The sequence below is a fragment of the Dryas octopetala genome, chromosome 8 (genome assembly GCF_963921425.1).
Source record: "Dryas octopetala chromosome 8, drDryOcto1.1, whole genome shotgun sequence".
Classification (NCBI taxonomy): Eukaryota; Viridiplantae; Streptophyta; class Magnoliopsida; order Rosales; family Rosaceae; genus Dryas; species Dryas octopetala.
The window spans coordinates 15255233-15312463 of NC_141373.1; the positions used below are offsets into that span (position 1 = coordinate 15255233).

The 57231-nt window shown below is 35.0% G+C and overlaps 5 protein-coding genes across 10 annotated transcripts; 2 read left to right on the forward strand and 3 right to left on the reverse strand.

Moving 5' to 3' along the window:
* Positions 1-640: 640 nt before the first annotated feature.
* GI (gigantea protein (GI)) lies at positions 641-12505 on the forward strand. Of its 3 annotated transcripts, none has more exons than XM_086252799.1 (15): positions 641-798; positions 1178-1600; positions 2098-2169; positions 2305-2359; positions 2463-2605; positions 2850-3124; positions 3633-3688; positions 4675-4915; positions 5017-5167; positions 6231-6440; positions 6606-8198; positions 9816-9884; positions 10590-10808; positions 11600-11692; positions 11924-12505. In XM_086252799.1, exons 2-15 carry the CDS (start codon positions 1514-1516, stop codon positions 12221-12223), a joined length of 3564 nt encoding a protein of 1187 aa, XP_086108925.1. In that variant the 5' UTR covers positions 641-798; positions 1178-1513; the 3' UTR covers positions 12224-12505. The 3 variants fall into 3 exon arrangements, with proteins under 3 accessions (XP_086108925.1, XP_086108924.1, XP_086108926.1); XM_086252798.1 differs by having other exon boundaries at positions 642-798; positions 1144-1600; XM_086252800.1 differs by having other exon boundaries at positions 642-798; positions 1144-1600; positions 6624-8198.
* Positions 12506-19877: 7372 nt separating this feature from the next.
* Positions 19878-25596, reverse strand: LOC147277552 (Nucleotide-sugar transporter family protein). 3 transcript variants are annotated; one of them, XM_086253347.1, is made up of 7 exons: positions 25382-25596; positions 25198-25269; positions 24231-24480; positions 23192-23376; positions 22901-23101; positions 22427-22588; positions 19878-21646 (listed from the first exon to the last, which is right to left on the reverse strand). In XM_086253347.1, the coding sequence occupies exons 3-7, from the start codon at positions 24355-24357 to the stop codon at positions 21317-21319; spliced, it is 1005 nt and encodes a 334-aa protein (XP_086109473.1). In that variant the 5' UTR covers positions 24358-24480; positions 25198-25269; positions 25382-25596; the 3' UTR covers positions 19878-21316. The 3 variants fall into 3 exon arrangements, with proteins under 3 accessions (XP_086109473.1, XP_086109472.1, XP_086109471.1); XM_086253346.1 differs by lacking the exon at positions 25198-25269 and having other exon boundaries at positions 24231-24429; positions 25345-25596; XM_086253345.1 differs by lacking the exon at positions 25198-25269 and having other exon boundaries at positions 25345-25596.
* Positions 25597-31070: 5474 nt separating this feature from the next.
* Positions 31071-33872, reverse strand: LOC147277553 (Pentatricopeptide repeat (PPR) superfamily protein). Its single transcript, XM_086254213.1, has 2 exons — positions 33545-33872; positions 31071-33384 (listed from the first exon to the last, which is right to left on the reverse strand). The coding sequence occupies exon 2, from the start codon at positions 33320-33322 to the stop codon at positions 31409-31411; it is 1914 nt and encodes a 637-aa protein (XP_086110339.1). The 5' UTR covers positions 33323-33384; positions 33545-33872; the 3' UTR covers positions 31071-31408.
* Positions 33873-39997: 6125 nt separating this feature from the next.
* LOC147277554 (uncharacterized) lies at positions 39998-43448 on the reverse strand. 2 transcript variants are annotated; one of them, XM_086254214.1, is made up of 3 exons: positions 43275-43448; positions 41810-41885; positions 39998-40589 (listed from the first exon to the last, which is right to left on the reverse strand). In XM_086254214.1, the coding sequence occupies exons 1-3, from the start codon at positions 43286-43288 to the stop codon at positions 40182-40184; spliced, it is 498 nt and encodes a 165-aa protein (XP_086110340.1). In that variant the 5' UTR covers positions 43289-43448; the 3' UTR covers positions 39998-40181. The 2 variants fall into 2 exon arrangements, with proteins under 2 accessions (XP_086110340.1, XP_086110341.1); XM_086254215.1 differs by lacking the exons at positions 41810-41885; positions 43275-43448 and adding an exon at positions 40686-41342.
* Positions 43449-45500: 2052 nt separating this feature from the next.
* LOC147277555 (protein GET1-like) lies at positions 45501-49506 on the forward strand. Its single transcript, XM_086254230.1, has 8 exons — positions 45501-45621; positions 45778-45910; positions 46128-46207; positions 47064-47128; positions 48379-48449; positions 48567-48648; positions 48914-48963; positions 49281-49506. The coding sequence occupies exons 2-8, from the start codon at positions 45794-45796 to the stop codon at positions 49356-49358; spliced, it is 543 nt and encodes a 180-aa protein (XP_086110356.1). The 5' UTR covers positions 45501-45621; positions 45778-45793; the 3' UTR covers positions 49359-49506.
* The last annotated feature ends 7725 nt before the right edge of the window (positions 49507-57231 follow it).

Here is a 57231-nt window from a genome sequence, read left to right on the forward strand (position 1 = left end):
TACTATGCCCCTCAATTCTATCTTCACCAAATTTCGCTTACCCATTAGTAATTCAAATTCAAAATCAAATTAGGTTAAACTCAAAATTAGGTTCAATCCATGTGCATTGCAAATTTATTTGGCTTGCTTTACAACCAATTAATCAGACGGCCCAAAAGAGTAAGGACAACATGCGCTGATGCACCTTAGCGTGACGCTGTACAAACCCTCACAAAAATATCTTGGAGCCCTTAACTTCCAAAACCAATTTTTTATTCTTCACCTTCTTCTTCCTTTTTTGTAATATAAAAACGGCAATAATTCTCAGTTGGAGCCAATATACTATAATATATATTTCACGCTGTTGGGGACATTAAAGTGAGTTGCCAAACTAAGTGCGTGTCACAGTTTCCTCTTTACTTGGGTTCTCTTTCCTCGTCATTGATGAAGCTTGACATATTTAACTCCTTGCAAGGGCATATATACTGTATACATATATGTATATGTATGTATGTTATATGCATGTCATGGTGTGTATGATGAGCATGGCATGCATGTGGCATGACGTGACATTCGGCCTCTTGGGTGAGAGAAAATATCATTGCCACGTATACAGCAATCTTTGAGAGCAAGCCTAAGGCCTCCTAAAGATCTCCTCTCACTCTCTCTCTCTCTCTCTCTCTTACCAAAACTACAGCCTCTTAATAATATTCCAACAAGAAAGTTAAGAGGAATAATCTCATTTTACAGTGAAAATTTTCTCGGCATAATCAGAAACATTTCAAGAAATCAGCTTTTAGAGAATCAGAGAAGTACCAGGTATTTCGATTCAGTTTTTCTTTTTCTTTTTTTTGTGAAAAATTTGAATTGTTTTTTTAGCAAGTCTGGGTTGTTATTAGTTTGTTTTTCTCATTTCTGTGATGTGTTTTTGCGTTTTTTGGAGATAAGATGTGATTTTTAAAAGGACCCATTTTCTTTATTTTGAATTATTTATCATATATGTATGAGCTTCATGAAAGAAAAAAGTTCAGTAGAATTTGTAGGTGCTAGCTTGCTCACATGGGTTTTTTTTTTTTAATTTTAATTTTATGTTCATGTGAATGAATGGCAGTAAATCTTTAATAATTTATGTTTCTAATTCTATGCTCCTTCTTTTTCCTACAGATTTCTGATTTTGTATTCTACCCTGCTTTCACAGCAATCCGATTGCAGTCACAATTTTGTATGGTAAATATCAAGATTTCGAAGTTGGAAGTTTTCTCAGAGGCAGAGACTTCAAGTTGCGACTAACAGAGGATTGTTGATTGTCCCTCTTTCTTTATTTTCTGGGTAGCAACAATTTTTTTGTTTTATGGTGGGAGATTGTTGCAGTAATTTTTTGTTGGGATGTTCGACCACAAAATTTTGATTCTTGATTGGTAGCGGGTTGAAGAGAAAGCGTGTGGAATTTCTTGTGTGTTATTTTTATTGTGGTTGCAAAGTTGCCTATTCGTGCTGGATTGAAGGTTACGTGGGACTGGGAGATAAAGTTTCTATGGCTGGTACATCTGAAAGATGGATCGATCGTCTGCAATTCTCCTCATTGTTTGCGCCTCCTCCGCAAGACACCCTAGGGCGAAAGGTGAATGCGATTTTCATTTCCTAGTGTTGTGCTTGTGAATATGCATAGGAATTGTTAGCTTGGCATATATTTGTGATCCCTTCCCTAACTGCTTAAGCTTTTGGAATGTTGTTATCAATATTTCTTACTACCAAAATATTGCTATCTACAGACTAATGGATAGAGAGTAAAAACAGTGAGAATAAGATAGCACAAATAAATAGAATAGTGTGATTATTAAATAAGAATAACGTCCTTATATTATGGTTTTTTGACATACTTTTAAGTATTTTCTATTTAAATTAACTTTGGTGTTTGGCAAAAAGTTTTTCTGCATTTTCAAGGTGTACCTTTTCTGCTGGTTGTTAGTGATCAGAAACTTGCTCTCTGTGATTGAAATAATCATTTTCTTTCTACATCCAGCTTGATTTATTTTTGGTTGCTATATTCTGCCTCTTATCAATTTTCTACAAGAATGGAAAACATGCTTACTTTTTCTCTTTTCCCCTACCTTGTAGGCTCAAGTTACTGCCTATGTGGAGTACTTTGGTCAGTTTACATCGGAACAGTTTCCTGAGGATATTTCTGAGGTATGCTTGCTCTTTTTGTTTTTGTGGTGAGCTTTGTCTTATCCTGTATAATTGTGAAGATTTTCAAATTCGTCTTGCTTGTGTAGTTCAAGTGTCTATAACAGATGTTTGTACTAATATATTGTCTTCTGACAGCTAATTCGTAACCGATATCCATCGGAGGTGAAGCGACTCTTTGACGATGTTTTAGGTGTTTATGCTTTACCCCTGTTAACTTTTTCAATGTTTGATTAGACCTGGTAGTTTTCATATTGTTGTATAATGACTACTTTATCTACTCTGATTTATTCCAGCTATGTTTGTCCTTCATCATCCGGAGCATGGGCATGCTGTTGTCCTTCCAATTATTTCATTGATCATTGATGGTTTGCTGACATATGAAAGGACTAGTCCGCCGTTTGCTTCTTTCATATCCTTAGTCTGCCCAAGCAGTGAGGTGATAGCAGATTACTCTGGCCATCTAAATTCTGTTCTTTTTATTTTTTAGTCTTATACTGAAAATGTTTCTTTGTTGATGAACTGTATCTTATGCATCACTTCATTTCTCCATAGGTTTATGCCTTACCTTTTTCTTATAAATTTTTATTTTGTTTTAAATGTAAACTTCTTTGTATGCTGTAGAAACATCAGAAGTATTTTTATTCATTTACTTATTTATATCTTTCTTTCTTTTTTCACAGAATGAGTACTCTGAGCAGTGGGCTCTGGCATGTGGGGAGATTTTACGAGTTTTAACTCATTACAATCGCCCGATATACAAGGTGGAACAACAAAATAGTGAAACAGAAAGAAGCAGTAGTGGCAGCCATGCTACAACAAGTGACTCTGTTGATGGTGAATCCAGTCATGGTCCTTTGATACAACAAGAGAGGAAACCTATTAGGCCTTTGTCTCCCTGGATTACTGATATTTTGCTTGCTGCACCTCTGGGTATCAGGAGTGATTACTTCCGCTGGTGAGTGCACATTTTGATTGAGGTTGTGTTATTTATGCTGAAAATCATAAATATTATGGTATTGCTTCAAATCATGTGCATATGGCCAAAGCGGCACCCAATCCAATCACAAGTAAAAAGAGTAACAACAGAGGTTTGCTCTTATTTGTAGCCTACTCCATCAAAAAATCTTATTTTATTGTAATTCAAATGATTTTATTGACCAATGGAGTGGGAAACACATAATTTTTTTTGTAATTCTTTTCAGTAATTTGGCAAGGAAAATGTTTTAAGTGTATCAGGTTTGTTGGTTGTTTTTTGCATCCAAGCGGCCTGCATTTTTGGTACCAGGTGCAAAAGCATTTTCATGTTACTGATTGTTCACAATTTCAAGCAGAATGTTTTAAGCCTATCAATTGGTAGTAAAAGCCGTCACACAATTGATGTAGCAGAGCATTGATCTTTTTGTTTTTTTTGGTTCCTTTATGCATTCTCATGTAATAATAAAAACCATTGTATGCTTTAACAGGTGCAGTGGGGTTATGGGAAAATATGCTGCCGGAGAACTCAAGCCCCCATCAACTGGTAGTTAAATCCTTGTTCACAGAGTATAGAATGTAATCTTGCATGCTGGAAATGTTTAGTTGATTACATATCGTGCCATACATAAGATGAGATTTCTTCTGAAAACATTAACATTCATGTGATTGTTAATATAAGTCTCTGCTACATGACTCGAAAAACATATTCAACTACCCAAAAGTTATTACAATGTAATGATGTAATGGAAATTGTTGGTTCAATTGTACACAGGATGTGAAACCGTACCAGCTTGATATATTTTGATAAAATGCCTAAAGTAAATTATGTTGTTCTGTTTCTTTGTGGTTTTTCTCACTTCTCTGCTTTGCTTTCTTTGTCTTCGTCCCCCTATTCCTCCTCCCCCCTCTACCACTAAGACCAGCAACTTAACTCATCGATTAATATAGATGATGGAACACGGTGAGCAAACCTATTTTTTGCAGTTCAAATAGCAGGACAAAAAGGGCATGTAAATGTCCTAAGACATCCTAAATAACATAAGAAATATCACAAGAAATACAAAACCGTATTCAATGCATGCTTAATGAAATTAAGAAATTTTTGCACATTAGCATTGAGTTTTTAAGATCATATATGTGCCAGTGCTGTGCACTGTTTTCATCCCATGTGTTGTACTATTTATATTTTGGATGCATTACTTTATGAAATTAGATGTTCAATTGATGCATTATATATTGGTTTAGAAAATTCATATGTAATTTCCATGTTTGAAATCAATTTCCGTCATTTCCAGTTTCCCCTATACCAACATTTTCATCCCAGTATGATAAGTTACAAGTTGAAGGTTAATGTTACAGCCTTTGAATAGGATTCCTCATGAATGGAACTATTTAGGAATTGAGCTAAATTGTTTGTTAGAGAAAGGCTTGTCTTTATTCTCTTTACCACAAGATTGAGAAGACATTCACCTCCCTAAAGACAAAACCACTATGAATGACTTTTTTTTTTTTTTTCCTTCCCCCTCTTAGCTTCTTCACGTGGATCTGGAAAACATCCTCAGCTCATGCCATCGACTCCAAGGTGGGCTGTTGCTAATGGTGCTGGAGTTATATTAAGTGTTTGTGATGAGGAAGTTGCTCGCTATGAGACTGCTACTTTGACAGCAGTTGCCGTCCCTGCACTTCTACTTCCTCCTCCAACAACCGCTTTGGATGAGCATCTAGTGGCTGGGCTTCCGGCTCTTGAGCCATATGCACGTTTATTTCATAGGTAAGTCTTGAAACTTCCATCTCTCTAGCCACCAAGAAAAGAAAAGAATCTGAACCTTTCAGTGTACCTGACTGAGTTTTGCTAATTATTCCCTGCAATAGGTATTATGCTATTGCTACCCCAAGTGCCACACAAAGACTTCTTCATGGACTTCTAGAAGCACCACCATCATGGGCTCCTGATGCACTTGATGCAGCTGTACAGCTTGTGGAACTCCTTCGTGCTGCTGAAGAATATGCATCTGGCATAAGGGTAAGCTGGACAGTAATGATTGCAGATATTTAAATATGATCTGAATATCTGATGCTATGCTGGTGATCAAAATCAAACTTGATACTTGATAGAAGCTATGCTGTTTACATTTTTTGGCATCTCATATATGGCCCGCTTTACAATAAATTAGTAAATGTGTGACTGTCAGATCTGCAAGAATATCTCTTAAAAGTGACTTTCTCCTCCCAGTGATCTGGAGAGTATATACCAAAATTGTTTCTCTTTTGTTTTTTTTTTACCCAAGAAGAAAATCTTTTAATGGTCTCTTCTAGAGTACATTCCATCAAACTATCTCCCTTCCAGTTTACACATAACATAGTCTTATGTTTCTTACAACAACATTCTGAACAATGATGATTATATAGCCAGCCCAATTACTTCTTCATAGATTTATTGAAACTTCTAAAACAACTGATTTGCCATTTTTATATATCATTAAATACCTTTTTTAAGCTTCTTGATATGATAATTAACCCAGAATTTCTCCCTTACTTTCTGGATAGTCATGATGTGAAATGTTATCCTTCCTGTTAACTAGCAGATGCTGAAGAGAAGGATATAGCTAGTTCCTGTGGTCCGGTAACTGTATTTCTGTAATAGTATTAAATTTTTTCCATGGTAGAAGTTTGTTGCTCCAAAGACTGCTTGTCAGCTACCATCTTCACAATGACTGGTACTTCTGAGGATACATTGACTGTTGAAAACCTAATCAAGTAGGAGCATATTTATTTTGATGGGTGATGTATGCACAATGACAGAGGATTTGATAGAAAACCTTTTATTACGTTGTCTGATAGCTTGGGAGTTCTATTATTTCTATAACTGCACCTTTTCTTTTAAAGGTGCATAACATGGAAAATTGCACCTTTGCAGATTTTTAATAAAGTGACATGGAGGGACAGCTTATTTGTTACTTCGATGATCTTCTCTCTCTCTTCTCCCCTCCCCCCCCCCCCCCCCCCAAATGCTAATTTGTAGTAGCTCTGGAAACCGATAAATATAGCATTTTTGGTTAATTGCATTTTTTCTTTTGTTAATGTAGCTTCCCAGGAACTGGATGCATTTGCATTTTTTGCATGCAATTGGGACTGCAATGTCCATGAGAGCAGGTATAGCATCTGATGCTGCAGCAGCTTTGCTTTTCCGAATTCTTTCACAGCCTGCATTGCTTTTTCCTCCACTAAGACAAGTTGATGGAGTTGAAGTTCTGCATGAGCCTTTGGGTGGTTACATATCAAGCTACAGGAAGCAGGTAACCAACTTTTAATTTTAAGGTTTTTATGCTTCCTGCTGCTAAAATGCACTTTGATCTAGTTCCTTTTTTCTTGTTTTTTTTTTTTTTTTTTTTTTTTTTTTTTATAATCTGAACTTTTGGCTCTCAAAAGAATAAGTATTAATTGAACTAACTATTATCTAGAAAATCACCATTAACCAGATAGAAGTTCCTGCGGCCGAAGCAACAGTTGAAGCTACTGCTCAAGGGATTGCTTCTTTGCTCTGTGCCCATGGACCTGAGGTTGAATGGAGAATTTGTACCATTTGGGAAGCTGCCTATGGCCTCATTCCTTTAAGTTCTTCTGCAGTTGATCTTCCTGAGATCATTGTTGCCACTCCATTACAACCTCCGTTTTTATCATGGAATCTGTATATACCTCTCCTTAAGGTCTTGGAATATCTTCCTCGTGGAAGTCCATCTGAAGCATGCCTTATGAAGATATTTGTTGCCACTGTTGAAGCAATTCTTCAGAGAACTTTTCCACCTGAGTCCTCTAGAGAGCAAAACAGGAAAACAAGGTACCTTTTTGGCATAGGATCTGTCTCAAAAAACCTGGCTGAGGCAGAGCTTCGTACAATGGTTCATTCACTATTCTTAGAATCACGTGCCTCGGTAGAGCTTGCGTCACGTCTTCTGTTTGTTGTGTTAACTGTATGTGTTAGTCATGAAGCTCAGTCCAACGGGAGCAAGAAAGCAAGAGTTGAAGAAATCTACCCACCTGAAGAAAGCATTGAGGATTCACAAGAAATGTCTGGAAAGAAGAGAGATAGAACAACTAAAAAGACAAAGAAACAAGGACCCGTGGCAGCATTTGATTCATATGTTCTGGCTGCTGTTTGTGCTCTTGCCTGTGAGCTTCAGTTGTTCCCTTTGATTTCAAAGGGAAGCAATCATTCACACTCCAAAGATGCAAAAAATGTGGCAAAGCCTGCCAAAATAAATGGATCTACCAAGTCTTATAAAAAAATAAATAGATCTACTAATGAGTTTCAAAGTAGTGTTGACTCAGCAATTTGTTACACTCGCAGAATATTAGCAATTTTGGAGGCACTTTTCTTGCTGAAGCCATCTTCTATTGGCACCTCCTGGAGTTACAGTTCAAATGAGATAGTTGCAGCAGCCATGGTTGCTGCTCATGTTTCTGAATTATTTAGATGGTCAAAGGCTTGCATGCATGCACTCTCTGTCCTGATGCGCTGTAAGTGGGATAATGAAATTAGCTCCAGAGCGTCGTCACTATACAACCTCATTGATATTCACAGCAAGGTTGTTGCATCCATTGTTAACAAGGCTGAACCATTGGAAGCACACTTAATGCAAGTACCAATTTGGAGAGATTCCTTTGTGGGTTTTGAAGGCAGAAGACTAAGTCAATGTGAAAAAAGTAGATGCTTTAATTTTGGGCAATCATCTACCTCGCAATGTGAGGAATCAGCACATTCAGAAACTAAACTTAAATCTGAGAGTGCATCACATTCAAATGAGGGCTCTGGAAATACAGTTGGTAAAGGTGTTGCAAGTTTCCCAGTAGATGCTTCGGATTTGGCAAACTTCCTTACTATGGACAGGCATATAGGATTTAATTGCAGTGGACAGGTTCCTCTAAGATCAGTGCTGACAGAGAAACAAGAGCTATGTTTCTCAGTTGTCTCACTGTTGTGGCACAAGTTAATTGCAGCTCCTGAAACCCAACCTACTGCAGAGAGCACTTCTGCTCAACAAGGATGGCGGCAGGTAATCTTATATTTCTTGTGTCTCTTTGCATCCCTGTTGTTGTCTCTTCATCCATGTTAGATGCTTTTAATCATAACTAAATTACATGTGCAATATTGAATGGATGTATTAAGCTCCAATTTATTAAACTTGAATTTTCTTATTAATTTCTGACTTGATTTAGTTTGAGACTTGCGAGTATTAGGAGGGAGGTTTTGGAGTTGGAGATGAGATATGATGAGGTTTTTTGGGAGTCTTTGATTGTCACCATCTCTTTTCTTTTGACTGTGCTGACCAAAAGCTTTCTAGTTATTTCTTTAGTCTTCCAAATTCTGTCTCTGTTTCAGTGTCTGCATCTGCAGATTGTGATCTTTTGCTACATTTACTTCCTCTTCCATTTATTTTGAGGTTGAGATAAGATCTAGAAGGAGAAATCAAAGGAGAAAGGGGAAGATAGGGTAATCTTAGGTCTTAATTCTCAATCAATGTCAAAACTCCGAAACCCAATTACAAATGGTCCTATTTATATAAGTGACTCCAAAATAATAAAATACTACAGTGACATAATATAATTAAATCCCTAAAATAAAATAAGTAAAAACTGAATAAAGTAAACCTAATTCCTACCCTTGTTACATCTCCAGTAATAAGTGAAAACTTTCATCTTGTGTCCATTGTTAATATAGGGATATTAAAATGCTCCTATCGCAAAACCACTGCGATTAGCCTAGGACATCAAAGGTGCGATCTTATTAGAGCAGCTCATAAACTTATATCTGCAGAGTGCTATGTATGGAGCACTAATACTAATCTAATGCCTCCTAGATATCACTTTGTATGCAGGAAAAATCTAAGGTAGAGTTATCTTGTCTCATTTAACCTATTGGGTTTTTGTCTTATGTCCTAAATTAGGCATTACTCCAAGGAGCAGATATTTTTATCTAGAGCTCGCCAAAGTTAGTAATATTTATCTTAAGGAGTTACATCAAATTGCCCCAACTCAGGGGTCATGTTTGTTCTCTGCCTAACAATCGATCAATTCCTCTGGAACTTTTTAAGTTGCGCTAAAGAGTGCTCTTTGTTAGCTTTGACCTTAAAGAATAGATGGAAAAGTGTATGTAATTGTCACGGAGGATGCTGTGTCATGCCAAAAATTTTTCTATTAACTATGATCCATTAAATTAGTTGCAGTGCTAGATAATTTTTAGAATATATTGCTGGCCTACATCGTAACATTTTGAGCTTTTAAGAACAGTACCAACCAACAAAATTGATCATAAATTCATAACACAAATAATAAGCGATGTGCATTCATAAATGTTAACATCAACCAAAAAGATATATCAGAAACTCATTCCACAAATATTAAGCAGCATGTATTTCTATTAACATTAACAATTGCTGGACTTTTGTTCATTTTACTTGTACTTTTCTCCAATCTTAACCATAGAGTTTGTGTTTCTTATCAGAAAAAAGAAAAAGAAAAAAAGAAAGTGAAATGATATGCTGCTCTAAAACAGTAAATAATCAGATACATTTGTACTGCATTTCCTTTGAATTATAGTTTTCCATTGTCCCATTTAAATTGTATAATGCTTGACATTGTAATTTTTAACCATCTTATTTTGTTATGTCTAGGTCGTTGATGCATTATGCAATGTTGTATCAGCATCACCAACAAAAGCAGCCACAGCAGTCGTTCTTCAGGTCTAAATTTTGTTCCACTTGTACTTTGCCACATATACAAGATAACTTTTGGCTTATCTTATTGGCTACTGATTTGAACACCACATGATTTTGCTAAGGTGACACCATTTCCTGTGTTATCCTAAAATTCAAAACTAGCTCTTCTAATACACACTAGCAACTACAAAAACATGGTTTAGATTATGTATTTTTCTACTAATCAAAACCATGTGTTGCACTATTGCGCATGAGGCAGAAGTTTTTGGGGCAGGAAAGAAAGCCAAGTGCTGGGGTATGAGTTAGATTTTGGACATCGCTTTGGGCCTCAGTTTCATCAGAATTTACGGAAAGATCATTCTCAGTAATTTTTTTCAATTGGAAGGCTGCAATGCTATAACCACTTAGCTTGATTTTGTTTTTAGTTGGCTTTGTTGGTTAGGCTTGTGTGAAATTATGTCAGTTGGTTATGTATGAGTTGCTCTTGGTGGATCCATTGTCCTTTTTCACTTTTTTCCTGTACATATTTGCTGAGATTAAATAAAATATTGTTTCCCGGGCCCAAAAAAAAAAATAGTTTCGTATAAAAAAAAGATTAATGATATTTTTATCACATGATTTTGGAAGAGATGTTGCCTGGCTGGTGTCCAAATCAGTGGCTTTCTGATTTATTTTTTATTTAAGTTAGTTCATTTGTTAGTCACTTTCCTGACCTTGTACTCTTGTCAGGCGGAAAGGGAATTGCAGCCTTGGATTGCCAAAGATGATGATCAGGGTCAGAAGATGTGGAAAATCAACCAGCGGATTGTAAAATTGATTGTGGAGTTAATGAGAATTCAGGATAGCCCAGAATCATTGGTAATTTTGTCAAGTGCCTCAGATCTACTTCTGCGTGCCACCGATGGGATGCTTGTTGATGGAGAAGCTTGCACGTTACCCCAACTGGAGGTAACACGTGATTACATTAAACAAACTGTGTGTAGCTCTGACTTATGTTCACTACACTGAGACATGAATATTAGCCTCTACTTTCATTTTTTTTTTGTCAACTTAAGGAACACCATCCAGATCCAATCGGAAGGTGGATTTTACCACCAGGCAGTTCCGTCTGGGTTTTCTAATACTTTAATATCAAAACATAAAGCTTACTAAACTATCGTCCCTGTTGCATTGAATTGTATATTCGTGTATAAGTAATTACACATCCGGTTGCAAATGTCTCAAGACATTACAAGAAGAAAAAAGGCTTGGTACCCTAAACTTGGCGAAGTTATGTCCCCAGAAATTGGGTTTGGCCAAGTGATTTTCTTTCACCATTTAATCCCATCTAATCCCTTTTTCTTCTTTGATAATCACGTCTTTTCTCATTCCTATCCATCTCAATTTTAAGCAGCCCTCAACTCTTTAAGCTTCATGAACTAGAATCAAATCACTTTTTCGTACTGTGCAACATAGCACAGGACTGGATCATCTTTTGCAACTCTTTCACATTTTATCCTCACTTGGTGCCAAGTTTGCTTTCACATTTTTTTTATTACCAGTATGGTCATTGCTTATAGTCTTCATAATGTTACTCATCCATTTGAGATCTTCGATTCTTCGTTTGCACATATATGTCCAATGCTCTTTACTTATTTTTTTGTCTGACATTTCTCATATAACATAAAGTGAATACTTTTCAATTTTTAATTTGTCAACCTTCAATGTATTAATACATCAATCTGTATGTAAATGGGCAGCTACTGGAAGCAACAGCTAGAGCAGTTCAGCGTGTGCTGGAGTGGGGTGAATCTGGGCTGGCAGTCGCAGATGGCCTTTCAAACCTCTTAAAGGTAAATAGACACCCCTACTTGGTACTGTCAATAACTATGATCCTAGTCTGAGTGAAAATTATGCTATGAACTCGGGCATTGGAATTTTCCAGTGCCAGATGACATGGCAACCTCACATTTGAGAACAAATAAAGGCAAAGTGGTGAAAAAAGCTTAAAATAGTGCTTTATTTCATTTTAATGTATATGCAAAACCATTAGTGATGTGAACTATTTGCTCCACTGCATGCAGTGTCGTCTACCAGCTACCACTCGTTACCTTTCTCATCCTAGTGCACATGTCCGCGCTTTGAGCATATCAGTTCTTCGTGATATTTTGCAAACCAATTCAATTCAACCTAACCCTAATCCAGTGGAAATAAATGGTATCCATGGCCGTTCCAATAAGTATTTTAGCATAGATGTGATTGACTGGAAAGCTGATATTGAAAGGTGCTTGACATGGGAAGCTCATAGCCGGCTTGCGACTGGGATGCCTATTGAATTTCTTGATACTGCCTCCAAGGAATTGGGATGTACTATATCCATATGATGTCAATTAGCTTCAGGTGTATAATTTTTCATGTGACACCTACACATAGATACATTCATCTTTATTGCCTTGGAAGATATGGGTTTGCAGGTAAGTAAAAATTCATTTTTTCTTCTGGATACAAGACGTCATATTGTCAAAAATTTTCTTTTCAGGCCAGACATAACACTCCTTAATGAAAGGATGATTTTTGTAAGTGAGACAGTGGAGATGCTGACAGAGCCCTGAGAAGGCCTTATTGTTGTGGTGTTTAATTGTTATCCTCATCATGTTAGAGTTGTATCACGCAGGCTCAATTTCAACCTATATCAAATCGAGTTGAAATATGTCATAGTCTTCCTTTTGACTGTCTACTCGGTTTTCCGTTTTATTTTTTGGTACAAAGGAGGCCATATGAGTAGTGGGAGCATTTAACACATTAGATCCCATGTTTCACAGTTCTCATTTTGCATACCTAAAAATAAAATTAAAGATTAAAAAAAAAAAAAAACAAAATCCTATATTTGTCTCTTTTGGGTTGATTTCTTCGATATCAACATATCTCGATAAACGCAAGAAACCAGGATATCATCTGGCTTGTTTTTAGTTTCTTGTTCAAAAACCCCATGCCATTTTCAATTTGTATTATAAAACTTAAAATGAGAAAATCTATCTTTTATTGATCTGTTGATTCTGTTCTCAAATGAGTCCCCAAAATATAAAAGTAAGAAATTTTGTAGAATACTAAGAAAAGGGTGCCGCTATTGGGATTCATTTTTTTTTTTATTAGTAGTCCCAATACATTTTTTGCACCCACTTTTATTTTAAAAAATTTTATAACTTATTAAAACACCAACATATTTTTTTAAAATTATCCTTACTAAAATTCATTAACTAAAACTAACATCACACCCAACAAATCTGTTTACTATACCCAACAAACACACCCAACCCCAACATCATCACCACCACCTCCCAAACCCAACACCATCACCATCACCATCACCATCACCACCACCTCCCACCATCACCACCGGAAATCACCATCAATAGACCTTCCTTCGCACATACATTTTTCTAAACCAAATTTCAACAAGAATATACATTTTTAATTTGTCAACAAGTGCTTGGCCCTTGGCTGTAGGCACAGCCTAAAAGGTAGGAGAGATAAAATCATGCAGGAATAGTACAAAACTACAAACATTCATTTCAATCTATCCTTTTAAAAACTACATAAAATTAACGCAAATTAGTTTGACCTCTTAGCCTCGATCATTTACTAAGACTAGGGAAAATAATCTTTATGCTCAGTTGTGTTTACCAACGAGTATCCCAACAATATGCAAGCAAGCTAGATAAGAGCATGTTTGCTCAATGATTAGTTACTCAAGGCAATCTGAACAAGAATGACAATTGTCTATTGATAATAAATTTCAAGGACAAACTCACTCTTTTGCTTAATTTTGTCCATGTCAGCCTACACCCTACGAGTATTTGTTAACATCATCTAATGCATGTTGTTCAATGTTGCGAATCCAATTCCGAACAGTGACAAGAGAGGGCAATCAATAAACTGAAAAACAGCAGGAAAAGAATCAGTGTTCCAATCCAGAACCAAGAGAAGCAGAGAGGCCGATGATGATTAACAAAACATCAGTACAGTAAGGAAGATAAATTTTCTATTGAAAGATGACTCATCGATAACATCATAGACCAGTGTGAGAGATGTTGGAGAGATGATCAAATGGAGATGTTGGGTATAGTGATAGTGATGGTGTTAGTGTCGAGGTAATGCTAATATGATGTTTTTTTTTTTTTTTTTTTTTTCCGTACAATTTTCCTTACATATAATCAGTTACTCTAAAACGTACTTTATTAATGTTTTTAATTGCTTAATTCCCTGCATGCAGTATTGGATTGTCCAAGAGCCAATTGCGCAAGAGAAGAAGTCAGGACATGTAACAACAACTTATGAGCAAATGTAGTCTACGAAAATACGAATGTTGGTAATTGTTCTATGAACAGATCGATGTGGTCTAATGTTTGAGACTTGTTATGAAGAGTTCCATCTAATTGCTCTAACACCTTGGTTCTTGATTGTGGAAGTTCTAGTCTGCGTGCATACCAGTCCTGTGCTTTACAAAGACCTTAGTGTCTGGGTACTACTAATATGATGTTTATTTTCTATGTACAATTTTTTTTTTTACGTATAATCTGTTACTCTAAGATTTTATTAATGTTTTTATTGCTTCTCTGCATGCAAAATTGGATTGTCCACGAGCCAGTGCTGCAAGAGAATAAGTAGAGCTGATGAGCAAATGTAGTCTACGAAGATACGAATATTGTTAGTTAACAACAAAGAGAGTTTGAGAGAGATGCAGCAGTGGGGTCGCCGGTGGTGGGGCTGCTGGTGGCCGGAGAGGGAGGGAGGTGGGTTGGGGATGGGGCTAGGATTTGTTTCTGTATTTTTTTTCTTCTAGTGTTTTAAATTTTTTTATAATTATTTTAGTTTTATTTTTTAAAAGGATTAAATAAAAAAATGGTTCATGAACTTTACAGTGAATCTCAATTTGGTCCACTAATTATAAAAAGTGTCAATTTTGTACACTAACTTTTTAAGTTGTATATATCAAAGCAGTACAAATGTTAACTTCCATTGAAAAATTTAATGAAAACTGATCATGTGCACAACAAGTGACCACATTTTCATTGGTATTTCAGTCCGTTCTTCATTTTCATGTGACCAAATCCGTTAATTTTCGGATGAAAGTTAATGTACGTTTGTACTGCTTTGGTACTACTTGGAAAATTTGTGGACCAAATTGATACTTTTATAGTTCACTAAGATCAAATTGAGAATCAGTGTAACGTTCGAAGACCATTTTTGTATTTAACCTTTTTTAAAAATATGATAGGTGGGCTTTGAAAATATTGTGCAGTCATAACTATTGGATTCTTTCAAAGGCCAAGATCAAAAGCCTGGCACAAGTCTGGTAGAGAAAATATGGCAGAGGATCCTGGTCCTATAAAGACCTTAGTATCCAGGTAATGCTCATATGATGTTTTATTTATTGAAACAATAATCAAAAATATGGATTTGATAAAAGAAAATTTCAATAATAAATAATAATAAAATTACAACAAAATGTATACAAACTTTAATTAAGTAGAAGGAAATATAGACACACAAAAATACTAACTGATTGCGATTGAGGCTTGCAAATTGCAATGGGCCCTTGTGCTGGCAGACTTGCAGTTCCTTAGGCGTTTGTCCTCCTAGGATATAACAATCGATAATTCTAAGTTGAAGCTCTGCAACTTTGAACTCTAGTGATCGAACCAATTATATATTTGTACTCTCTTTTAGAAATGACAGAAGGAGTATAACAGAGTGACTACAATCTGGAAATTCTTTTTTCCAAGAATGTAGAGCATCATGGGTTTATATAGAACCCAAGATGCTTGCAAAGGAACATGACTTAGTATTCACTAAATAATATAGATAGTGGCTCTTGTATTAGACACGTCCTTGTGGAGAGGGAAACCCAAATGCAAAGATACAACTGCTTGGCTATTAGAATGAAGCCTACAGATTTGATTGGTTACAATTCAAAAGTAACTGCATTAATAATAGAACACTGGTTGGTGTTATTAATTTTTCATTCAATCAAGAAACTAAATATTATAACATATAATTTTCGATAATTTTCCGTACAATTTTCCTTACGTTTAATTAGTTAATTACTTTAAAAATTTATTATTGTTTTAATTGCTTCCCTGCATGCAGTATTGGATTGTCCAAGAGCCAATTCCTCAATAGAAGAAGTCAAGCTAGACATGCATAAGCTAGCAAATGACGAACAAATGTAGTCTACTAAAATACGAATGTTGGTAGTTGATCTATGAGGAGATGTGGTCTAATTTTTCAGACTTGTTATGAAGAGTTCCCTCTAATTTCCATAACACCTTGGTTCTTGATTATGAGAGTTCTAATCTGCCTGCATGTAGGTCCTGTGGTCTACAAAGACCTTAATTAGTGTCCGGGTAATGCTAATATGATGTTTTATTTTCTATATATATATATATACAATTTTCCTTACTTTTGAATCAGTTATTGTAAATTTGTAATACTTTATTAATGTTTTTAATTGCTTCCCTGCATGCAGTATTGGATTGTCCAAGAGCCAATGCCGCAAGAGAATAAGTGAGGACATGCAATGACAGTTTATGAGCAAATGTACGTAGTCTACTAAAATACGAATGTTAGTAGCTGGTCCATGAGTAGATGTGATCTAATGTTTGAGATTTGTTTTACCTTGACAGTAGTCTTAAGTGCTTTAGACTCTTTAGTAATGAATGTGAATATAAATAAATGTGCATGCAATTGAAGTTTTGCTAAAGTTAGTGGATCAAGGCTCATCTTTGAAAAGGTTTCTAGCTTATTGTATATATGTTTATCTGTACAGTTCCTAGAGTCTGAGATCTTCCCATTCAACACCACTCCATCTACAAGTTAGTGGATCACTTACTAAGTATAGTGATATAAGATTAGACCTTAGGTGCCAGCTGATCGAAGTAGTTTTAAATTTGAAGATTTGGCTTGGATAACACCTCATTATCTCAATTTGGCTTTAAGTTTGAATTTGAATTAATCTTATCATGCATAATCAAACTAAAAGTTTATATATATAAATATTAAACTGTCATTTAATAGTGCATTATGCATTATACATGTATATATAATTGTCTATCCACTTCTCAGTTAATTAATTGAGATATACATGGCTTAAATTAGCAAACTAAACCACAAACATATCATATATTTAAGGAATATTCTCATATAACAATTAATTAAAGTCTAGCCTTCTTTAATTAGCTTAATTCAATGTGCATGTGTTTGCCATTTTAATTTCTAGTTATTTGGTGCATGTTGACGTACAAATATGCTATCAGCACATTGGATTGGGTTGGGAGAGAAGCTAAGCAAATTGGGCATGCTAATCAAATTATAAAGCAAATTATCGTCCAGCTTGTTCAAGAAGTTGCTTAGAATTAGCTCCATATATATATATATATTTTTTTTTTTTGAAAAAAGTTCACTAAATTAGAGCCATTGAATTTGGAAAGGGTAACATAGGCTTTGACGAAAAATGATATGACAACAAAATAGTCTGATATGGCGAATATATAATGATGTGTATCATTGGCGGAGTGTAGCGTGGGGAACGGAGTTGTAATGGTTTGCAAGTGAAGGTTTATGCCTTTATGGTGATCAGTAGCTGCCCTTACCCACCTCGTTCATGATTTCTTCACTGCAAATCTCTCCAATTTCGTTACCAGTTACACCCTCACGAATCGGTTAACTAAATCGTGCTCGGTCATAGGATAAATGTCAATTGCATGACTTTTCAACATGTTGGTGAGAGGGTGTGTGCCCAAGTTGCAATGAATGTGAAAAGATGAGAATTAATGGGGATGTGTTCACCACGTGGCTTTTTATCATAAGTGTTTTTTTGTTTTTGCAAGTTCAAATTCGATGAGGTGCGGATCAACGAACATGCGAACGTGTCACCAAATGCTCGACAAAGAGTTTTAAAACAGGCGAGCGCTGCAAGCTGCTTTCTCCGCCGGATTTTGATGGTATACCCCAATGGGCTCACTCCATCCTCTCCTAAGATATAGAATGGCTTTGGTGGAGGCGTTATGATAGGGTTTAGCTCTGTGATTTTAGGCAGAGCCTAAAATTTCAGAACTAAACCATAACATAAACGCCAACAAAACAGCACTAAGCGCTTGGTGCTGCAAAATTTTACACTACCGAGCGCTCGACGTGGATGTGAACGTGCAGATGTTCACACCTGAATGGGTCTGTTGTAAGTCTATCATAAGTCATTTTTACATAGTATTGAAATGAAGAATATTGCAATCCTAACCACATATGTTTATGAACATTTTCATGTATATATTCAAATTTAGCTTCATTCTAAATCTTATTTATTCAAATTTAGCTTCCTTCTGAATCTCATATAATTCTAGATCAAATGACACTTTTGGTTTCGTAGTTTCAGTTATTTTCCACTTTCAACTCGTAGTTTTAATGTTAAACATTTTGGTCATGTATTTTCATAACGATCACAATCAAGTCCAAAATGATAAACTTGTCTATTTTGATTGAAGACGAAAATTCAATTTGGCACGTATGTGTTTGGCTTGTACATTTCCGTCTTGAATAGATGAGGTTAATGTGCGTGCTATGTCAAATTTTTTTTCTTTAAAATAGACTAGGTTAACATTTTATATTTGATTGAAATCGTTATAAAGAAGTAAAGGACTAAAATTGCCAAAATTGAAATTAAGGAACAAAAATAGAAAATGATTAAAACTATGGGGACCAAAATAGGGTCGGCCCTGACTTTTGGGAGGCGTGCGGCGAAAATACGAAATGGGCCCTTTTGTATATAATTTTAGTTTTATAAAGGAAAAAATTACAAAATTTTGTAGACCAATTTTCATTATATATAAAACAATATCACAGTTTGTACAACCTTGAACAAAAAACAATTAAAGTTGTAGGGACTTTGTCTCTTTGGACATACAAGTTTTGAACAAAAAATAATAAAAGTTAGGGGCGTGCCTTTGGACTTGAATCATCTCCAAATGTTTTACCAATATAAGCAACCATATAAAAAAAAAGCAGCTATGCACCCATACAAAACAAATACCATGTCAAATACCTTTTTGAAAAAAAAAACCTTTTGGACTTTTTCTTTAAACTTCAAACTCTGATTTCTTACTTTCTAGTTTCTAGACTATCATAGTCTGGTACATTAAAGTTTTCTTTAACCAAAACGTGACTTTTGGATTTCTAATTAAAAATAAAAAAAAAAACAAATAATTTTTTATATTTAGTCAAAACGGGCCTTTAAAGAAGTTGGAATTTTTATTAATCATTAATGTTGGTTTTTTATTAGTGCATTTTCTATTTTCTCTGTGGTAGCATTATGTTTTTTATGTAATATATATATTAATATACAAAAAAAAATTTGGGCCCCGGGCAGTTGCCCCTACCGCCCCTGCTCAAGGCCCGACCCTGGACCAAAAATACAATTTGACCTTATTTTTAAGGTTTTTTTACACTTTACCTACCTGAACTTTGAGGTCGATTATACTTTATCACCTAAAAAAATGTGTCAATTTACCACCTCAATTTAAAATTTGTTGCAATGTGTTGTCTCCATCCAATTTTGTTTGTATTTCCGTTAAAAATAAAGGCATTTTGGTCTTTTTAAATTAGAGTAATGAGTATTATTGTGAGGGAATAATGAGGGGCCAAAATATACTATTCAAAAGTAAAAGTTTAAAAAATGAAGAGCAAATTACAACTTACACCCTTGAGGTTTTGGATGTTTCACAACTTGCCCTTTATCGTTTCAATTTTTTCAATTTAGTTCTTAAAGTTTTGATTTATGAACGTCCTCTCAAAATCCATGTCAAAATTGATTTATTGAAAATACCCATGAAGAAAGGTCATTCGGCCTTACAAGTCAGCAAAAATGTGGAATTCGCAACTACTACGTCATCAATTAACGTCTGATTAGACGGTCAGACAAACGGTAGTAATCAATTATAAATAAATAAAAACATTAGATACTAAATTGAAAAAATTAAAACGATAAGATGCAAATTGTTAAATACCCAAAACCTTAGGGTGTAAATTGTAATTCACTCAAAATGAAATATCTGTTTATAAAAAGGTCTCTGTTGCTTTATTTGGTGCTGCTTCTGATTTCTTCTGTTTTACTTTCTTCCTAGTTTTGTGTGCTCTCAGAGGCACAAACCTCTGGACTCTGGCCTTATAGTTAAGGGACTTTCATGTCCTAAGCTTGACTCCTATAAGAAAACAGCTTCAGATAGTCTTCAAAGAGGACATTTTCCAAGCAGCTGGCTTGCTTCGTCTCCATTTCCATGACTGCTTTGTAAATACAAATCCATCCTTGAGGGGTAGATGTTAACTTTTCGTTCCATTGATAGCAAGTTTCCAATTTCAAGGAAAGTGAGGGCGGTGACCATGAAAACAGATTGTAGGAGTGGATATTGCCTGAACTATTTGAAATAGTTCCAAGATGCCAGATCGAAAATGTTAATAGACTCAAAGTTCTACTTCTACATGTATGTAATCAATAATAGCATTGCTTTGCCTCACATAGTGTTCTATAATCTGCCTCTATAGAAGCCAATGAGCAACTTTGTAATCCAACTTTTGACAGAATGAAATCAACATGATTATTTTACCAACTTTTTCTACTTTGTTTTCTGCATCTTGAAATATGATCCATGAACCTCCACCCCAAAAAGGCAAGAACAATGGTTTCAGTTCAAAGCATCAAGAAGTCATTCAAACACATGTATAGGTATGAAAAGTGAAACTGTGGATGGAATCATATTCAAGAATTTCAAGTGTAGTCATTTCTTTTTTGTTTTTGGTCGCGAAGTGGTCACTCTCCTGCTTTACCGGCAATTTTATGCCACTTTAAGTAGTGTGAAGTTGCTCAGCAACGGCAGCAACTAATTAACCCCACTGTCAGGCAGCTGGGACCGCCACATGGGGAGGAGGAGCATGCAACACATGCGAGCTCCCACGAGTTGGCTTGGACCAAGATGCGGCACCCGTCGGCCACAGGGTTGTGAGAAAACAGATCAAGGGGTCCTAAGATTGTCTGAAAATCACACAGATGGCACCAGATGTTTTTTCCACACTTGTGGCTCACTTCTAAAAGTAGCATGACATTGCACTTACAGCAGAATCTAAGAGTTGGGGACTCTTTATTCAAGAATTCCTGATCAAAGGCCCAGGGAGACATGGTCGTTGGACAAGTTTTAGCAAATGCAAATGCCAAAAAAATAATTACTATGATTATGATGATGGAAACAAAAAAATGGAAATTCTGTGGAATTTTCCCCTACCTTGACGTGTCCATTCCCCTGAGGGAACTGAATACCATGGCAAGAAAAAGAAATTACAACATGGATAAATAATTAGGAGAAATTTGGTTTTCTAACCTCAAATGACTAGAATTTCCTGAATCAGCCATTTTTACTAAACCTAAATGAAGTTTAAATTTTCCCATCATGTTGAGTAGATTCAGAAAAACCACTGTGTTTTTGTTGCCTGCTGGTGGGGAGTGAGTGGCTCCACCGCTCCTTTCCACCAGGCTTAGATGAGGCATTGCCATACCATATCATCCCAACCACAGCTATGACCATTCCCAAAACAACATGCATATTCAGACCCTCTTTCCCAAAGAAAAAGAACCCCATGATCAAAACAAGAATTGTCTTCATGTGGCCAAGTACTTGGAATGACACGGCAGTAAATCTGCCAATACAGATGAACTGGCTGAGGTTGGTGCCTACTGCGATTGTGCATGAAAGAATTATAAACATCTGCAGACACAAAGATGTACAGAGAATTGTGAATGACCCTTCTGATAAATCAAAAGATCATAAACTAGAAGTAAATAAAGAAGTTGATCACTTTGAATTGGATCAATGACACATTAAAATAGCGTTGTGTGGAATAACATATTAAAATGAAGGCAGCAAAGCCAAAATGTATTACAAATTAGTCATTCAAAAGGGTGGTTAGCTTTGTATTAACTTGCTAACCAATTAGCTTTAGAGCATTCTTGATATATATATATATATATATATATAGAGAGAGAGAGAGAGAGAGAGAGAGAGAGAGAGAGAGAGAGAGAGAGAGAGAGAGGGAGAGAGATTTATATTTTATTAAAATGACTTTTCAAGTTCCATATTTAATGAATTCTACTCCCACCATGACAGAGGCACACAAGCAAACAGGACAGCCCTACTAAATGCCTGTAGTATAGCCCCATACCGTGCAATCGAATTTAGATTTGATACAATAAGGACTTAATTGATTTCAATTGTAAAATTAAATATGAATGCACTACCAAATAAGTAGCATCATTAACATAATAAGAGTTAAATCATTAACATTACATTAATCCGATAGGCATTCATATTCGTGCGTATGTAGCTAGCATGACAAGATAATAATAATATCATTAACATTATTATGATATAGAAGTATGTCTACATTGTATGTTTATATGTATGCTTGTAATCCTAAGGTCGAGCCTTGATACAATCAGGTTAAGATGATAGTGGTAACCAGCACAAATAAATTGCTCTATTACTTACCAGAGCGACAAAGTTATAGTCGTAGGCGTCAACTCTCTTGTTTGTCAACCAATAGTCAAGAAAGGGGCCCAATATCAGAAGAGATACAGCTTGGGCTGGAGCAGTATGTCCCAAAAGATTGAAAGAACCAAGGGAATATTTCCGTTGAAGATAGTGTACATACTGCAATTAAAATTTCACATAACTATTAGATAAGCCATTATAAGTTTAAGAAGAGTTGTAGAGAAATTTCAGACATGGGCAACCCATTGATGAGTTCTACTTAACAGAGGTACAATTGTCAACCATGATAACATAAAATATTGCCAATGACTGCTGAAAAACAAACCATTTCAGCTGAAGAACGATACATTCATATTAATCCATAAAGGCATCTCTCTCCCTCCCTCTCTGTCTCTCTGTCTCTCTGTCTCTGTCTCTGTCTCTCTCTCTCTCTCTCATGCACAATATGTTGAGAAGGAATGGACAACTTACATACTGTTGCATCGAAGTGCTCCATACTGCAATAAAGGCAGCAATGAAGCCTTTGGCATTGACACTCACATCAGTGACAGTGCAAACACCAACTCCCAAGAGAACAACTGCTATGCTCAACTTTGTGTCTCTTGAGTAATGAATCTTGTCGAGAACAACTTCCAGTAAACATGATACAGGAATCATACTCAGCTTTGCGATCTGCCAATTATGATAGAGAAAACGTAACTTCCAAACATATTGCATTGATGAGGAGCTAAAACCCAAAGTACATCAAAATCCTAGCTATACCTGATAGAATCCCACTGAATTCCACATTAGACTAACGTTCATTCCAACAATAGAGAAGTTAGCAAAGATCATAAATTTCATAAGCTCGGAGAATGGCAGATGGGAGGGTTGAATGTATCCCAGCCACTTTAGAACAGTCGTCATCAAAGTAGTTGTAGCAAAATGCAAACCAGTTAATGTTGTAGCTGTAAAATGTTGTAATTAGTTAGAACTGTAAACAACCAAGTGATAAGTAGCATGCGTAGGGATAAATAAATTTTCCAAAACCATATCTACCGTAAACAAGTAAAAACTACCAATTCAGACGCAGCGAGCTTAAGATTATGTAAGTTATCCGAAATGCGTACTGAGAGAAAAAACAAAAATATTTAATTATGAAGTCGAAGTTCATAGAAGAAAAAATGTCATCACTACCTACTTTCCCCCTCTACCACTACTATTTCAACTGAAAGTTAAATCTCTTTTTCTTTTCCGGATAATATATTACTTGTTGGAGAAAAGCTGTAGCTAGATTTAATTTTCAGCTGCACTGAAAATTAATTCTAGCTACACAAGTAAAATATTGAATCTTGCAAGTTAAATTAAGTTTTCGCTACAACTCACGTCATATCTATTTTGTGCCTCAACTAGTTGTAACCAAATCTATCACAATGCATAACAGAACTAAACTGTTATTTCTTCCATTAGAAAATCAAATAGTGGGTTAGCCGACTGTTTCTCTTACTAGTTTTAGCAAAGTTTGCAATAGAAATGCAAGAAAGGTCTTACTTTAATCCTATGGGATTATGCTATATTTTAAAACCGAAATAGTAGTCCAAAACCTGAACTCATATCAGACACAACCTTACTCAAAACCTAATTAATCATCAAAAAGAAAGAAAGAAAATGGCACACATCATATGAAGGAAATATTTTCTAACATTTATTGGCAGACGAAAATATTTCTATATAATAAATCAGCAGACAAGCATACAACCACACAAGTCAACACAGGGGAATGCAGAATAAATTGATGAAAAAAAACAAAGGCAGGATGTACCAAAACTGAAGCCATATGTGGCCATTAGAGCTTTATTGACAATTATGATCCCAACAGAAGTTACAACATTGAACATCCATGCGGCTGCATCTGCTGCCTTCTTATCAGCTTTGCTAGAGGGAGCCATTTGTGTATATTAATTTCTTACAACTGGGCTGCCGTAAAGCCTTTACCACTCAGCCCCCATAAAGGCATCCATCTACATCCATATGAAGCCGGAAGGTTTCACCCTCTTTAGGAACAAAATACTCTAAAAAGAAAAAAAACTGAAACAAATAAGAAAACCAAAATTCTGCAATAAATTAAGACTGTTGAAATTTCGAGCATGATTCAAAATATTGATGCCAGAATTCTTATGAAAAGAAAATTAATAAAAAATTAAAACTAACGCTCCATTATTACCAAAAATTACCAAAAAAAAAAAAACAATAAAACTCACATTATTATGAGACGATCTAAATCAGTTAATATTCATTCCTACTTTATAAAGAAAAAGAAAAATTGAACAATAAGAGAACACGTGTACATAAAGATTAGGAGTCAGGAATTCAAATCACATACTGCCTCTAGTGCAAAACAGAGATGGCAACCCAGAGATGGGCTTTCCTCTTTCCTACTTTGTTGCTTCGAATTCTATAATTCAAGCAAATTTCTAGTCCATCAACATTTTTCAAATTTCCTTATCATTCAGTGCACAATTTCAATGAAAAAAAAAAAAAAAACGACTCTTGAACAGTTTTGACCCACAATTCACTGAATTATGGACTACCAGAACCCAGCTGGACATTCCAAAAGATCAATTTACCAATTATGTTGGATAAGGCACACTTTCTCACGAAGATAAACATAGAGAAAGAAGTCACATTGATTCAAATCCACAACCAAATTGTTAATCAATCACATACAGATCCACTAAGATTCCAGATCAAGTACATAAAACCAATCAAATTCCAAAAACGGATCTAACCACAATTAGATCCCAAAATCCCCAACAAATGAGCCAATCAATTCAGCAGATCTGATCGCAACAGTTATCAACCTGTACGGATCACAGTGACACAGTACCAAAAGAACATTGAAAAGTAAGTGAACGGTTCCGAAAAACGAAACGTACCCAGAAAAAGAAAAGAAGGGAGTTTTCAGGCTGCGACCTCTGGAATTGAAATGGAAGAGAATGCTCGGGTTTGATTGAAAAGAGCGATGCGTTTGCGTTTGGTTTCTGGTGCAATTTGGGGAGCTTGAAGTTTCAAACGGTTATGGGTTTGGTTTAGTTTTTGGCTTTGTTTTTTTAGCAATTGAGTGCCTCCAGATTTGGAGGGATGGAGTCTGTTAGGCAATGAGGAGCTCGTGGAGTGTGTTACCGTACCGCCAGCTAACTGGAACACAAATGTTATGTTATGCTTACAAGTACTATTGTATTGTATTGTTAATTTGTTACCTTGGGTGTGTTGGCCACGTGATTACTTTGCCTTCAAATTACAAAATTCTAATCATATTTTCAATTATTTTCTTTTGTTTTTTAAATTCTATTAAGGCCAAAGTTCATTTTTAGTCCCTGTAGTTTGAGTTAGGTTTCACTTTCATTCATGTAGTTTTAATTGTTTTGATTTTGGTCCTATAGTTTTCAAATTATTGCAATTCAAAGACACATTAGGGTTTTTGTCAATTAATTCGTTAAATTAGTCATTGAATCGCTAACGGTATGTAAAGTACATAACCAAAATCAAAATGGTTGTAAAGTACATAACTAAAAGCACAACAAATTTGACGATTTGATGAACGAAAATACTAACATGTCCTTGAATTGCAACGATTTGTAAATTACAGAACCAAAATCATAATAATTGAAATTATATAGATCAAAGTGGAACTTAGCTGAAACTACATGGACCAAAAGTGAATTTTGGCCTTCTATTAATACTTCAAAAATTTTAAGGGGAAGTTCGACAAAAATTTTGATTTATATCACTCGGACCCCTCAAGTTCTATTAATTCCACAAACACCCATGCCTTCTTATCCATTCAAAACTCTTTTTTCCTCAATAAAAATTAAACTTACACAGAAACTACACTAAATCTTAAACAAAATTTTAAATTTAATCTTGAACAAAAATTAAGAAAAATACTAAATATTATAAATTAGATAATCCTCCTCTCTCATATTCTAATAAAACAATTATACTATATTAAATTTCATTTGATTACCAAAAAACAAACATAATTAAACAAAAAAGAAAGAGGACAAAATATTGAATGTGAGCGTCATGTGCCTGGGTCTATTGTCTTCCCCAAATCCACCATTCAATGAGATCCCAAGGCTTTCTTCCCTTATGGTTGCAGAAGCAAGAGTGGCCTTGCATGGGCCTTGCATGGTCTTCTACAAGCAAAAAGAAGAAACTCTCGAGTAGGGGTGGGCATTAAGACCGAAAATACCGAAACCATAACGTTCTGTGCCATTCCGTATCGTTTGGTCCCATCCCCTTTTTTTTTTTCCAATCCCGTACTGTACCGATCTCAAACGAGATGAGATCGGTCCTGAAAGTTCAATACCGGGATGGTCCCATCCCGTACCGAATAATTAAAAATTTATTTATTTAATTTAATGGGCCCAAATATCACTAAGCCCAATTCATTTTTTAACTTGGATTTAGAAGATGAACATTGTCTTGAAGAACTTGAATTTTATGAAAGTGTTGAAGCAGGTAATGTTTTGTTTATTATCTTAAACTTTATTTGGTTTGCTTTGTAAGTTTGTATTTGTTTTGTAAGTTTCATGGACTAAGTTACTAATTGCTATTGCTATGAATTATTTTGTGCAGAATATGCAAGTACTACCATTAATGCCACTTGTAGTTTGAAGAGTTCAAATCCAAAAGCAAAGGGAAAGTAATTTGGATTTCAATTACTTATGAGTTTGAGATGTAATAAGCCATAAGACTTAATTCTAATTTCTGAGTTTGAGATGTAATAAGCCATAAGGCTTAATTATGTTTGTTGTGTTTGTGATGTAATAAGCCATATGCTTAATTATGTTTTTCAGTTTTTTTTTTAGTTTGGAATGTAATAAGTCATAAGGCTTAATTATGTTTTTTAGTTTGGATTTGGTAAATAAGCCATGAGGCTTAATTGTGATTTACTGATTTATGAGTTTATGTTTGAACTTTGAAACTTTGAATATTTGAATTGTTGAAGTTTATGTTGTATTGTTGTTTATTTGAATTTTGAATTGTTGAATAATTGAATTGTTGAAGTCTTGAAGATGAACTTTCAATCTTGAATAAAAACAGGTTATTACTTGAATTCTTGTTCCGTTTGCATAGTTGAATAAAAATAGGTTATGTTTACAGGTTATTATTTGAAGATGAATCTTAAATAAAAATTGAATAATTGAATTTTTATTATTGTTTAGTCTGGGATCAGGATGGTACCGAACCCGTACCGAACCAGTTTGGTACTGGACGAGATGGTACCATAATCCCAAAACCCCCATCCCGTCTCGTACCGATCCCGAACTCAAATCATGAGATGAGAACGAGATGAGGTAAGTCTCGTCCCCCCCCCCCCTCCCATCCCATGCCCACCCCTACTCTCGAGAGTAATGAAAACATATTGATACAACAGTACGTGCTCGGCTTATCTAGTCAATATCTTTTTCACGGATAGTTGCCTAGCAGCCAGATGTTAGTCCCAACTGTGGAGGATTACAGCGGCACTCATCCTAAGAATCCCAGAAATATCGTACTGCGATCATCATATCCCCAAGTTCTTTAGAACGAGTTAAGCCTTTTTGTTTGATAGAATACGGGTTGGATCAGAGTTAAAGTACACACATGATTTGATATAAACATACTTCAAAAGATATATTTAAATAAAACTAACCAATTAGGGTAAGAAGTTTACAAAACAACTCCAACAAACATGATGTCCTTAAAAATCATGTTTAAGAAATATTATACAAAAGAGATATCAACCAAATAGTAGAAAGATGTTCTGAATATTTATAAATTTGAATAATAATAAGAAAATGTAATAGACTAGACGAAAGATATATTTAAATAAAACTAACCAGTTTGGGTAAGAAGGTTACAAAACAAACCTAACAAACATGATGTTCTTAAAGATCATGCTTAAAATATATTATACAAAAGAGATATCAACCGAATAGTTGAAAGATATTCTGAATATTTACAGACTTGAACAAAAACAAGAAAATGTAATAGACTATACGAAAGATCGGAAATAGCAGCAAAAGAAGCATAGTGAAAAAGATCTAAGAATGCCTAGCAAGATGTACAAGTGTCTTTCGCCCAACAGATTAGTCAAAGTCGTCAACCTGGGAAAGATCTGCAAAAGCAATGTAGGAGATTAGCAGCACATACGTTCATAACTTCCCTTTAGGGGACCTTGGCTAGGCTTGAAATAGTAAGTAAAATATTTAATACATATAACCAGTGATAAAATTGTTTGAAAAGAATCACCAACAAACCAAAATCAATAATAACCGGTACGAATGCTTGAATATGAGCATACAACTTCTTAAAACGTTTTGGGTACCCAAAATTTAAATTATTACCTAATGATCGAACACAAAATGGCCAACTACACTTGCCAAAGCAAAAGCCCGACACTATAGCGAGAGTATCTATTACCTGGTAAGTACCCCATAAGCTAGCCTCCCTAAAAGGAGATTGAAATCCAAGGTCATCACAACTGTAATAAAAATCGAGTTTAACCTATTCACCCCCCTCTAGGTATTGTATAGGCAACTACACCTCCCATAAGCTCGTCTGTGCTACCCTTTCCGGAAGTTCTAAGTACGTACATTGAAATTAGGGTTTAGGGTTTTGCATCTTAACTTGACCATAAACTTGTGAGCATACTTACGTACTCTTGATCGTAGGTCGTTTAGTGAAACCCAAACACAAATATTGAGAACTCTGGATTGTATATTTGTGTTTGTTTTGCATGTACAATTTTAATTGTAATAAAAATCGGGTTTAACCTATTCACCACCCTCTAGGTATTGTATAGGTACGTACTTAAAATTTCAATATATGATATTAAGTCTATGTATTAAGATCAATATATATCTATAACTAATTTGTTTAATCTAAATAATCAATCATCAAGCATTTAACACAAGTCATTGGTAATGCAGAAACCCTCCTCACAGTGAAAACTGCGGGATGCAAGTCCAGACAACAAAATTTACTATGAAGTAAATGAGCACAAGTAAGACTTACAACCATAAGCTAATTCAAGCCCTTGTATGCTTCACTCACGTACCCTCCGAACAGACTTCACAAGCGCTCCACGCTAACCGAATCCACGATCGGGATCTTCCTTATGCTTGGACAAACCTCCACTCAAGCTTGAGTCCACAAGTTTCACGATACTCGAATCCACAAGCAATTCACAAAGGTTGAATCCACGAGTTTCAACAAGCTCAAAGTGTTTGGTTATAAGGGTATTAGGAGACCCTTATAAGGCATATGGTCAATGCAAGGTCAAGATGATATAATTAACTACCAACCTAGAATGGATTGAATGCATGACATGAACTTGATATGGCATTCAAATAGTATTCTCTGTAAGGATGGATATTCAAAATATGCAGGAGAAGAGAGCTTCGGCTTTCAGAAGACGAAAGACTGAAGAGCTACATGATGAGCTGCTCTGGGGTTTGTTTTATAACAAACCCATCGAGGGCTCGCCAGAGGCACCGAGCACTCATTGCTGAAAGTGTTGTGTTTTCGGCTGAGTGCTTTCGCTTTTGGCTGAGTGCACTATGTCGGCTGAGTCCTTTTGCTTTTGGTTGAGTGCACTGTGTCAAGTGAGTGCGGGTGAGTGCATGATAAAATAAATAATTGACTTTATAATAATTTCCCATTTTAATTTAAATCAAAGTTAATTATTTTGTCACACTAAGTATAAGGTGTCACACCGTATATTCAAGTTCATGTCACGCAGTGTAAATGATTGATATTAAATCCGAAACAAGTTGATGCATGATATGTTCAGAATATCTAGGTAACTAAGTTACTTACCATCCTAAAATAACTAAGACCGTATTTGAATGAGCTGATGAAGTTTTCGTCATAGCAAGAATCACGGAAACGATAGAACTTAGACCACTACAGACTTAGGTGTGTTTGTGTCTACGGAATAATGCCAATACTAAATAATGGTCCCTATATACATAGAAAAAAATATGTCTCAATAGTCAGGGTGTGAGAATCCCTCTAGCTGGTGTCCAAGCTTTTGTGCACTTCCAGAGCACTATTGTCCTTAACCTCTTCTCTTGGTAATTGAAAATCCAAATTCGACAAGAATACCAACTTAGTTAAAAGGTAATTTTGACAAAGTTTCAGCATAACCTTTCCTTAGTATAGGAGGTTTTGCAGTGTTGGAAACAAAAAAGAAATGGCGGGAACAAATAATATAATGAAAGGAATGATGGAGAAGCTAATGACAACGGTGTCCAGGAGTGGCTTCTAAGTCATGAAAAACAGAAAAAAGTGGCTTATTGCTCATCAATGGCTATTGAGGAGGATTGGAGCTGAAAGATACTGAGTGTGTACATGGCCTAACAAGTATATTCATGAAAGAAAAAGCATGCCTAGGATGCACTAGACGAAGTAGACTTGGCCAATGGGAATGACTACCGTTGGGACATGAGTGTTGGCTGATGGGATGGCTCCAATAACAACAGCAAGATAAATTTTCTAACAACAATCTTTAACTTCTTCAACATATTGCAAAATGGCCTTTTCTGATTCATTCAGCCGTTATCATGTAAATTTCACGAAACTAAAACGCATCACTCCAGCCTTTAATTAGACAAATTTATATTAACAAACAAAACCCCCTGACCAGGAATCTCAAAATTATCTGCAAGCATAAAAGGACAATCACAATCTATGCAGTATCAGTCATTATGTAGCACTCTTTTTCAGTTTTGGAATGCATCACCTTCCAGTTGCAAGTTAGGCACAGCAATCAGACAAATCAGCAATGTTGCCATTAGCCAACCCCAATTTACCTCCAAAATAAGCAAGCAGGAATTTCAAGATCTTGATAAAGATTAGCATCATAAGCCACTATTAAGTCACCACTAGGCCAATACTTGGGGATTTAGACATTGATTTCAAGCAAGTGCCATCAACCCTGGAATTTATCTAAGTCTCAATAATACATTGTAACAGGTTGTTTACATAGAATGTACTTTTTCCCTTTAACCATATGGTCTCTTGACTTAAACAAAGAAGCAACGAGTTCCATGTAAAATAATCCGGAATGATACCCTTTTCTACCATTTGCAAAACGAGTCCCAAAGCTTTCTGCAAATCCCCCTTCTGGCAAAGAGCACCCACCAAAGGACTATAGCTTCTCGTATCGGGTAAACAACCTCTCCCAACCATGTCCTCAAGGAGCTTCTGTGCACTACCAACTTTTCCTTGCTCGCAAAACCCATTTATAAGAGCATTAAATGTCAATGCTAGAGGGAAGTAACCATGAGAAATCATCTCATTCAATAGCTTAAAGGCTTCACGAACACACCCTTCTTGGCAAAATCTATGGATTAGACTGTCATATATAAAAACACTTGGGACGCCCCTTTCCGCAATCATCTGATCATAAACCCTCATTGCATTGTCAGTGGTGCCCTCCTCACAGAACCCTAAAATCCTCAAACTCCTATCAACAGCTCTAGGAAATAGTTTCCCCATATTGGTTAGAAATTCAAGTGCTTCGTCGAAACGATTTTCTTTATATAGGCCATATAACACACTGTTAAAAGGGGAAATTCGACCCCCAGAACCTGCTTTTCTCTCATTCAATAGTTCCAAAATTTTAATCCCTTCTGTTGTCCTTCCGTCTAAACACAAACCTCTGATTAATATATCATACGTAACAAAATTCCAGTTGATGCCATCTGTTTTCATGTCATTAAACAGATCAAGAGCCATATCCAACATCCCAAACTCACAAAAACCAGAGATCAAGACATTGTATGTATCAACATTTGGAAGGCAACCCTTTCTCTCCATCTCCTTCAAAATGCGAAGTCCGAGCTTCATTTTTCCTGATATACAAAAACCCTTAATTAAGGTGTTATAAGCCACAACATCAACCAATCCTCCCTTGCTCTCCACTCTCTCTATAACCTTGACAGCCTCCATTACACGGCCAGCACTGCAAAGAATTTCCAACACCTTAGTTACCGTGACAACATCAGGCACAAACCCCAAACCAAAGCACTTCTCTAACAGAACAAGAGCTTGCACTAAATTCTCTTCTCCACAATACCCAGACATCAAAATATTAAAAGTCACATCACTGGGCTCTTCTATCTCATTCATCAAGCTTCTGGCTCTCCCAACTTTCCCATTCTTGCAAAGTGCATGAAGCAATGTGTTATAAACCACAGTATTTGGAGTAATCCCCCGAGACTTCATCGATTGCAGAAGCTTAAAACCATCACCAATTCGATTCGTCAAGCAAAGTCCTTTCATCAAGATACCAAAAGTATAATCATCTCCTTCAACCCCACTTGCCATCATCTTCTTCCTATAAAACTCCCTAGCTATATCTATGTCTTCCTTCACAAGAACGTCAAGTATTGAATTGAATATCTTCAAAGAGGGTCTTTGGTCATACCTGTAAACCAAGTCAAGCACACTGATCACTTGTTTCACCATGCGGGCACGGCCGAGACCTCGAATGATTGTGACAAAAATATCTTCATCTGGGGGGTGCCCAATTGAGCTGAGCATTTCGTCGAGCAGTTGGTGGACGGTGTCAAAGCGGCGGAAGGTGCAGAGCTTGTGGATAAGAGCTCGGTAAGTGGAGGGAGAGTGGGTAAAGTTGGAGAGTTTGGAGGCCCATTTGAAGGTTTGAAGAGCCTGGGATGCTGATTTTTGGTCTAGTACAAGATGGGCTATGTGCTCATGGGATGGAGCTGCAAAGGAAGATGATGAAGACGACAATGGGGATGATGACGAAGATGAGATGGTTCTATCAAAACCTTTCAGACAAAAAACTGGAAGCTTTGAAGGATTAGAGATTCGGGGCATTTCAATTGTGACCATCTACTTTTTTTGCCTTTTTCTACAAATGTGACCATAATCATCCTGCAACTTGACAAATCATCCTGCAACAATAAGATGAACCTTTTATTATTGAACTGTATGTTAGGGAGCGGCTCTACTGCGGATGGAAAAATTTGCGGATGAATAAGGGTGTAAAATTTTAGCCGTTAGATCTAATGAATGGCTTAGATTAAAAAATAAAAAAAATTATTTTTTTATTACTTTTTTTCCCCTTCACCCGTGGACCCCCTTTCTCTTTCTAAACCAATCGCCTCAGCATCGATCGGCCGTTCTCCGGCGAATTAAGGCGGCAGACCACTGGGTTTTCTTCCCCAGGCCATAGTGAGTCCATTGGCGCCCTCAGCTTGTTTATCCGATCAACGGCGAGGGAAAATCAAGGGTTTTTTCGGCGGCGTTGACTTTTTTCCGACGGTGTCTCGACCATCAACTACCCCAGACACCGAGAGAGAGAGAGAAGGAGGGACGCTGGAGAAAATGAAAATCAGAGAGAGAGGGTGAGGTCGCGAGAAGAAGAAGAAAAAAAAAAAAGAAAGAGAAAAGGGCTGCTGTCGCGAGAAGAAGAAGAAAGAAGGAAAAAAAGAAAGAGAAAGGGAGGTCACGGGTGAAGGGGAAAAAAAGTAATAAAAAAATAATTTTTTTTATTTTTTAATGTAAGCCATTCATTAGATCTAACGGCTAAAATTTTACACTCTTATTCATCCGCAAATTTTTCCATCCGCAATCAAGGAATAAAATTTCGGGTTTCGATGAAAATTTCGACGGAAATGTTGAAGATTTTTAAATTTCGACAGAAATTAGACGGAAACAATGAAAATTACTATCAAAATACGGAAATTTTGAATGAAACTTTACTATATGTTTATTTAACATATTATCTACTACATTGATAAAAACCATTGAAGAAACCAAATTATATAGTAAGTTTCATGTGATATAAGATGAATATAATGCGCGCTGAAGGTAAATACTGTGAAATAAAATTAGTATAATGAATAAATAAAATTAATATATTCTTTATACTCTATAATATATACACTAAATTCTATATACTTTATAATCTATACTCTATATTGTTTAAGATATCGTATAGGATATTAGGGTTTAGACCCTTTAGGATATTTTTAATTATTTTTTATATAAAAATGTATTAGAGTTTATTGGTTTAAGGTTTAAAAACAATTAAACGAAACCCCAAAACGGCCAAACGAAATCTCAAATCATTTTTTTTTTCAATTGCCCAAAAACCTCAAACTAGGATATGGTATATGATATTAGGGTTTAGGCCCTTTAGAGTATTTTAAATTATTTTTTATATAGAAATATATTAGAGTTTACAAATTTAGGGTTTAAAAACAACTAAACGAAACTCCAAAAAGGCCAAACGAAAACTCAAACTATTTTTTTTCTTTACAATTGCCCAAAGGCCCCAAACCCCAATCAACCCTAAACCTTTTAATTTTTTTTCTCTTTTTTACTTTTTTTCTTCTTCTTTTTCTTTCCTTCTTTTTCTTTTTTTCTTTTCTTTTTTTCTTCTTCTTTTTCTTTTTTTCCTCTTTTTTTTTTTTCTTCTTTTTCTTTCCTTCCTTCCCTTTCCTTTCTTTTCCCCCCGATTCTCCAGCACGCCTCCACTGTTTTTCTTCTTCATCCTCTCTCTCTCTCTCTCTCTCTCTCTCTCTCTCTCTCTCTCTCTCTCCCCCTTCTCTCCCCAATCCATCACCAACCCACCCTCACCCTCACCACTTTCTCCTTCATCTCCCCCTGCCGCCCCCTGTCGCCGCCCCCTCCTCTTTCTCCCTCGATCTCCCCCCTGCCGCACCCCCCTGCCGCCGCCCCCTCCTCTTTCTCCCTCGATCTCCCCCCTGCCGTGCCCCCTGCCACCGCCCCATTTTTCTCCCAAAACCATCTTTTTCTCCCAAAACCCAGACTCCTCTCCAAAAACTCAGCCTCCTCTCCAAAAAACCAAAAGTCCAAAACCAGATCACCGGCGAAAATTTCGCCGAAATTATCCCGAAAATTTAACAAAACTAGGTTTCGATTTCGACCCCTCCTCAAATCGAAAATTTCGCCGAAATTTTCGAAATTTAAACCCTTGTTCGCAATAGAGCCGCTTCCCTGTATGTTATAGCTCCAGCAAAAGAGAAGATAAACAATATAAAACCAACGAGCAATGAACGGCTCAAATTGTTGAAATTACATTGTGGTCTTCACAATTATTGAAATGAAAAAGTTTCAACAAAAAAAGTTAATATAATTACTCTTTAAGTGTATTTATATGTTGAAGTTCACATCTCAATCGTGTTTCCAACGATCCTAACCATTCATTTTTTCAACTTAATTATCATCCATGCAAAAATTTAGCTTAATCGGAGATGTAGAAGTAAGGTAACGATAGTTGAATTAATGAACGATCATGGTTTTTCTGATGATAATGAAATGGGTAGATGAATTTTGATTTGGCCAATTTTTTTCAGGGATAATCTTTGAGTATGAACATAAAAAAATGAACGACTCCAATCGTTGAAATTAAGTAACAGTGATCAAGTAAGTTGAAATAATAAACGGCTAAGTGTTGGTGAAATAAAAATATTATTAGCTTCAATTAAAATAAGGTATAATAACTTATAAAAATATATCATTCAAATAAATATATAGTTCAAGTGAAATAATTAGGAAATAGCTAGTCTATATACCATCTCAAAATCTCAATTAATATAATATACGCTTAAATTGATATATTTTATTATATAAAATATAGTTAGGTTAATATTAATTTTATTATCTCAAATGTGTATAAATATATACATTGGAAGAATAAGTTCACAAAAGTTAGTTAGTTTGGTGGGTAAGGCGCATCAAACTTTTCTTTGATATCATGTGTACGAACCATAGGGTGTTATCTCAGCCTTCATAATTTTTTATAATTTTAATATAAAAATAAAAATATATATTAAATAAAGGCTAAAGTGCATTTTTGGTCATGTACTTTAACAAATTTTTCACTTTGGTCCACTTCTTTTAATTTTGAAAATTTTAGTCTTGTACTTTCATTACGTTTGTAATTAGGTCCAAATCATTAATTAAGTTTAAATTATTAGCGAACATATGACGTAATAGAGATATTTTAGACATTTTAAATAATCTATGAGTGGAACTTATTTAATCAAGTAACGTTGTTTAATCACAATTAGACACATGTCTTTTTTTTCTTTCTTTCTTAATTATATTTTATTTAACTTTTTAAATTGTTTATTTAGATAGTATTAATCATGAAATATCTAAAATATTCATTCATATACATTGTCACGTCATATTTTCATCTAAAAAATAAATTGAATTAACAATTTGAACCTAATTGTAAACATAATGAAATTACAGGATGAAAATTGCCAAAATTGAAAGAATGGGAACCAAAGTGGAAACTTCGTTAAAGTACAAGGACCAAAAATGTACTTTGGCCTTAAATAAATATATCGGTATGGTTCGATAAATCGGCGTGAACCGAGTTTGGTTCCGACCTGACTGGTTCAAATGGCAAATTGGATTTCGATTTCCAGTTCACACCCAATTCAGAACTTCCCAATTACAGTTGCACCGATTTTGGGCCAGTTCTCGATTCCTCGGTCAAATCGACCCAGCCCTACCTGGGAGTCACTATCCCATCTCTCTCTCCTTTTAAATAATACTTCTTTTAGCTAGGTACCTTTAAATAATACTATCCATATAAGTAAACTAGGCCTCACCAAAAAGCCCAAGGCCCGAAGCTCACCCGAAGCCTGCCCGGCCCATTGGGCCTGAAGCCCGATCTGGCCTGAAATTTGAGCTGGCCCGGCCTGGCCCGAAAGTCATTTGGGCTGGGCTTGGGCCATCTCCTTGAAGCCCACGGCTCGCCCGAAGCCCGGCCTAGATTGTTGAAATCACGTTGTGGTCTTCACAATTATGGAAACGACAAGGTTTCAACGGAAAGTTATTAGAATTATACTCTTCAAGTGCATTTATATGTAGAAGCTCACATCTCAATCGTGTTTTCAATGATCCGAATCGTTCATGTTTTAGTTCCCCACTCAAAGATAATTTATGCAAAAAATTAGCTTAATTGGAGATGTAAAAGTGAGGTAACGATAGTCGAATTAATGAACAATCGTGATTTAATAACTTTAATTATAGTTGTATTATAAAAGTTGTATATACACATATACATTTATGTTTTATTATAGTTGTAATATTGTATATAATTTCAAAAGTTTATTATTTATGGTATTACACTATTACTAACATAATAGTATTATATAATAATTTAATAAACATATTAATAATTTATTGGAGTAAACAAACGAAAAAGCTATTAAATATGTTATGTTTCACAAACTAAATAAATAAACTAGTCAGCTCAGTTGGTTAAGAGTTGAAGCTTGACCTATTTACACACATATATATCTTAAATATAAAAAATTTAAGATTTTGGCTATGTTGTGATGAAAACATGAGACTTCACATAACAAGTTTCAACTCTCAACCAACTGAGCTGACTAGTTTATTTGTTTAGTTTGTGAATCATAACATATTTAATAGCTCTTTCGTTTGTTTACTCCAATAAATTATTAATATGCTTATTAAGTTATTATATAATACTAGTATGTTAGTAATAGTGTAATAGCATAAATAATAAACTTTAAAATTATATACAACATTACAACTATAATAAAACATAAATGTACATGTGTATATACAACTTTTATAATACAACTATAATTAAAGTTATTAAATCACGATCGTTCATTAATTCGACCATCGTTACCTCACTTTTACATCTCCGATTGAGCTAATTTTTTGCATGGATTATCTTTGAGCTACTACAAGAAATTTCGGCTTTAGTGATAGAGCATTTTGGTCACTAAAAGTCAATTTTTCATCACTAAAGCAATTTAGTGACGAAAAAATGTTCGTCACTGCGCTGTCACTAGAACCAAGTGACTAAAGCCTATTAGTGAGGAACAAAAAAATTTCATCACTAAAACCCTATATGTTTAGTGACCAAAGTATTTCCTCACTAAAAATAATTGAATTAGTGATAAACTAATTCATCCCTAAAAGACCAAAATTTTGGTCACTAAAACCTATGTTTCATCACTATAGATGATGGTTTAGTGACGAACATGGTTCCTCATGTTCCTCACTAAATCAATTCATCACTAAAACATTATGGTTAGATATGGTGATTACATGAAATAGTGACCAAAATTTTCATCACTAAAACCTACCATTTCATCACTATAGCTTAATCAACTGATGGTCATGTTCAAGTTTTAGTGAGGAAGATGGTTCCTCTCACTAAGATTATTCATCACTAAAATCTTGTAGATGGATATGTAGTGACCAATTTATTTGGTCACTAAATGCAAGCTTTAGTATGAGACTTTAATTAATTGGTCACAAATTGAATGTTTAAAATTAAATGCATCCTACTTTGTTTTCAATATAAAAGTACCAATAGTATACTTTAATATATACATTCCATTTCAAAATGACACAAGTGGCAAGTTTTTGGATATCAAAGTTTATCCACCAAAACATGTACATCTCTCTCACAAATCAAATTCTAAACATAAAACCCAAAAGAAAAATCTCTAAATACCAAAATTCATCCATAACAAACACTTCCAAAAAATACACTTAAGCCCAAATCATTTAACCTTGATTCAATTTCCAAGAGAGATGTACGCCTTTGATCAATCATTCATCTGAAAATAACGGATAGATGCATAAATATTATTAGTCCATTGTGCTTGTAATATAATACTACCACATAGCGAAATGCTTTTAGATAATTAGTAGTATGCATGCAATATCTATGCCAAACAAAGAAAGGCAAGCCAAACACATAGATACACACACACACATATATATATATATCTCATAAAGAGTTAGAGCCTAGAAACATCCAAGAAACATATTTAAAAAGAGATACAAAGTTACAACTAAAAGATATGAAATAAAAAATTGGGAATTACAAAGTTAGAACTAAAACATATTTAATAATAAACACACTTACCCTTGCCTAGCCTCTCAATATATATCAATTACATATAGAAACAAGAAATAAATGGTCATGAGGATGACACCCAGTCCATGACCAATACAAAGAAACAGAACCAGAGCGACATGAAGCTAGAAAAAAGAAAATAGCAAGATCCACATCAAAGAGAAAAACATCAATAAGACACAAAAGAAGACACTGCCACTGCCACAAGAAGACAGAGAATCACAAAAAGTGTTTCCTCTTCCCCTCCCCTGCTACCCTGCCTCAGTCAATGTCCCCACCCTTCACCTCCTCCTTCCCATCGCCCCACCTCACCACTCCCCTCCCTTTCTTCCCCAACTTTCCTATCCCTCCACTACAACTTATTTTCTCATGCACCAAATAAGAAAAATGAACCAAAAGAAAATAAAAAATCTCATCTTTTCATTGCTCTATTTTCTCAGCACCCAAACAAATCTACAGTGGAAGGAACAATTACTTTTGGAATCCATTTGCAGCTCAAATAGAAAGAGGAAAAAAAAAACAAACAAGAATTAAAGAATTAAATTCATGAGGACAAACTCATTTGTTGCACCCACCAAACTAAAACCCATTTACAGGGAGTGGCCAAGCTCGACCCTTACAAATCAAAACCCATTTATTATTGCTGATGGGTGAGTTAGATCTACATTATTGTATAGAAACCATAACCAGCGATCAAAGCTCTAAAAATTGTATTTTACCCTAAAAATAAAGAAGTATATAAAAGAAATATATATAGACAAGCCTTTAAGTTGTGGATGGTGCCAAACTTTGCACTATCTACTTTAACATGTTTTCCATCTCACTAGTCTTTAACTTTAATGTCTGCAACTCATTTTCTTGTTGATTAGAGCGCCTCTCTGCATCCTCAGCAGTTGCCTTCATTGACCCTAAGTCTTCAGCTAGTTGCATAGCTCGTCTCTTTGCAGCTTCAGCCCTCTGAGTAGCCTCCTCGGCCCTCCTTGCAGCCTCCTCTGCTGTCCTTGCAGCCTTCTCAAGTTGTGCATGACTAGATTGTTCCAATCTGGACTTTTTTGGCTTAGGACCTGCTCCTAGCCCATGTATATAACCTGGCCGAGGTGGATGGCCAATAATTGTATCAAGAACTTTATCATAGACTTGATCATCAGTCATAACTTCAGTATTTTCATCTGTTTGTGGCTGATTTTGTAGCTTCTCCATATTAGCCTACACATAAGATGGTATAAATTAAGAGTAATTGATTCAATTATTACAACAGTAATACAATATATAAACTTAATTATATATATAACAAAGACTTACATGGGCAGTCCTAGCATCTTCACCAACCCAAGATGCTTTTTTTGTGCTAAACCGAGTGAGCTTGAACATTTCAATTCGACTAGGCTCCTCTCCACTCACATGATTTTTCTATATAATTTGACAACCATATATAGACCACCATGCAAAGGTGATATGCAACTTGCATATACCATAAACAGACAATAAGAGAAAAAATAAAATTTTTAAAAGAAAGCTTACATTTTCTTCTAGAAGACGACTGAATGCCTTTGTCCCAACACAATGAGTTATCATTAAGTTTTCCCTGTTCTCTTTGTTTTTTGTGCTCTTTAACTTGATTAAAATGAAAATATTAAGTTAGCATTTTTTTAATCAAGCATATAATAAAGGAATGAGTAGTTTAATAATTATAAATAAATCTAAACCATAAAAAGAGTACGTAGACACCAACTAATTAATTATTAATTGGCTTAAGCTCACCATAAACTCATCACTTTGCCAAATTTCTCCTACATATGACATTAATAAACGTCTTTATCAACTCTTTTTCTTATGAAAACACTTTGAACGACACTAACTACTGCATGCAAAAAAAAAATTATAATAATTGAAAAGGTTTTTTTTTCCCTCTGTCTAATATATTTTTTTTCTTACTTGCTTGTTTGATATCTTCTTTTATTTTTTATTTAATTGAGCTTGATATATTGTAACGCACTTTTATTAAACTAAAATAAATGAAAAATAAAAGAGTTTGACCCAATATAAGTAAATGATTTTGCTAAAATTTGAAAAAGATTTAAAAACAATGCAAGAATTTAAAATATACGTACAAATATATATATATATATATGACAATAGTGTAGCTAAAATGTACTTTTTCTTTTTGTAAACAGCTAAATGAAGGCATTTAGTAAGGGTTGAATTAGAAAACAAAGAACTTATGTTGTCAATGCATTAAATGCTTGTGTAAAATACTCCTGGAGAGAACAGAGAGAAGGGAGACGGTAGCATGCATTTATCATATCCAAAATACTTATTAGCAACAAGGTTATGCCAAGAGGTTCTTTCGACTTTGATCACTTAATAACAACAAATCCAGCATAAAAGCAATAGATATGAAAAAGTGGAAATCAACAGAAACATACCAGTACAGAGAAATCAAGACGCAATTTTGAGTACAAAGAGAAGAACAACTCAATGCAACTACTGCCAAGAATCAGCCTGCAGTAAAGAAAGAAAGCATTAGTCAAATATTTTTCATATAGGCAAAAAATCTGTCCAAATATAATGCATCCAAAGGCCTTTTGATTTTAGAAAAAATAACCGACCAAATTTAGAATGTAGAGATTCTTCTTTCTTGTTTTTTTTTCCACCTTCAGTATCTAATTCTTGCTTTTACACCTGAAGATTTTATATCATATTTTTCAGTTAGATAAAGGCATTTTAAAGAGAATAATTATCCTAACATATAGTTTAGTAGAGCATGAAATTGTCACTTAGAAGAAGATGGTGACTACATATACAGTCCATACAATATTGTGGCAAAACAGCAAGAGAATAAAAAAAACTAGATGCATAGTACTTCAAGTTATATAGATTGGTTAAATGCACTTTTGCAGAGAGAAACACCAAAAAGAAAAAGGATATCATTCAATTCTACTTGTAGTTTGAATTACCTAAATTCCTGCCCAAAATTAAGAAACCATATAATATTATATGGTCATAGTCGATACATGATACAACCATTCATAGAAAGTCAATAACAGTCATTTGGATGTCATGTGTCCAGAACTAGAAAGTGACAGGAATTATAATTTCTATTGTTTGGATAACTCCATTAATTGTCGGTAAAAATTGAAAGCAGTACTAATTAACTTCATATTATTTAAAATTAAGTAGTACACAATATATTATAAAATATAGGTTGCAACTAGCTTGAAAAGCTCAAGCAGCTGCATGGCCAATAACATGGCAGCTGAACCACCCAAGAAGAGGAAAGAACCACCATCCCGCTCTCATATAATCATCTAATTTGTAACAATTGAGAAGAAAGGCAAAGTTGCAACTTAAAAGTTCTAGAGACTCAAACTGGGCATTGAGGGTGACTTCCTTCTTCTATTGTTGAGGTATATGTTGTTTTGGACGGGATAGGTAATGGTTTTAGAGGGGCTACATAGTGCAACTTGGCTTAGGCGCAACCAAGTCCAATCATCTATCTATATCTATATATGCTATATCACAACGACTTCTATCTAAGAATTATTCAAACTTATTAGCCTTTTGTTTAACATAAAGGCCCTCAACAGAGTAATTTCATTTAATGAAAGGTTGGGGTGGGGATGCGCTATGAATTAGTAGAGTCAATTTGCAGATTCAACATGCCAAAAATTTTGCAATAGCACAAGCATAACAAAACCATAAGGCCACGTACAAGTTAACAATCAAAACTCATCCATAGCATCAAAAATACAAAGACCCATGTCAATTTTAGTTATCTTGATCAAAGACGAGACTCCATAAAATTCTCTGCATCAAAATTGAAACCCATTAACTATTTGAGTTTAATAAAGGGAAAAAATGAAAAGGGAATAGAAAAAATAGAAAGCCTACCAGGAAGAATCCATGGCAAGATACAGAAAATCTAGTCTATTCACCAAATTACCGCCACCAAATGCCAAAATTTTGTGAACCTACAGTGATGAGTGCCAGAGAAAAACGCACTTGACTGAAGAACAGAGCTAATCGAATAAGAAATTAGGGATAATCATCATCTAGAGAGGGAAAGGATTTTGGCAAATTGTAGAGAGAAAATTAATGAACGGGAAAACTAAGAGAGTCGAGATCGAGAAGTGAGATATTTTGGTCCTGGCAATTGTGTGGGTTTCTGTTGTGCGTGGAGTGTGTTAACGTTTGTGGTTCTCTATTTGTTTTATTAATTTAATAGAATACGGTATATTTTTTTTTTCATAGGCTTTAGTGACCGAGTTAACAAGAAGTAGCTTAGCCATTTTTATTTTTATTTTGGGCTTTAGTGACCAAATCAAAAATAGATCACTAAAGCCCAAATATTTGGTCACTAATAATCAAAATTTAGGAGGCAAAATGAATTTTTTTGGAGCCCAACCATTTAGGGATGAACCAATATATTTGGTCACTAAATCTACATGTTTAGTGACGAATTTCACATTCATCACTAAAAATTTCATCACTATAGCCAATATTTCTTGTAGTGTCGAGTGAGAAACTAAAACATGAACGGTTCGGATCGTTAAAAGCACGATTGAGATGTGAGCTTCTACATATAAATACACTTGGAAAAAAGTATAATTCTAATAACTTTCCCGTTGAAACCTTGTCGTTTCCATAATTGTGAGGATTACAACGTAATTTCAACAATCTGAGCCGTTCATTTTCTATGTTCATATTCAAAGATCATCCTTACCAAAAATCGGCCAAATCGGAATTCATTTACCCATTTGATTATCATTAGAAAAACCACGATCGTTCATAAGTTGGACCACCGTTACCTAACTTTTACATCTTCGATTGAGCTAATTTTTTGCAGGGATGATATTTGAGTGGAGAACTAAAAAATGAACGGTTCGAATCGTTGAAAATACAATTGCATCGTATGTTTATAAAACATATGTAATAAAAACTCTAAAACTCAAACCAAACCCCAAATAATCCATCTAAATATTTAATACAAAACTTGAGATTCCTTATATATTAAATTATTAATACATTATATTAATTATATAAAAATTATATAAAACCTAATTTATTGGAGTAAACAAACGAAAAACCTAATAAATATGTTATGATTTACAAACTAGGGGTGGGCATTTGAAACCGAAATACCGAAACTGAACCCGTACCATTCCGTACCGTGTCAATTTTGTGCTGGAAAAAAATACCGATTGCATACCGTACCGATTCAAAATCGGTATGGTATCGGTATAAAACTTTCAATATCGTAATATACCGTACCGTACCGAATTATATTTAATTTAATTATTTAATATTCTTTTAATTAGGTGTGGCCATATTAGTGGCTATTTGGGCAAGTCTATAGACTATAGTAGACTTGCCCACAGCGAATTCTCAATCCCCTATTCTAGTATTCCCCACTCCCCAGCAATATTTGGGCAAAAAAGTTAACTAACCTAATATGTAAGAATATTAAGTTTGACAATTACTAGCAAATGATTGACAATTAATATGTAATAATAAAAGTGCAAGGGATTGCCAGTATGTCTTTTTGGTCGTTAAATGTTGTTTTTTGACAAAAAAAAAAAGTTTAAAATGTTGGCACATACCGAAACTATACCGAATTCATAAAACACTGGTATGGTATGGTATTAGTTTTAAAAATGTCTATATCGTACCGAATAAAAATTTCGGTATGGTATCGGTATGGAGCTCATACCGTCTCATACCGTACCGTGCCCACCCCTATTACAAACTAAACAAATAAAATAGTCAGTTTAGTTGGTTGAAAGTTGAAGCTAGTTTTGTGAGGTCTCATTTTTTAATTAAAACATAGTCAAAATTATATATTTTTTTCATTGAAGATATATTTGTGTGTAAACGGGCTTCGGGAAGACCTAATTGGGCCGGACTTCAGATGGGTTGTTGGCTTCATGGAGATGGCCCAAGCTCAGCCCAAAAGACTTTTGGGCCAGGCCGGGCCGACCCAAATTTCGAACTAGATTGGACTTCGGGTCTTGGGTTTTTTGGTGAGCCCTACCCTAAAGTAAACCCATCCTTTTCTTTTCAATTTTTTTTTACTTTTTTATTTATTTCTCTCTCTCTCTCTCTCTCTCTCTCTCTCTCTCTCCGATTTATCACCGATTTTCTGGTCCGAGCCGCGATCGAAGAAGCCACAGCCGACGATTCCACGATTCCACGACCACCCACTGGAGATCCCAATTCTTGGATTTCCAACTCCTTTCAGGTATTTCGGACTCTTCTTCATTTTTCTTTGATCTGATTTTCCTTTTACAACTTGTTGGCAAGGAAAACACAATAAATTTTTTTCCTTTTTTGTTTTTTGGGTTCTGGGAAAGTGAAATTCTGCTCAATTATAGCAATAAGTTGCATTATCTCCTAGGTTCGAGCAAGGAGATATGGGAGAGGTGGTAGAAACCCCAGCGGAGCATCGAAGCTCGTTAGCAGCTCCACTGGTCTTCATGATCGTCGTCGCTTTCCAGTTCGTATCGAGGTGGCTTGAACAGTTAAAGAAGGTACCGCCACTCAACGTCTCTGGCTATCTGTTAGAATTGCTTCAACGATTTCTGATATGAGTTTAAGCAAATTTAGGGTAATTTTGGTGTGAACTCGTTCTCTTGGTCATGTATTTGATGCTTTTATTGGATTCATAGTCTGTGTTTTCGGATGTGTGAAACTTAATTTTGCGGTGTGTAAAGAAAATCTTCATTTGGATGATTTTGTTAATCTCAGAGAGGAGCAAAGAGTGCTACGGCAACGCAGCTGCGTAAAGAAATAAAAGAGCTTTTGAAAGAGGCAAGCTCATTGTCACAGTGAGTGATTCTTGTTAATTAAACTATATGTTTTCCCCAATTTAAATACATACTATATAAAAATAGGAGTTGGTGTTCAAATTAATTTTCTTCTTATGCAAATGGCATTTTAATGTTGTTTTTCTTGATTGCTCAGTATTCTTCTGAGGCTTGGACGTTCAAAGTTGTATCCATTAATTGTCAATAACATAATCAATTTCATTGAACCTTAAGCATATGATATCCATTGGATTTTTGTAGGGCTGGCAATAGCTCTTTTGTTATTTTTCTGCAATTGATACATAAAAAACTTCTTAAATTTTCTTATGATTGCTATCCTGGTCATATATTGCTACCCAGTTGACGCTATACTTATCATTGAAAAATAAAACAGCATTATGTTAAAGCTAAAAAAAATGTTGTCTAATTTCCTTTTTTTCCTCAAAACTTCTAGTTCACAAACTTGCTTGGTAAGAGCTCGTTTGATGAAGTTTTTAATTTTTTGTTTTTTTCTCTTCAAAAGAATTAAAGAGTGGTGGGAAGGAGAAGGGAGAAATGAGACACTGAAGAGAGATAGAGAAATTAGAAAGAGAGCAGGGGAATAGATAAAAGTAAAACTGAAGACTATTTAAAATTACTTTAGTTCCTAGTTTTCATTTTATAAACCACAAACCATTCTATATATTTCAATCACCTTTATCGGATCTCCTATCGCTGTTCTCTCCTCCTTTCTTTTCTATATTTAATTAAAAAAACTTCAAAAACAAAATGTTAACAGCAGGGTCTAAAGGATCTGTGATTTACTTGGTAATTTTATCACATACAAATCAAGGCATAGTTTTTGCAGTTACATGATTTTCTTATTTGTTGAATCCAGGCCATCAACATTTGCACAAGCTGCAAAACTTAGGAGGTTGGCAGCTGCTAAGGAGAAAGAACTTGGTAATTGTACTATTTGCAACCGCGGCCATTCAATTATGTTTGTATTTGGTTGTGTGTGTGTGTGTGTGTGTGTGTGTGTATATATATATATATACAGTTTTTCTCTAGGGCGGACGCTTCCGTATTTTTTTTTTGCAGATTCTCATTGCCGAGCGCTCGGTAATCAATTTTTTATAACAGCTGAGCGCTGCAACAAGCGCTCGACACCGCTTCCTCCACCGATTTTTGAGGGTACTTCTCCAACAGTTCACCTCATACCCTCTTAAGGTATAGAATGGGGCTTATGGAGGCTACATGTTAGGTTTTAACTACGGGATCTTCCTCCACTGATTTTTGAGGGTACTTCTCCAACAGTTCACCTCATACCCTCCTAAGGTATAAAATGGGGCTTGTGAAGGCTGTATGTTAGGTTTTAACTCCGGGATAAAATCCCAGAGTTAAAATCTAACATAAAGTCGACAAACCAGTGCCGAGCGCTCGGGAGAAGAAGAAAATGGCATTGCCGAGTGCTCGGCGACGCTACCGAGCACTCGGTGCTGGAAATCCGTGAAAAAAAAATTGTGGGTGTCCTCTCTAGAGAAGGACTGTTTATATATATATATATATGTTTAAATAAATATTATTAGTGTACATGCATTCATAAACACATGTATTTATATATCATTGCTTAAAGTAATTATTTGCAACATTCGGGGTTTCAAATTGTGTTTGCATGGCAGCAGTCACATGTGCTTAAGAGGGTGATGTTGTTAAACAACGGGTTTCATGATTAATAGAGTTTATATACTTGTTCATTTTCTTTAATTTGTAGGCGCCTGTATATATTCATTTTAATAACTCCAATAAATCTCAGTCAGAGAGACAAGTGGTTGATTATCTTGATGAGCCAACTTGCTTTTCTTTTAATTTTTAGCCTATGTTCTCATTTCCTATATGCTTATTATAAATCGTCCTGCATGCTGCCCATCATGAATCTGTGATGTGGAAAAGCATAAAGTGAGCTCAGAGAGATCATTGAACTTGATATATCTAGTTGTTGAGACATCTTTTTTCTAATTTTTTTTGTTTTCCTTCTTGTCCCCTCCTCCCCACCTTGTCCTTTTTTTTTTTTTTTTTTTCCCTTTATAGTTAGTATGAGTTGATTAAATTATATTTTTAAAGGGTATTTGTGGTAAGCCTTGCTTTATAATAGTAAAGATATGGTGCCACATTATGAATGGAAGATTGTAACACTTTTACTGGTCTTCCAGATCAAGAATTACATGGGAAGGAGATAAAGCATTCATTTGATTTGTATCTGAAAGTTTTGTTCATCTCAAAGGTAATTCTGGGTATATCAAGATTTTTGAGAAGTTCACTTTTTTCCTGAATTAAGGTTCTTAATAGATACAATGGCCAAAAAAAGGTTCTTAATAGATACACTTGGTTGTCCATTTAGGTCTTAATGTATCTTGTGCTGATTTGCTGGTTTTGGAGTGTTCCTGTTGCCTCCATATCGCAACAACTTGTGCAACCCTTTGGTAATGATTTCTTCTTGCATAATTACTTATTGAGTCCCCTCTTTCCCTCTTCCATTGCAAGAACTCTCGCTTTTTGTCACTTGATTTGATATCTGCTTACTACCATGCATATTTCTTTTTGTCATAGTGTGGTTGAGAGAGAGAGAGAGAGAGTAGCTATGATACTAATGGTAGGGGGAAGAAAAGACTCAGGCAGACTACCATTCAGACAGTAAAATAACTAAATTGATTGCAATTCTGATAACTATATATTGTTGCTTTGCAGGTAAGGTGATATCATGGAGGGCTGGAGGAGTATTAAACAAAAATGTTATGGTAAATAAAGTTGGAACACATTTTTTGACTGTTAGAATATATTTTTCCTCAATATAAATCTTATGTCAAAAGGTCTTTTAGGTGCTCCCTTAAGAAAAAATGTTGAAGTACGTATGCTTTTTTGGATTATTGTGAGCAACTAAATAATCTAAATAATGTCAGTCTCTTGTCACTTGTGTTACAACTTACTATATCTTCATTTCTGGTAAACTTGAAAGTCTCATCAGTATTAGAGATGCTCTTTTGATAAGTATGCAAAATATAACATCATACGGTTTTCGAATATGCTCCTGATTCTTCTCCTTGTGTGTTTGCAGGTAGGAATTATTCCTTGGTTGATATTGTCTACCAGGGTTAGCAAATTTATTTGTCGACTCTTCAAGTTCTATAGTTAAAATGATCTGTCAAGTTGTCATAACGATGGAAATGGGATTTTGTTTTTACTAGTAATCCACATTTTTGTAAAGAGTACTGCTAGTAGATCGAAACAAGATACTCTGATTAACATAAATCAAATCATTACATATTTACATACCAATCAAATTTCAGTCCTAGCAGAATACATCGAAATGATAACTCTAGGAATAAGATGGACGCTGGACTTGTAGTTAAAGCAATATAACATATTTAGTAACCACAAGAAGTGGGACGTACTAACTCTTACAATTGACTCTTTGCCTAAAATATATATGAAATAAGATATAAAAGTTGAATGTACTGAACTCCTGATAACAAATTGCTCCATAAAGATAAAAGAATATTGAAAAACTACATTGTCTCATACTCTTCTCACAATAGCTTAAATGCTCTATAAATTTGCTGCCCAGTGAAATAAATTAACCAGCCAAGTCCAGAAAGTATAAAAAGCAGTCAAGAACACAAGTCGTTATGGCAAGTCCTGGTGTATCACCCAATACTGCATATGTGCCGGTAATGAATGCAACCACCATTGCTATTAAGGATACAGATCGAGAGTATGTATTATGGTGCAATTTTTCTTTTTTGTTTGTAGTCAATCAACTACAACACTTGTCGCTTTAAGTTTATTTAAGGAATCTTTTAATAGAAGCTCCATCTATATACATGTACATACAGGCTCATTCGAAGCTAGCCAAGTGGATATTGGGCTGATTTGTTTTGGACTTTCAGGCTTATTTAAGTTTGTTTGGATTTACCATAATTTTTTTTAATTTCGTTAACTTTAGGTACTAAATTTTAATAGTTTTCTAGTTTAGATAAAAAAATTTAATAGCATTTTAGATTAGGTACTAATTGAAAAGTCAAATATAATAATATAGTAAAGGGTACTATAATTCACAAATATTATATCACATGTCACTACAATAAAAAGAAATGGTCAATTACAAATAAATAAATAAATAAAATATTAGGTTTGTGTTTGACTTCTACGCAGTAAAACGGTTTAGGGTTTAGCTCCCAGGTTTTGGCCTGCATAAGCTCTGGAACCCTAATTTTAAATCCTAAACCTCATTTATATACTCTGAACCCTATTTCTATATTATACATCACATTTTTATATTCTAAACCAAATTAAGGGCAACATTGTAATTTTATGCTCACAAGTACAATTAGACTACATTAGTCAACTTCCAAAACAATATAAAAGCCTCAAAGACAAAAATGTTAAATGGAAAGGCCAAAACAAAGGAGCCAACATATTTGTGTCATAATCTAAAAAACAACATTTAAATTTAATAGTCCAATTGAAATATTATATGGTTTTTATGCTATTCTAAAAAATTATTAGGATTTGATATTTAACCATAATTTTCTAATTTTTTTTAATGCATAGCTAATATTATGAAAAAAATAACGATAGTTATAATACTAAAAATAACAAGGTAAATATATTTAAAGAACATAATTCTTATTGTAAGAACTAAGAAAAACTATATGATTAAATAATTATAGTTTAATGAACTTACAATCAATGATTAAAAAAACAAAATTGAAATAATACTATTAAAAAATAAGAAAATTTGGGTTAAATACCTAATTTCAATAATTTTTTAGAAAACCAGTAAGGCTCTATAATTTTTCATTTGAGCTACTAATTTATATGGTTATATTTTAGATTAGGTCACAAATCATTTAGGCCTTTTTACTTTTCCGATCTTGCCCCTCAGCCTCATTCTCCTCACTAATGGGAGGCAGCCTCGAAATGTAAGTCAACATAGGAAGAACAAAGGCAGCAGTCTTACCAGAACCCGTCTCGACAATGCCAGTGACGTCCCGCTGTTGCAACCCGAGCGGAATGGCTGCCATCTGAATGGGAGAGGGTTTCTTGTACCCAGCTCTGTTCACAGCCTTGAGCAGAAGAAAGAAAGCCTTGTAATTTGTTATGTCTGCTGAGAGATGTGACTGCAAAGTCTGCAATGCATGAATGGAAATTTATGGAATGCGGGTGATGAGATTTGACACAAAACTCACTTAGTGAATGTGCTTTTGGTATTTTTGCATATCTGTGGGCCTTGTCTAATGGGTTTCCAAATTATTGGGCCCCCATAATAATGCCTTATAAAAATGGGAATTAGATGCTTTAAGGCTTCAGCAGTTGCCTTATAATAATGCCTTGAGCAGCTCTGTCCACAGTCACAATTTCAGATGCAGTTGTGACTACCAAACAGTCACAACTAAATTGTGACAGTCACAATTAATTTTTTATTATTTTTAGGTGTTATGTATTAATTCGTTTGATTTTTTATGTTAGCTTTTATGTTAATTAAACATGTAGGTGTTTTATGTTAAACTTATTTTTTTATGAATATCATTCACAACTTCAACTTTTGTTAATTGGTTGTTATATGAATTTTGGGGGTGCTTTAGGTGCATTGTCTTTAGTTTTCATGTTAAAATTTAGGGATTTTTTAGTTATGAATATCATTCGATCACAACTAAATCAGTCACACTTTAGATTTAGTTGTGAGATAGTCACATCTTAAATCAGTCACAATTAAATATAAAAGACAGTCACAACTTAATTGTGATAGTCACAACTTTAGATTAGTTGTGACTAATTGGATTAATTATTTTTTTAAAAAAATATACAATAGTATAGTATAAATTAGGTTAAATCAATACTTTTGCATAGTAGTTAACTTATTGTAATGGTGGGAGATATTTCATTCCTCTTGAATGAGAGGGGTTCGAATCCCCTCCATGTTAAATGTTAATTTAATTTTTTGTGTAATGAGTAGAGCTTGGCCGGAAGACGGTGGCCGGAGGTCATTCATGTTGCTGATGAGGGAAGGGTAGATTTGTACTTTTCACAATGGAATAGCAAGTAAATATAAAACTGTTGAAGGCTTTTTAATTTCATTGAGGTTTGACTATTCAACTAGTATCTAATTTAAAATGGTATTTAATTTTGGTACCTAAACCAAAAATTTATTAAAGTTTAGTAGTTAAAATCAATGGCAAGTTTTTGGATGGGCTTTAGATTTTAGGCCGAGTTTGTTGAAGATTCTTAGGCCTAATGCCCACCCAAAGTACTTCGGTTCCCCTCCCCTAAGCCGGCAGCTAGGTAATTAACTCAATCCAAATAAAGGGGAGTGTACGTGGAAATCAATCTTGAGTTATGGAATTCAATTAATGAGTGTGAATGAATGCAAAACTGTAGATTTCGAGTGTAGGAGGGACAAAAAGGGGTAAATTGTGAGGACAGCAGAAACTGAAGAAAGATGTTGGTCCAGACATTGGGCCCGCATAGACTATACAACATGGGCAAAAAGGTTCGAAAGGAAAATTAGATTTAAATAATGAGTATTTTTTAAGGGGTTGGATGCAAATAATTGCATTTACTAATATTACACAATGTATTGATACTAAAGTTAAAAACAGAAGCTAATGGAAAAAATTAGCACCTGTTGTGCAAAAGTTCCTATTGCAACAGTATGGGAAGGCATTTTTTCTAGTAATGCCTTTATGCCATCTAGAGAGTACAGAGGCTTCAACGACCTTAATTCTCCTAAGCCCGAAATTGGGGCATGACATTGTCCGAACCGAGTAGAAAGAACGAGTTGAAGGACTTGGAGCCTTAATTGGTTCTTCTGGGTCCTCACCCAAGATCGATCTTTAATGCTATAAATCTCCACACCTATGCCTTATGCTTGTGTGAGTTTGTTTTTCATGTCTACCCAACCCAAGATAGTTGGGTATTTTGTCTAGAAAATTTTGTTGCTCACTCTATCATGCTTCCTCACATGCATACACTTAGAACATTATTTCATTTATGGAATTCCATCTAGCCATTTTATTATGATTTTATGCAAATGCTTGCATGAGAAGATTTAGATGAAATTAAGAATCTCATTCTTGATTCTTTTGATTCTTATCATATACTATAGTGAGATATTCCTAAATATGAACATCGTTTCCATATGGAATATCTCCTCTTTTACTAGAGGTGACAAATTCATTATTGTACTTCACATGTCCCCGTATACCAATTACTATGGCCAAGAAATACCTTTGACTAAACTCATGGTTAGATTCTAGCACTATATTATAGTCATAGAAGACAACTGTGCATAGAAGACAATTGTGGTGTCTTGTGTCTAAATATTAGTTATTATTATTGAGGCCATGAATTTCTATTTACGGCTTAGTAATACTCCATGCAAAAAATGTATGGTCAAGTTCAGTCTACCCAACACTCTTATTGGCACCCATAATATTCTCGCAGTGGTTTTACAAAGATAACCCAATATCGATTATCCTAAAATTAGTAGGCTTATTTCTAACAAAAAGTATGGTGTGCAAAGAGAAAATAAAGTTTTTTTTACTATAGTAGTCTTAGTTAAATTTATAATTAAAAGATTTTAAAATTATATATATAGATACAATTGGTATTTGCTATATTATGATTCAAGATTTCCCTTATAATAATGTAAATAAATGAAACTCAAATAAATCAATAAATAAAATATTTAGTTATTGTTAAGAAAACCCTTTAATTGAATTGAGTATTTGAACACCACTTGTGAATACTCGTGTACTTATTAATTAGTGAGTACAATAAAAATCATGTTTTATATTTTACAAATAACATATAACCAAAAAACATAACTAAAATATATTACATAATTATAATTGTGATATGTGTTATAAAAAACTAGCCTCTTGACACGTGTTTGCTATGAGGCTAGTTTTTATTAGATAAGGTTATCTTAGGCAATACATATTTTACTAAAACACTTTACCCCAAAGAAACACTTCCCTTTAAAATTACTAGCCTCTTGCCCGAGTGTTACAAGGCCTTTTTAAATATAAAAATTAGAGAAAAATGCACCATTGATCCACGAACTTTCCCTTTTTTCCCAAATTGGTTCACGAATTAATTTTCGTATCACAATGATTCACGAATTCAATTTCGAGGCCCAACTTGGTCCTTTCCGTCATGTCTGGCCCATTTGGCCGTTAAAATGCATCCTGTGCGGCCTATGTGCTCTTTTATGGGGGCAATTTGGTCTTTTTCTTTACCCATAATAAGCATTCCCTACCTCTGGTGCCATTTCTCTTGCCCTAACCTTTGGCGCCATTTCTCTTCATTTTGCCTGCCCAATTGTTTCCTCTATTTTCTGCCTCCTTTAGCTCTATTTTCTTCTATTTAAGGTTAGAGCAGAGCTCCCAGACTAGGAAAATAATATATAGTTCTCATACCATGTCATCCAACTCATCAAATTAAGCCCACATCCACTATGTGCAAGGTTGGTACTATGATTGCGGAAGGCTTGCGGTGATAAGAACAAGTTGGACCGATTTGAATTTGGGAAGAAGATTTGAGGCATGCTTAATACAAAAGGTAAGGAAGCATCGGTAATTGGCTGGGTTTTTTTTTTTTTTTCCTCTGTTATTTAATGGAGTGGGTCTTGAAAATTGCAGTGAAATGGAGGCTATGAGTATTGGAATTGGTTGGACCCTCCTATGTGCACACGCTCCAGGTAGGTGATTCCGGGTTTGTCTCAAAGCAAAAATAGAATTATATCGCAAAAGGAATAAGAGGCTATGCCTATATCTGATTGGGTTTTTTCCGTTGTGGTTTTGTTGTTGAAATAGATTTGAGTTTGTTTGTGGTGCTGGTGTTGCAATGGTTATGCTGTGTAGTGGGAATGAGATGTTTTGAGGGAATGAAAGAGTTAGGCTGGTGTTGATATGTTTGGGGTGGTGCTGTAAGAAATGGAATGTAATTGTAAGGTACCAAATGAACTAAGTTGAACCATTTTGTGCATTTTGATTATGTTTACCAAATTGAGATCATTTTTTACCAAATAATTGAGGGTATAGTGCAAAAAAATAATTGAGATCATTTTTACCAAATTGAACATTCCTTCCAACCCAACATTTTGATCACAAAGGTTCCAACATAAGTGACCATTTTGAACACAAATAATGCAAAATAATTGAACAAAAATGGACTATTTTGATCAAAACCATTTATCATAAATGGAACCCGAAACCCTGTCAATTTTCTATCCCCCTGCATTCTAAAAAGGCTTAATTGTGTTTTTACCACCCAAAGTTTGGGGTGATTCTCACTTTACCACCCAGAACTTTATTTGTCCCACTTTACCATCCAAAGTTTACATTGATTCTCACTTTACCACCCAGAACTTTATCTGTCCCACTTTACCACCCAAAGTTTACATTGATTCCTACTTTACCCCCTGAATCTAAAGTGACAGAATAAACGAAAAAAGGTTAACTGGGACACGAAAAATAGTTTTGGGTGGTAAAGTGGGAATCAATGTAAACTTTGGGTGGTAAAGTGGGACAAATAAATTTCTGGGTGGTAAAGTGAGAATCAATGTAAACTTTGGGTGGTAAAGTGGGACAAATAAAGTTCTAGGTGGTAAAATGAGAATCAATGTAAACTTTGGGTGGTAAAAACACAATTAAGCCTTCTAAAAACCAATACCAATTACAACCATTACTATCATTCAAAGTGCCTAACTATAATTGACCTAAACAGTAATACCAATTACAACCATTACTTGCATTCTAATAACCAATACCAATTACAACCATCACCATCATTCAAACACAATCAGTACCATCATTCAAAGTGCCTAACCATCAAAAAACAGAATACCAATTACAATTCAAAATACCAAAATAAATACCATTCAAAGTGCCTAACCATCAAACATATGCACAGTCTTACACTTAACCAGATAGAGTACACAAAATAAGTATCTTTGCCATCATTTTACATAGAACCATCAAAATCCAATTCGAATTTGATTAGGCCTTCAAGTTCAAGTATTTGGCTCCAATTCAAATCTGATTAGGCCATCATTCAATCTTGCAGGTTCCAGGTCCTACTCCTTTTGGCAGGGGACTTAAACTTTCCTCCATCAACTGTTCTTTTATGGTGCGTTTGGATGAAGTAGTTTGAAATTACTAAGGAATTCACAAATGACGGAATTTAAAACGATGTGATTTAAAATTCTAGAATATGTAAATTCTCTTGTTTGGATAACATGTAAACATAATGGAGTTTAAAAACGAAATTTATGGTAGTTTTAATTTTTGATGCATCAATTCAAAAGAGTGATGGTGATGGTGGCAACAATAAAAATTATGTTTATGGTGAGTTGACTATATTGGTAGGGGTGATGGCCCACAAGCGGTGGGAGAAATGGTGGTGGCTAAAATTGGGGTGTTGGCGGTGGCGGTGGTGGTGGTGGTGTCGGCAATGGCGGTGATGGTGGTGGCGGCGGTGACGGTGATGGTGATGGTGATGGTGGTGGTGGTGGCGGTGGCGGTGGCGGTGATGGTGATGGTGGTGGTGGCGGTGGCGGCGGTGGCGGTCTCGGTGTTGGTGGTGGTGGCAGCGGTGGTGGTGGTGGCAGCGGCAGCGGGGGTGGTGGTGGCAGGGGTGGCGGGGGTGGTGGTGTTAGTGGTGGTGACGTTGGCGGGTGTGGTGGTAGTGTCGACATGGTCGACATGACTTATTTTCCTTTTGTAAAATTTGAAATTTTGAAAATGACACCAATTTAGGTGGAATTTAAAGCCTTCAAATCCCAAGTTTTTTTCCACCTAGAATTTACAAAATTCTGTATTTATGGACCTAAACAAGGAAATTAGAGTATGTAATTTCTTAAATGCTGAGTTTTGTTTAAATTCCGAGTTTTTTTCCTCCATCCAAACACACCATTATGGGTTCTTTTAATGGTACTTGGCCCTTCATGTCCCACTTGATCATCATACCCTCGACCTCTGCCCTTCCCTCTCCCTCTTCATTTC

Bases quoted from the DNA above. Each gene is read 5' to 3' on its own strand.
- LOC147277555 (XM_086254230.1), top strand. From the start codon at position 45,794: ATGGGAGAGGTGGTAGAAACCCCAGCGGAGCATCGAAGCTCGTTAGCA. The intron at 48,450-48,566 runs GTAATTCTGGGT...TTGTCCATTTAG, and splicing joins AAGTTTTGTTCATCTCAAAG to GTCTTAATGTATCTTGTGCT. The intron at 48,964-49,280 runs GTAAATAAAGTT...GTGTGTTTGCAG, and splicing joins TATTAAACAAAAATGTTATG to GTAGGAATTATTCCTTGGTT.
- LOC147277552 (XM_086253347.1), bottom strand. From the start codon at position 24,357: ATGGCTCCCTCTAGCAAAGCTGATAAGAAGGCAGCAGATGCAGCCGCA. The intron at 23,102-23,191 runs GTATAGCTAGGA...CATAATTGGCAG, and splicing joins ATTCAGTGGGATTCTATCAG to ATCGCAAAGCTGAGTATGAT. The intron at 22,589-22,900 runs GTAAGTTGTCCA...TTTTAATTGCAG, and splicing joins GCACTTCGATGCAACAGTAT to TATGTACACTATCTTCAACG.
- LOC147277554 (XM_086254214.1), bottom strand. The intron at 40,590-41,809 runs GTATGTTTCTGT...TCTTATGTGTAG, and splicing joins GTCTTGATTTCTCTGTACTG to GCTAATATGGAGAAGCTACA.
- GI (XM_086252799.1), top strand. From the start codon at position 1,514: ATGGCTGGTACATCTGAAAGATGGATCGATCGTCTGCAATTCTCCTCA. The intron at 1,601-2,097 runs GTGAATGCGATT...CCTACCTTGTAG, and splicing joins AAGACACCCTAGGGCGAAAG to GCTCAAGTTACTGCCTATGT. The intron at 11,693-11,923 runs GTAAATAGACAC...CACTGCATGCAG, and splicing joins GCCTTTCAAACCTCTTAAAG to TGTCGTCTACCAGCTACCAC.
- LOC147277553 (XM_086254213.1), bottom strand. From the start codon at position 33,322: ATGGTCACAATTGAAATGCCCCGAATCTCTAATCCTTCAAAGCTTCCA.